This window comes from Papio anubis, unplaced genomic scaffold (assembly GCF_008728515.1).
Source record: "Papio anubis isolate 15944 unplaced genomic scaffold, Panubis1.0 scaffold188, whole genome shotgun sequence".
Lineage (NCBI taxonomy): Eukaryota > Metazoa > Chordata > Mammalia > Primates > Cercopithecidae > Papio > Papio anubis.
Window position 1 is genome coordinate 31,461 of NW_022161888.1, and position 72,089 is coordinate 103,549.

At 40.2% G+C, this 72,089-nt stretch overlaps 1 protein-coding gene across 2 annotated transcripts; it reads right to left on the reverse strand.

Moving 5' to 3' along the window:
• Positions 1-5,010: 5,010 nt before the first annotated feature.
• Positions 5,011-56,772, reverse strand: LOC116272770 (polyribonucleotide nucleotidyltransferase 1, mitochondrial). Of its 2 annotated transcripts, none has more exons than XM_031661555.1 (27): positions 56,688-56,772; positions 55,397-55,471; positions 53,603-53,708; positions 52,422-52,471; positions 49,829-49,892; positions 49,686-49,733; positions 48,706-48,819; positions 40,747-40,933; positions 39,854-39,905; positions 39,174-39,231; positions 36,069-36,165; positions 35,194-35,296; positions 29,702-29,772; positions 27,959-27,995; positions 24,154-24,220; positions 23,980-24,069; positions 22,749-22,802; positions 16,776-16,882; positions 15,810-15,881; positions 15,654-15,717; positions 14,746-14,829; positions 14,348-14,431; positions 13,040-13,146; positions 12,879-12,934; positions 10,311-10,389; positions 6,573-6,620; positions 5,011-5,411 (listed from the first exon to the last, which is right to left on the reverse strand). In XM_031661555.1, exons 2-27 carry the CDS (start codon positions 55,451-55,453, stop codon positions 5,256-5,258), a joined length of 2,112 nt encoding a protein of 703 aa, XP_031517415.1. In that variant the 5' UTR covers positions 55,454-55,471; positions 56,688-56,772; the 3' UTR covers positions 5,011-5,255. The 2 variants fall into 2 exon arrangements, with proteins under 2 accessions (XP_031517415.1, XP_031517416.1); XM_031661556.1 differs by having other exon boundaries at positions 55,397-55,467; positions 56,688-56,757.
• Positions 56,773-72,089: the final 15,317 nt, after the last annotated feature.

The following is a 72,089-nucleotide window of genomic DNA, read 5'->3' on the forward strand; positions in this document are numbered from 1 at the left end:
ACTTAATGTCTTCAATAGGTTCTTGCAAACTGTAACTCTAAGATAAACCACATAAAATGTAACCAAATTTACCACAGGCTAATTGATATAAACAAGAGTTAAGATCCTATGGCACATTTCTGGTCAAAAAAATATTACCAAACTTGCAAATACAGACCAAAACATTTCTTTTTTTTTTTTTGAGACGGAGTCTCGCTCTATCGCCCAGGCTGGAGTGCAGTGGTGCGATCTCGGCTCACTGCAAGCTCCGCCTCCCGGGTTCACGCCATTCTCCTGCCCCAGCCTCCCAAGTAGCTGGGACTACAGACGCCCGCCACCTCGCCCGGCTAATTTTTTTTTGTATTTTTTTTTTTTAGTAGAGACGGGGTTTCACCGTGTTAGCCAGGATGGTCTCGATCTCCTGACCTCGTGATCCACCCGTCTCGGCCTCCCAAAGTGCTGGGATTACAGGCTTGAGCCACCGCGCCCGGCCCCAGACCAAAACATTTCTAATGTTAAACACTGAAGTAAATGTGACCTAGACAACATTTAAGAAAGATGAATAAAAACAAGATGATTTATCAAATTACAACAGTTCAGGGTTTTGGGTGGTTGGAGCCCATCCTGGCAGCTCCGGGTGCCAGGTGGGAACTGATACTGGACAGGACAGCCATCCCATTGCACGGCGCACGCACTCACACACACACCACACTCACTCAGACTGGGCAACAAGAGCAAAACTCCGTCTCAAAACAAACAAACAAACAAACGAAATAAAATAAATTATCCAGTCTCAGGTATTTCTTTTTTCTTTTTTGAGATGGAGTCTCCCCCGTCACCCAGGCTGGAGTGCAGTGGCATGATCTAGGCTCACTGCAATCTGTCTCCCAGGTTCAAGCGATTCTCCTGCCTCAGCCTCCCGAGTAGCTGGGATTACAGGCATGCATCACTATGCCCGGCTAATTTTTGTGTGTTTCTTTTTTTAGTAAGACAGGGTTTCACCATGTTGGCCAGGCTGGTCTCAAATCCCTGACCTCAGGTGATCCACTTGCCTTGGCCGCCCAAAGTGTTGAGATTACAGGTGTGAGCCACCGCGCCCAACCTCAGGTATTTCTTTATAGCAATGCAAGAATGGGCTAATACACTCCTGCAGACACAGGAAAAAGTGCAGACTCCACACAGACAATAGGCCTGGCCAGGAATCAATGTTTTGTTTCCCTCTCAACATTATAATGCAAATGATGTTGAAAAAAATGTTATTCAAGGACCTGCTGTATCCTAATTTGCTGTCAATTTCCAAAATCTAGAATATGAGCATTGGAACTTCAGCTGTTTTGTCTGTTTTTGTTATTTTGAGATGGAGTCTTGCTCTGTTGCCCAGGCTGGAGTACAGTGGCGTGATCTCAGCTCACTGTAACCTCTGCCTCCCGGGTTCAAGTGATTTTCCTGCCTCAGCCTCCCGAGTTGCTAAAACTACAGGCATGTGCCACCATGTCTGGCTAATTTTTGTATTTCTAATAGAGACGGGGTTTCTCCATGTTGGCCAGGCTGGTCTTGAGCTCCTGACCTCAGGCAATCCACCCGCCTCAGCCTCCCAAAGTGCTGGGATGACAGGTGTGAGCCACTGTGCCCGGCCTAACTTAGGAGTTTTATTTACTGACACATCCCCTGCATACCTTATAATGCCTGGCACATGTTAAATGATGAATAAAACAATGTTATGCTTGGCTGAACTGAACTAAGAAAGATATTCATGCTTTCATTTTAGATCCAAGAATGTAAGATACTCTGTAAGAGAAGAAAAAATGATTATATAAAAACTGCACTGTGATAGAACAGTAACTTATGAAGTATGTGTGCTTGTGTGTCAAAACAAAAGTCATGGGAAAAAAGTCTTATAAGTACTTGTATTGAGCTAACCACCCAAGATGGCATTCAATTTGATCTGGGTCACTATAAATTAGAGTTTCCAGCATATAATATAGCCGTCATAGAAAAATTTCACTGGGGCCAGGCGCAGTGGCTCATGCCTGTAATCCCAGCACTTTGGGAGGCCAAGGCGGCCAGATCATGAGGTCAGGAGATCAAGACCATCCTGGCTAACACGGTGAATCCCTGTCTCCACTAAAAAAATACAAAAAAAAAAAAAAAAAAATATTAGCCAGGAGTTTTGGCAGGCGCCTGTAGTTCCAGCTGCAGAGGCTGAGTCAGGAGAATGGCGTGAACCCGGGAGGCGGAGCTTGCAGTGAGCCAAGATTGCACCACTGCACTCCAGCCTGGCAACAGAGTGAGACTCTGTCTCAAAAAAAAAAAAAACACAAGAAAGAAAGAAAGAAAAAGAAAATCTTCATTGGAAAGTAGGGAAAACTACCAACATTTAAATGAAGACAAAAATATGACAAGTTCAGACATAAAGTGTAGGCTCTTGGTTTAAGCAGAAATGGGGTTCTTTTGGTGGTCTGCAGTTAGTAAGCTATATTTGTACTTTGTGTCACTACAGGTTTCTGGAGTTTGTTTAAGAACTACCTTCATTTTCCATATTAGGAGTTAGGAGTTCCTTTGAAAAAGAACAGAAAATTTAAGAAAAACATAAATTGCAATTTTGAAATTCTACCATTAAGGATGATATCTTAAAGTAAGAATTATGTCTTAGAAAACAGAAGTGAGAATAAAAACTTTTGTTACTGTGATTAAATAGTCTATCAATTGTAGAAAGCAAATACATTTAATCTTTCATTTTCAATTAATCTTTAATATTTCAGAAAGTATATCAACATTGCCTAACATGCTCTTTTACACATAATAGATATATAATCAATGTTTATTGACTTAAAAATCTTTGGTTTAGCCAGCTAAATTTGTAATATTTTATGAACTAGTTTACTCTGAATCATGAATTCACCTATTTGTTGTTGTTGTTGTTTTTATCTCAAGATGAGTCTTGCTCTGTCACCCAGGCTGGAGCACAATGGTGCAATCTCGGCTCACTGCAGCCTCCGTCTCTCAGGCTCAAGTGATTTTCCTGCCTCAGCCTCCCGAGTAGCTAGGATTACAGGCACCCGCCACCATGCCCTGCTAATTTTTTTATTTTTAGTAGAGATGGGGTTTTACCATGTTGGCCAGGTTGGTCTTGAATTCCTGACCTGAGGTAATCCACCCGCCTCAGCCTCCCAAAGTGTTGGAATTACAGGCATGAGCCACCATGCCCGGCATTTTTTTTTTCTTTTTTTGAGATTGAGTTTCACTTTTTTTGCCCAGGCTGGAGTGCAGTGGTGTGATCTCAGCTCACTGCAACCTCCGCCTCCCAGGTTCAAGAGATTCTCCTGCCTCAGCCTCCTGAGTAGGTGGGATTACAGGCACCCGCCACCACACCTGGCTAATTTTTATATTTTTAGTAGAGACGGGGTTTCGCCATGTTGGCCATTGTGGTCTCGAACTCCTGACCTCAGGTGATCTACTCGCCTTGGCCTCCCAAAGTGTTGGGATTACAGGTGTGAGCCACCACGTCTGGCCACATTTACCTACATTTTTGTGAGATTTAAAATTTTTTTAGAGATAGAGTCCTACTATGTTGCCCAGGCTGGAGTACAGTAGCTATTCACAGGTATGATTGTTGCACACTACAGTGTTGAACTTCTGGGCTCTAGTGATCTTCCCACCTCAGCCTTCCAAGTAGCTGGGACTACAGGCACATACCACTAAATCCGGTCTATTTTTATAAGATTTAAAAAGGATTACACATTCTAAATTATGACGTCCACATACCATTTACTTTTGTGTGGAATTATAAGGTGATATTTTATTTTATTTTATTTTATTTTATTTATTTATTTATTTTTTTTGAGACAGAGTCTCGCTCTGTCACCCAGGCTGGAGTGCAGTGGCCGGATCTCAGCTCACTGCAAGCTCCGCCTCCCGGGTTTACGCCATTCTCCTGCCTCAGCCTCCCGAGTAGCTGGGACTACAGGCGCCCGCCACCTCGCCCGGCTAGTTTTTTGTATTTTTTTAGTAGAGACGGGGTTTCACGGGGTTAGCAAGGATGGTCTCGATCTCCTGACCTCGTGATCCGCCCGTCTCGGCCTCCCAAAGTGCTGGGATTACAGGCTTGAGCCACCGCGCCCGGCCTTAAGGTGATATTTTAAATGATGGGAATGAACTTGACATGTGTATCAGTAACCTCTAAACATCTATTTCAAACACCTATTAACCGAAAGTCATGATCCTCCAGTTCTTATACTAAGAACTTCCATACATTAGAGCAATATACGTATTCAAAGTGACCTAGTTCAATTTGACAAGTAAATTATTTATTTATTTATTTATTATTATTTTTTGAGACGAAGTTTTGCTCTTGTTGCCCAAGTTGGAGTGCAATGGCGTGATCTCCGCACACTGCAACCTCCACCCCCTGGGTTCAAGGGATTCTCCTGCCTCAGCCTCCTGAGTAGCTGGGATTATAGGTGTGCGCCACCATACCCGGCTAATCTTTGCATTTTTAGTAGAGACGGGGTTTCACTGTGTTAGCCAGAATGGTCTCGATCTCCTGACCTCATGATCCGCCCGCCTCGGCTCCCAAAGTACTGGGATTACAGGCATAAGCTACCACGCCCAGCCAATAATTTTTCTATGTTTAGGTAAATTTGAAAAATATACATCATTACTACCACATTCATCCTAGTTAGAATCTCATATTTATTCCACTATGTTTATGATTTAGTAACTAGTTTGAAAGGCATCATATTATTCAAAGTGTATCAGATTAGCTCCCTCAACTCACTATATCTAGTAACTGTTCTGATGAAATAGGCACTGGCTTTGAATATGGCCTGTTCCAATTTGTGAATCATTGCAGGCAAGTAAAGTTGTTACGCAAAGAGGTGAGCCGTAGGATGACTGAGTGTAAACTATCACTATTGTATATAAAGAAGAAAAATAAGATGTAGGAAGAGATCTGTTAGAATAACATATATGACATATTCTAAGTTTTTCATATATTTCAGAATTATAGAAACAAAAGTATGTAATCTTTTCTAAGATACATAAATGACTTACTTTTAACAATAAATATTTTTTGATTTATAATGTAAATAAGATTAAACGAATATGGCTTACTCTTGAATTTAAAAAATGGCACGTGTAAATGAGCATTTTAGTACAAATAATTAGAATGTATTTATATTACATATAAATCTACACAATGGAAGATACTACTAAAATGTTGCTCTACAGCACATCACCCTAGGCAAAATAGAATTCTAGAATTCTCTTTAAAAAAATCACTGAGAATTAGATGATGACTGTGAAATAGCTTCTCCCATTACAATACTATTTCTGTCATTCAAAGTTCTGACCACAGTTGTAGCTGGCGACTGAAGCACTTTACGAGAAAGCCTCATTCTTCCATCGGCTGGATCACGTCCAAAGTATTTCACCTGTGTTAAAGAAACAGATCTTCCTTTAAAGTTACAGCACATTGAGTGACATCTAAATAGACATTTACATTTACATGGTCCAAATAAGGCAATGATTGTTTTTACTTGTTCACTGAAAGCATAGTTCAGTGCTAAGTGGAGGTATACACTTAATATATATAAGTAGTCATTATAAAAAAAGAAAAGAGGCAGGGGCAGTTAGTTGTTCAAACTATGATCTGTCACTGAATTCATCTGTGCCTTTTTATTCTCACCAGGCCAAGTCCTTATACTGGGGGAACAGTCACAGACATAGTGAATGATTCTAGACAAGGGCTTTGTGAGCCTAATTGTGTTATATACTATACAGGATTATACTTAGGTCATTTTGATTTTCACTACTGCTCAAAGGACCGTCACATTAGTATTTATTTGGCTTCACCTTGGAAAATGAAAGCCAGGGGGGAATGCAGAAGGTTTAAAGTTCCTTCTGATATGAAAACAACAACCACAACAACAAAGAAACCAAAAAATCAACCTTATACAGAGATATTATATCTTAGCACTCATCCTGCCCTGGAGGCTACTTGGACAGTAAGACCACAGATTGGGAATAAACCAGAAGCCTCAGTTACTCAGGTCATAGGTATTAGGCATAAGTGAAAGAGAATGTAGTAGAGCCAGAAAAAACAGACTGGCAATGACTTCTTTCATCCACCCAGAAAGGACTATAAAGAAAGGGCCAATTTTGTTATACGAATTCTAGGCCTGAATAACATGGCTCTTACCAAGCTCAAAAACTTGAAGTTTTAAGTAGTGGAGAAACAAAGTCTCACCTCCTCAAAGATGACATTCAAGGATTTCAACAAGTTATCTTATCAGAGTTCTTATGTCAGTCTCCAAATCATGGAGTCTGCACAGCTAACACTGACATACTCATGTATTTTTTAAATGAACTAAGGGTGACTACCATTTTGGCCAAGCTGCAATCTCCTTCAGGGAAAGAATTGTGTCTTAAGTCCTTAATGAGTCTGTTCAAGCAGCTCTAAGATTAAAAATGAAGTACTGCATATAAATAAAAAACATCATAGATGGTGACTCTTCTTTCAACTTTTTGCAAAAAATAATGGAAGCTTCAAGAACAATTTACAACTTTAAGGCTAAAAGGTGGAATACAAGTACCTGAATTTCTTGGCCAACTTCTAATCCTAGGGCAGTAGGATGTTTAATCTGGAAAAAAAAAAACATGCCAATCTATTAGTTGTTGTGCATAATTACGTAGTGTCAACGGAGGTACACATTTTTTTCTCAAGCTTTATTCATTTTTCTGATTAAACAAATCAGTTAGCAGCCGGGTGTGGTGGCTCACGTCTGTAATCCCAGCACTTTGGGAGGCCGAGGCAGGCGGATCAGGAGGGCAGGAGATTGAGACCATACTGGTTAACACGGTGAAACTCCGTCTCTACTAAAAACACAAAAAAATTAGCCAGGCGTGGTGGCGGGCGCCTGTAGTCCCAGCTACTCAGGAGGCTGAGGCAGGAGAATGGCCTGAACCCAGGAGGCAGAGTTTGCAGTGAACCGAGATTGCGCCACTGCACTCTAGCCTGGGTGACAAAGCAAGACTCCGTCTCAAAAAAAAAAAAAAAAAAATCAGTTAGCCAGGCATGGTGGCTCATGGCTGTAATCCCAGCACTTTGGGAGGCAGGGGCGGGCAGATCACTTGAGCTCAGGAGTTTGAAACCAGTCTGACCAACATGGTGAAACCCTATCTCTACTAAAAATACAAAAACTAGCTGGGTGCGGTGGCACACACCTGTACTCCCAGCCACTCGGGAGGCTGAGGCAGGAGAATTGCCTGAATCTGGGAGGCAGAGGTTGCAGTGAGCTGAGATCATGCCACTGCATTCCAGCCTGGGCAACAGAGTGAGACTCTGTCTTAAAAAAAACAATCAGTTAATTATAAGGATTTAAAATACAGATGTATTAAGAACATAAAAATTATCCAAAACAGGCTGGGTACAGTGGCTCACACCTGTAGTCCTAGAACTTTGGGAGGCTGAGGTGGAAGGACTGCTTAAACCAGACTGGGCAACATGAAGAAACCCCATCTCTACAAAAAATCCAAAAAAATTAGCCGGGTGTAGTGGCTTGTGCCTAGGGTCCCAGCCCCTCCAGAGGCTAAGGTGGGAGAATCACTTGAGCCTGGGAGGCTGAGGCTGTAGTGAGCTGTGATCGTGCCACTATACTCTAGCCTGGGTGACAGAGCAAGACCCTGTCTCAAAAACCTCTCAAGTTGTAGATAACTACTGCTAACATTCCAATGAGTATCCCTTCAGATGTCTATTTAGTGTATGTGTAATGCATTTATAAAAATGGACCCGCTGTGCTTATTGTATATCTTAAGGACATCTTTTTTTTTTTTGAGATGGAGTCTCGCTCTGTCATCCTGGCTGCAGTGCCGTGGCATGATCTCTGCTCACTGCAACCTCCTCCTCCCAGGTTCAAGAGTTTCTCCTGCCTCAGCCTCCCAAGTAGCTGGGATTACAGGTGCACGCCACCATGCCCAGCTAATTTTTTGTATGTTTAGTAGAGATGGGGGTTTGCCATGTTGGTCAGACTGGTCTCAAACTCCTGACCTAATGTGATCCGTCCACCTCAGCCTCCCAAAGTGCTGGGCTTACAGGCGTGAGCCACTGCGCCCGGCCCAAAAGCATCTTTTCATATCAGTAAACTAAGCATTACTGTTAAGTTTCAAACTATATAGTTTATTTAAACAATCACCTAAAGACAATAATTTGTTTTAAATTCCAGTGTTGCAAATGTTAATGACTGATGAATATAGGAGAAATATATGAGGGTTTAGTGTATTATTCTTTCAACTTTTTTGTACATTAAAAACTTTTCAAAATAAAAAGGTGAAAAAAAAAATAAGCTGTAGTGTAGCACAGATCATGGATTCACCTACTCTAATTATCCTCTCCAAACAAAATCCTACAATGTCTAGGTCCATAGACATTTACCAAACACCCTCTAAAAAGTTTGTACCAATTCACACCTCCATCAACACTGTATAAAAATGTCCATCTTTTCTCTTCTACACACTGAGAATTTTAAACTATCTGAAAGTTAAAACTGATATATTAATTTCGCTGGCATTTCAAAAATTGCTGTTGATATTAAACATCTTGGTTGGCTTTTTATAAAAATAATTTGTTCATGTTCTTATTTTTCTATTGATACTCATCATTCTTACTGATTTATAAAAGCCCTTTGCAAATTAAGCTTCTGTCCTATGTTATAAGCATTTTTCCTTTAGGTTGCTGATTATCTCTTAACCTTACTGAAATTTTTGCCATATAATTAAAAAATTATGGGGTCAAATTTTATAAATTTATTTACTTTTTTGGCTTTGATATCATGTTGAGGAGTTCTCCAGTACTAATTTTATTAAAATATCCAATTTTCTTCTAGTAAACCCTCCTGCCCCAACAAGATTATCTTTTCCCACCATCTTTTTTAAAACCACATTTAGCTCTTTGATCCAGACAGGATTTTGGTATAAAAATGAGTAGAGATCCTGTTTTAAGATAACCAGCTGTACCAATGTAATTTATTAAATAATCTTTATTCACTGACTAGAATATAACTTCTAGCATATACTATAATCCCGTGTATATTATTTCTGGTCTTTGTTTTCTTGTTGAATGGATTATCTATTTCTGGGTGGGTAATATACTGTTTTATTGTCTATGGCTTTATAATAGACAAGAAAATATATACTATAGTATATATAGTATATACTATAGTATATATACTAAATATACTATATATTTTAATATATGGTACAACAGACCCCCCCCCCCCCTTTTTTTTTTTTTTTTGAGACAGAGTCTCACTCTGTCGCCAGGCTAGAGTGCAGTGGCACAACCTCGGCTCACTGCATCCTCTGCCTCCTGGGTTCAAGCGATTCTCCTTCCTCAGCCTCCCGAGTAGTTGGGACTGCAGGTGCACGCCACCATGCCCAGCTAATTTTTGTATTTTTAGTAAAGACTGGGTTTCACCATGTTGGTCAGGATGGTCGCCATCTCTTGACCTTGTGATCCACCCACCTTGGCCTTCAAAGTGCTGGGATTACAGGCGTGAGCCACCACACCTGGCCAACAGACACTCTTATTACTCCCCTGATCCCACTGTTTTCTAGAGTTGTCTTAGAGTTTTTATTTACTAGATGTATGAACTACAACAAAGATTCCATTTCAAAATATTCCGAGAATTATCTAGTCATAATTGGTTGGTCAGTAGAAAATTGGGAAACCAGCTATACATAGGTATTTTTAGTAACTGCTAGCTCTAGATGCTGTTCTCCTTCAAAACCGTCAGTGTTTCTATTCCATCATGGAAAGAAAAATATTTGGTGTTTATTTATTTATTTACTTATTTTATTTATTTCTTTTATTTTTGAGACGGAGTCTCGCTCTATTGCCCAGGCTGGAGCGCAGTGGCACGATCTCCACTCACTGCAACCTCCACCTCCCAGGTTCAAACAATTATCTGCCTCAGCCTCCCAAGTAGCTGGGATTACAGGTGCCCACCACCATGCCCAGCTGGTTTTTGTATTTTTAGTAGAGAAGGGGTTTCACCATCTTGGCCAGGCTGGTCTTGAACTCCTGACCTCGTGATCCACCCACCTCGGCCTCCCAAAGTGCTGGGATTACAGACGTGAGTCACTCTACCCAGCGAATTTTTATTTATGCTAAACAATGTAAAACTTTTTGCCAGCAGCATCTCTGCCACTTTTGTTTTCTCTGTTTAGGCTAGTAGTAGGCAAAGTGTATAATTCTTACCAACCTAAGTAATTTCAATACGGTATTTTAAGGTGTTTTAAGGAAGTCATAAAAATAGTAACATCTATCTTTTTACCTTTCGTTGATCAAGTTGTGTGTTATGAAGCAGTACCGCAGTCATATTTGGATATAATTTTACCATTACACCAGTATCTCTACAAAAAATAAATAATAAGCCTGGTTAAACCAATAAGTACCTGTATATCCATTGACAAATAAAACATTATGCTTTCATAAGAGAAAAAAGTAAAAAACAAAAAGAAACCCATTCTATCACGTTTTTAGAACTATAAAAAGTATACTTTTCAACTGAAAATATGCCCTATAAATAAATATGTGTGAATCAAAGAATGAAGAAAAGATAAAGAAAAAACACGCAATAAAAAAGCTTTTAGAGCCAGGCACGGTGGCTCACACCTGTAATCCCAGCACTTTGGGAGGCCAATGCGGCCAGATCACCAGGTCAGGAGATCAAGACCATCCTGGCCAACATGGTGAAACCCCGTCTCTACTAAAAATACAAAAATTAGCTGGGCGTGGTGGCGCATGCCTGTAATCCCAGCTACTCAGGAGGGTGAGGCAGGAGAACTGTTTGAACCTGAGCGGTGGAAGTTGCAGTGAGCTGAGATCGTGCCACTGTACTCCAGCGTGGTAACAAAGCGAGACTCTGTCTCAATAAAAAAAGCTTTTAGAATATATATTCTTCTGTATTTCTCTTCATAATTGCCAAAAACATTTTTTTTTTTTTTTTGGTCACCCAGGCTGGAGTGCAGTGGTGGCATCTGGGCTCACTGCAACCTCTGCCTCCCAGGTTCAAGTCATTCTCATGCCTCAGCCTCCCAAGCAGCTGGAATTACAGGCATGTGCCACCATGACCAGCTAATTTATGTTTTTTTAGTAGAGATGGGGTTTCATGAAGTTGGCCAGGCTAGTCTTGATTTTCCAAAAATTTTCGAAATGACATTAAATATTTTAAACACAGTATAGAATATCATATCATTAACCTATAAGATAAGGATTTAAGGAAGCCATCTTCCTTAAGGTAAAATGGGATACTTATTTCATTAAAAAATTAATCTTCCCTTTTTCTCTAGTCTATGAAAATAAGCCATCCCATTTCTTATTTTTCACCTGCAATATTAAACAAATTATCTGATTGCTTATTTCAAATAGCTTTGAACATTTTTTGCTACATTTGATAATATTTTTTCTTAAAAAAGGGATTTTCTGATCCTAAAAATACAATCTCTTTTAGCTGGTCAAAAAAAAAAATCCTTTGAGATTGAAATCGGCTTTTTTTTTTTTTTTTTTTTTTTTTGAGATGGAGTCTCGCTCTGTCGCCCAGGCTGGAGTGCAATGGTGTGATCTCATCTCCCTGCAACCTCTGCCTGCTGGGTTCAAGCGATTCTTCTGCCTCAGCCTCCTGAGTAGCAGGGATTACAGGCATGCACCACCACGCCTGGCTAATTTTTGTAGTTTTAGTAGAAATGGGGTTTCACTATGTTGGTCAGGCTGGTCTCGAACCCCTGACTTTGTGATCTGCCTGCCTCGGCCTCCCAAAGTGCTGGGATTACAGACGTGAGCCATGGTGCCTGGCTGAAACTGGCATTTAAAAATATGTGCCAATTGGCCGGGCGCGGTGGCTCAAGCCTGTAATCCCAGCACTTTGGGAGGCCGAGACGGGCGGATCACGAGGTCAGGAGATCGAGACCATCCTGGCTGACACGGTGAAACCCCGTCTCTACTAAAAAATACGAAAACTTAGCCGGGCGAGGTGGCGGGTGCCTGTAGTCCCAGCTACTCGGGAGGCTGAGGCAGGAGAATGGCGTAAACCCGGGAGGTGGAGCTTGCAGTGAGCTGAGATCCGGCCACTGCACTCCAGCCTGGGTGACAGAGCGAGACTCTGTCTCAAAAAAAAAAAAAAATGTGCCAATTAAGCATTCAGACTATGTTTAAAATAAGTCATCAAAAAAAAAAAAAAAGAAAAGAAAAGAAAAAGGAAACAACGAAATATTGATAGGTCTATTTTGGGCCTATTTAATATTTATTGGGAAAATTAATTTGGGGTTTCACCAATTACTAGTAGAAAATTCGGTTAAAGAATTCAGTTAGGAGAACCTACCATAATTAGAACCACAGAACTGTTACTGAAATTTTATAAAATGATATAGAAAATAAAATATACTATACCTTAAAAAGTAATGATTATACGGCAATTGGCATGTAATCTAAACACCTTATGATTTCAAAGTAAATAAAGTAAATGTAAAACTAAATTGGGATTATAATAGAAATCTGTTAAAAACCAACACAGGGCTGGGCACGGTGGCTCATGCCTGTAATCCTGGCACTTTGGGAGTCTGAGGCGGGAGGAGGGCTTGAGGCCAGGAGTTTAAGATCAACCTGGGCAACATAGTGAGACCATGTCTTTACAAAAAATTAAAAAATCAGCCACGTGTGGTGGAGTGTGCTTACAGTCCTAAATACTCAGGAGGCTGAGGTGGGAGAATTGCTTGATCCCAGAAGTTTAAGGCAGCTGTGAGGTACTATGGCACCACTGCATCCCACTGTGGGTGGCAGGGTGAGACCCTGGCTCTAAAGAAATAACGGAAAAAGCTCAGCATAGTATATTACTTGATATTACCTGATTTCAGTTATTGTGGCGGTATACACTGCTCCAAATTCTAATTGCTGCTCCTGCTGTAAGTGCAAAATAAGCCATAAGATTCATAAAGAAAATATCAACAAAAAGTAGAAAAAACAAATATATCTATATGATACGTAATTAATATGATCTATACTTACATCATCCTTGCAGATTTCAGTAATGAAGTCTCTTGCCTCATGCATAGCACTGGGTGTTGGTGCAAATACAGAAAACGTTTCTTCATCCACCTGACTAATAGTTACACCTTTTAAAAACATAATTTAACATATTAAAGTTAACTTGGCTGGGCATGGCGGATCACATTTGTAATCCCAGCACTCTAGGGGGCTGAGGTGGGAGGATCACTTGAGCCCAGGTGTTCAAGGCCAGTCTGGGCAACATAGGGAGAGCCTGTTACTACAAAGAAATAAATGAAAAAAATTAGCTGGACATGTTAGCATGTGCCCAACTACTTGGGAATTACAGTCGGAAGGATCCCTTGAGCCCAGGGGTAAGGCTGGAGTGAGCAGTGATTGTGTATTGCACTCCAGTCTGGGTGACAGAGCAAGATTCCGTCTCAAAAAAAAAAAAAGTTAACTTGCTAATTCCAGTGGAAACTAGTCTTAAAAATAGATGTGAGAACAGGAGGGACCTGTTAGTAGCTGGGTGGAGTTATGCCGTATTTAATCATTACTTTAGGAATGAAGGAATTCATTCATAAACAAATATACTCTGCATACGTGTTAGGTACCTGGCATTATACTAGGTAGGCCCTGGGGATACAATGGGGAGCCAATACGCTTGATTTCTTGAAGTTCACCATCTGGTGAAATCAAATATATCTATACAAATTTTGGAGAGTCTGGTTCTGCTCTCTTAATTACGAGTAGAAACAATAATAGAACCCTTTCCTCGCCTTTTTTTCTTTATCCTGCTTACTCTTAGGAGGGGTGAATAAATGAATAAGGGACAAAATCACATCAGTTTCTCAATGTTAGCAAATGGCTAAGGTGACGCTGCTTCTCACTCTCCTGCAATAACCTCAAACCTTGAAGTACTAGGTAATTCAAACATTGCTTCAGGAAAAATAAATTAAAGCATACTGTTTTTATATATACTCTTTAAATAAAAGAGTATAAATAAAACTAAGTGAAAGTAGCAGAATAAAAAGAAATAACTGTAATAATTCCTCTAAAGTTAAAAACTAAAAATTATTCTAGATGTTCAACTATAAAATGTTACAAAAAAGTCCTGATGAATTCTTGGCTATCCTTCTTGAATACAGTTAAGAATGACCATTTGCTAATTTATTAATACTCAGTCAAGACATGTCATATCCTTTTCTCCTGGTCTTTCTCTCATTTCTCCAATAAATATATATTTAAAGCAACATACTAGAGATGAAATAGCAAACTTAAATGGTCTAGCATTTAATTAAAAAACCCCAAACTTCATACAACTCTTACCTGTTTCAGCCTGAAGTTTTTTTAAGTTATATCCACCTGGTCCAACAAATTTTGCTCGTTTTGATAATGGAACCTGAACAGTTTCTGGAATGTAATACAGACAAATATATAAACAATTCAACTACATACATGAACCTAAAACATGCCATGGTCACTTGGGATTTTTTTTTTTTTACCTAGACACATGTAAAAATATTTTACTATAAAACAGAAAAGTAGATGATTAAAATTACTGAAAACTGTTAAAGAATATGCCCTAAAATTTAAAGCATTTTAACTATAAAAGCATTTAAAATATTTTTGTTTTGTGTATCGGGTAAAAACAATTTAAAAGTAGTAATATTCGTTCATATATTAATGTTTATCTTACAAGGATCACCAAAATTTTAATGTATTACCTACAACAGGTCCATTTTCTTTTCTAGATGCTCGAGGTTTTGAAATAGTTTTGTTCATGATCTGTAATATCTCCTTTTTTGCCACTAGAAGAGAAAAACACAAAAGTTATAACTACATAAAACAAATATGATCTGAAATAGCTGCACTCTTAGTTTTTACGGTATACCATCTAAACCCTGTGGCTTAAAATTTGAAACTCTCCACATCCCTATTATCTTGAAAATTCACTCATATTCTCTTCTCCATAAATCCTATTTTAAAGAGAGCTGCTTAATCTGTAAAAATTGAAATTCCACTGGTAACCCACTTTGGTGTTTATTCATGTGTTCCAAAAACTTAAGTTCTTCTTCTTTCTTTAAAATAGATATGGGATCTCACTATGTTGCCCAGGCTGGTTTTAAACTCCTGGGGCTCAAGCAATCTTCCTGCCTTGGCCTCCCAAAGTGCTAGGATGAGCCACCATGCCATGCCTGGCTACTTAGTACTTCTTTTTTTTGAGATAGTTTCCCCCTGTCACCCAGGCTGGAGTGCAATGGCATGATCTCAGCTCACTGTAACCTCTGCCTCCTGGGCTCAAGCGATTCTCCTGTCTCAGCCTCCTGAGTAGCTGGGATTACAGGTATGCGTCACCATGCCTGGCTAATTTTTGTACTTTTAGTAGAGACAGGGTTTCACCATGTTGGCCAGTCTGGTCTCGAACTCCTGACCTGAAGTGATCCGCCTACCTCGGCCTCTCAAACTGCTGGGATTACAGACGTGAGCCACTGCACCTGGCCAGTACTTCTTGATTTAAGTTTTATGAAATTCCACTTTTTAAAGCAATATTTTATAATAAGCCTAATGAGAACTGTAGTTCCCATTAGCAAAGTGGGAAAGAATGAAAGGAGAATCAAGCATACTAGCTCACCTGAAGCTTGTTGAATAGCCTCCATTACAATTTTTATTGGTATTCCAGGTAATTTAATATCAGCCTAATATGGAAAAGTCAAACAATTATATAAACATTGACTCATGGCATTATTTAAATGTTACAAAAATGAAACAAAATGGGTTTTAAAAATACCTGTAATGCAGTTATTCCTTTATTAGTGCCAGCTATTTTGAAGTCCATGTCACCATTGTAATCTTCAATTCCCTTCAGGAATTTAAAAAGTTGTGACATAGTTTTAAACAAAAACAAAAGTCAACATATTCATTATAGAAACATTTCAAAAAAACAGCTTTAGAAGTAAACCATATCCTAAGTCCAAACACAAAGCAATGTTTTCTACATTAACTACCGCTTCCAATTCGTGACTTTTTAAGTTACAATTATTTTCACCAGAAACATCATTTTATTTTTAGATCATTCCTTTCTCTCATAAATGTGTAAGAATGAATTTATGATTATCCTAAAGTGAGCCACTATGAATACTTACACTGTGTAAGTATTACTGCAATACTTAAGGGTAAGGATTACAATTTTTTTAAAGTAATCATTTTCTTTTATTTTATTTTGTTATATTTATTTTGAGACAGAGTCGTGCTCTGTTGCCCAGGCTGGAGTGCAGTGGCACGATCTTGGCTTACTGCAACCTCTGCCTCCTGGGTTCAAACAATTCTGCCTCAGCCTGCCAAGTAGCTGGGATTACAGGTGTGTGCCACCCTGCCCGGGCTAATTTTTGTATTTTTAGTAGAGACGGAGTTTTGCCACATTAGCCAGACTGGTCTTGAACTCCCGACTTCCCAAAGCGCTGGGATTACAGGCATGAATCACCATGCCTGGCCTATTACTATTAATATAATACCTATTTTAAATTCATATCCTCTAAGATACAAGGTGAACACGCAGAGGAGGAAGGGAAGAACAAGTACCTGTTCTTCAAATACTAGCATTCTTCTGAGCATATGCTATGTGAAAAGTACATATAGTCTTCACCATTATAAGTACATATAGTCTACACCATTATTTGATTTGTTTTTATCTTTTAATTTTTATTTATTTATTTTTTAGTCTTCATTAAGTATTTGAAACCGGGAATATACTTGCCAGAATATCTGTCAGCAAACGATAATCTTCTATTTCACCCTTCTCAGGATCAGTTTTGGTGACCAATCCTATTGCTACGCCTGCGACAGCAGATGAAATTGGAACCCCTATAATTAGGAAAAAGAACTTCTGTGGCTAATGTGTACATGAGCTTAAAACATATATTTATCTATCAATTTTTTTTTTTTTTTTCCGAGAGGGAGTCTCGCTCTGTTGCCCAGACTGGAGTGCAGTGGCATGATCATGGCTCACTGCAGCCTCTGCCTCCCGGGTTCAAGCGATCCTCCCACCTCAGCCTCCCGAGTAGCTGGGATTACAGGCGCCCGCCAACATGCCTGCCTAATTTGCTTGTATTTTTAGTAGAGATGGGGTTTCAACCATGTTGGCCCTGTTGGTCTTGAACTCCTGACCTCAGGTGATCTGCCAGCCTCGGCTTCCCAAAGTGCTGGGATTACAAGTGTGAGCCACCGTGCCCAGCAGACATTTTATTTATTTATTTATTTATTTATTTATTTTTGAGACAGAGTCTGGCTCTGTCGCCCAGGCTGGGGTGCAGTGGCGCCATCTCAGCTCACTGCAAGCTCTGCCTCCTGGGTTCACGCCATTCTGCTGCCTCAGCCTCCTGAGTAGCTGGGACTACAGGCACCCACCACCATGCCTGGCTAATTTTTTCGTATTTTTAGTAGAGACAGGGTTTCATCGTGTTAACCAGGATGTTCTCAATCTCCTGACCTTGTGATCCGCCCGCCTCGGCCTCCCAAAGTGCTGGGATTACAGACGTGAGCCTCTGTGCTCGGTCCAGACATTTATTTTTAATGTAAATGGATATTGTTATCTAAATTGACAATCACCGAAGCTGAGTTGGAAAAGTCTTAAGAGGTCATTTGACTACTTCATTTGTTTTTGAACATATAATAAAGTTCCCTAAAACAATGTAAACAAGTACTATATCCAGCAAAAACTTCTCTAACAATAGCAAACTTTATAACTTTTAAATTATCCATTGCTCTGCTTTTTGGTTTCAGGTGTCTTATTTTCTTTTTGTTGGAAAGTAAGCATCTATTTGGTAAATTCTTCCAGTTTGAACCCCTCAGTTTACCCCCCCCATGGCAGCTAACATTAGTGTATCCTCCTAGAAAATTTCTGTGCACAAGTATAAATGTAAATATAATCTTTTGTTTTCTTTACTCATGGTGGCAGACCCTATGCATTTACTGTTTTGCACCTTGCCTTTTTCACTTAATAACATGTCTTGGATAGTGACACATACCACCACACAAAGCTCTACTTTATTCCTTTGAATAGTTGCATAGTACTCCCTATATGTTTTATAAGTCACACACAGAAGTGCGATTGCTGAGTCAAAAGGTATGTGCATTTACGTTTGTTACACTGTCAAACTGCCTTCTAAAGACATAGCATTTTAAACTTTTTCCAGTGGTATAAGAAGGTACATGCTACTCTATATTCTTATTAATTCTTGTCAAATCTTTTGATTTTTCTCAATTTAAAGGGTAAAAAATGGTTATTTTAAATCTGACTCGTTTTCTATGACTGAGGTTGAAAACTATTTCATGTTCATAAACCTATTTATGTCTTATTTTGAGAACTCCCTGTTCATGACCTTCAACATTTTTCTACTTGGTTGCCAGTCTTTTTATTATTGATCTTTTTTCAATATGGACAGATCTTTATTAAAATGTAAAGATAAAATATTATGTTTAATAACATATAAATATAAAATATTTTATTTCCTAGTTAGTTGACTTTGCTTATGGTCATTAGTTTTCCGTGTAGAATTTTTAGTTTATGTAATCATGGTTCCTGGGTTTTGCTTAGATTTTGATAAAACCTACCATCTTTCATTTGTTTAAGTTTTGATCACTTGGAATTTACTTTGGTGTAAAGGAGTGTGTATCTCATTTCATTTTCTCTAAGCAACCTCATCTATACTTATGGTTTTAACCACCATCTATAATGTTGATGACTTAAAAATCTATCCCTTCTGCCCAGCTCTCTGTGCCAAACCCTGGACCTGTATTAGTAAACTGCTTGTCAGACATCTCCAGCTAAATGTACCCAAAGCACCTTAAATATATATTCAAAATTGAGCCAGGCCCAGTGGCTCACGCTTGTAATCTGAACGCTTTGGTAGGCCGAGATGGGAGGATCACTTGAACTCAGGAATTTGAGAACTGCCTGGGCAACATAGTGAGACCTCATCTCTATAAATAATAATAATAATAATAATAATAATAATGATGAAAGAAATACGTATCTGTTCAAAATTGAATCACTATCAAAAAATCGTTTACCTCCTGCATTCTTTGGTTTAAAGTAACTAAGACACTCACGCCAGAATCAACATTTCTTTCATTTCCTATATCCCATCAAGTCACAAAGATCTGTTTAATTTTTTAGAAAGCTGTCCTTTACCCTAAATATTAAAATACCTATTGCTACTTTTTAGTCTGAGTCCATATCATTTCTTGACCTGGCAACAAGCTCCCTGTCTGGCTTCCCAGATTTTAGTTTCTCTCTTTACTTCTTAGTCTCTGCCATCTCATTCCCCAGGGCTATTCATCACTTAAGCTGGGAAAAACTATTTGGAAAAAACAAAAGCAGATTCAAATCATGCCACTGTTTTCCATAAAATCCTTCAAGTTCCTCACTGACTGCTTTCAGGAAATGTTTGTACATATTCTGAGGTCAAATAAATTTGGAAAAATATTACATGTCCTATTCCTAGAGAGTCAGTATTAGAATTAGCTTATTAAAGTCTATTTAACCCACATTAAACAAACCTGCTTAACCCTGCTGAAACTTACTTTAGAACAGGATAAACTTTTTCATGGTGTACAATAATCAATGTCCTGTGGAACACTATTCCATGGAATACTGAATTGGAAAAATGCTGGCTTTAAGTTCAAACTCCTTAGCATAACAATGACCTTCAACATATGATTCTACTTTATTACCTTAACACCTCTTTCGAGGGCATTCCTGAAACACACTACACTGTTTCATAATTTCTTAACTTTGCACATGCTGGTCCCTTCATGTGAAATACAGGCCCTGCTCCTGATATGCCCAGTCAACAACTACTCAGCCTTTAAAATCAAATGAAGTGTAGTAGTCTCTCTAAGCCAATTATGCTCAGCCTAGTTCATCAATCACCCTGTATGCCTCATACATATTTGTATTATTACCTCTTCGATCTATTAGTATCTTTTTGTTTGTTTTCAAACCTTTAAGCTTTTTCAAAACCTGGGTACAATTTGTATCCCCGGGCCCAGGGCATAGGACAGTGCCTGACTTAGAGCAGGGCAAGCCCTTTTCAAGCAATTCAAAATCATATTTGAATTGAACTGTATACCCTGTATTGGCCCATCCCACAGGACTTGACATTCATTCTTATCAAATTTAACTTTTTTGAGGTTTTTGGCTTTATCGCTTCACATTTAATTTTTAAACTATTAAGCTCCATATTTTTTTATCCTGCTCAATTTTGTCATTTAACAAATCAGTCACTCATTCCTTTTAATCAGTATCCTTTTTATTGGCAGGCCAGTGTTCTCAGTCAAGTCAACATTGAAAGAGACACGGCTGAAACAAGCATCCTCAAGTCTTCAACCTGAGATCCTCCTCTGACCTGCTGATCACATTAAGCAGTCCCTTTGCTCATCCCTTAGCCAGTATGAATGGTGCACCTATTATCTAGTCTAAATTTCTGCATCATTTACACAAGGTATCATAAAGATATCATAAGCCATAAAGCTGAATTACAGATACATCACACCAACAGCAATACCCTCTACTGCAAATCCAGTAATTTCTTCAAAACAGAAAGTGAATTAAATAACTATGGCATGACTTGTTTTGGAGAAGTCTCTTCTGGCTTCTTTCTGTAGTCCGTTTCCTTTCTTTCTTTCTTTTTTTTTTTTTTGAGACAGAGTCACTCTGTCACCCAGGTTGGAGTGCAGTGGCATCATCTCAGCTCACTGCACCCTCTGCCTCCTGGGTTCAAGTGATTCTCTTGACTCAGCCTCCCAAGTAGCTGGGATTATAGGCGTGGGCCACCACACTCAGCTAATTCTTGTATTTTTAGTAGAGACAGGGTTTCACTATGTTGGCCAGGTGGGCCTCAAACTCCTGACCTCAAGTGATCCACCTGACTCAGGCTCCCAAAGTGCTGGGATTACAGGCATGAGCCACCATGCCTGGCCCATTTCCTTTCTAAACTACTTACAAACCATTCTTTTTATAACTTAAGAGTCTTGTTGAGGGTCACAGTCAAGTTCATCGTGTTATACTTTATAGAAAATACTTTTCTTCTCTTCCAATAATTACATTTTCTGTCCTTGGGATACCAGTCTCCATGATTTCTCAATGCCTGCCATCATACTTCAGTAATCTAATCCTGAAGTTCTCATCATAATCGAGGATGAGTTTTTGTCTAGACCAAAAGATCTGAATTCATATAAAAATGGCAGGTAAAGACTCTCCTATGATGTCATCTTTTATTTTTCAGTTTACCTTTTTCAAGATTTGTTCAGTGTTTTCCAATATGAGATTTGGAATGGAAACACAAGTGCCATGAAGACGAAGACTGTTTTGTTCATCACCATGTCCTAAGAACTTAGATCAGTGCTTGGCACATAGGTGCCACAAAGTAAAGATTTGTAGAGTGAAAGACTGAAGATGAAAAGAGTAGCAGCAGTATTTTACCAGCTACCTTAAACATCAGATTATGTTTTCCTTTATTGAATAAATTAGAAAAGTGCCTTTAGCATTTTTTGCTTTGGCCTGTTTTTAATTTTTCTAGATAATATTACTATATATTCACACCATGTTTTCATTTTATCCTCTGTTACGGCCCTCCTTTCTATCTTTCATGCCAGTACTGTAAATGTATGAACTTATCAGAGAACTCCTGTGGCCTCTTTAGTGTCTTTAGGTTCCTTCTCTCTTTCTTCTTGAATAGCAGCATTGACGACAGTTTGGCACGAATTGGTTTTAAGAATCTCCTAGCAGCCAGGCGCTGTGGCTCACGCCTGTAATCCCAGCACTTTGGGAGGGCAAGGTGGGTGGATCACGAGGTCAGGAGTTCGAGACCAGCCTGGCCAATATGGTGAAACCCCATCTCTACTAAAAATATAAAAATTAGCCAAGCGTGGTAGCACATGCCTGTAATCCCAGCTACTCAGGAGGCTGAGGCAGAAGAATCACTTGAACCCAGGAGGCAGAGGTTGCAGTGAGCAGAGATTGCACCACTGCATTCCAGCCTGGGCAACAGAGCGAGACTCTGTCTCAGAAGGCAAAAAAAACCAAACAAACAAACAAAAAAAACACCTCCAAGCATAATGCGTTCCTTTTTGGCGTTTCAGACCTGGGGATTATAATGAACCATTTGTAGTCCGCCTTCCTAAAATTGTGTGTACATGCCTGAGTGGCATTGTTCTCTTGGCTTGTATAAATTGACTGAAAGAATACAGTTGCTTTCTCTTATGAGTCCTAATAGTACTTACTAAGCAAAACTTCCTTGGTGATTGGAATCAATTCTGGAGCTCTCTACCTTTTGGAAGGAAATAAAGTTTACTAGGTCACCAATGCAAATAAAAATTTTTCAGTGTACTGCTTTTAGCTAAAAATAAGAATTCCAGCAGATATCTGGATATCTGAAGCTCTACTTTTCAACCATCTTGCTCTGGCTTGATTTGGTCATCTGTAATCTGACTTTGAGTTTTACTAAAACCCAAATTTAAAGAAATCTTATATTTTATACTAACAGGTGTGTATAAAAGGTTAGCATGTTTTTTTTTTTTAATCTTTTTTGTAGAGATGGGGTCTTGCTATGTTGCCCAGGCTGGTCTTCAACTCCTGGCCTCAAGTGAGCCTCCTGCCTTGGCCTCCCAAAGTGTTGGGATTACAGGCATGAGCAGTATCAGCAGTTCTGAGACATAATTCTTTTACCTGAATCCATTAATGCTAAACTTCCGCCACATGCAGATGCCATAGAAGACGACCCTATAGAAAAAAAAATACTTGCTTTATATTATACTGATTTTTTTAAATGTAGCAAAGTATTACTAGTGGTTATTTCCTTATAAATATTCAATTACAATACAAATATTCAATAGTCTCTTTTTTTTAAAAGCACCTAAGGCAAGTTCTTTTAAGCTATAAACTATGGGGCTGCATGATCCAATATGGTAGCCATTAGCCATAAGTGGTGACTTAAAGTTTAATCAATTAAAATAAATTTAATTCTTCAACTAGATAGCACAGAGAAAGAGGATTTCTATCATCACAAAAAGTTTTATTTTATTATTATTTTTTGAGATGGAGTCTCAGCTTGTCACCACACCCAGCTAATTTTTTGTATTTTTAGTAGAGACAGGGTTTCACCATGTTAGACCCTCGGAACCTTGTGATCCGCCCGCCTCGGCCTCCCACAGTGCTGGGATTACAGGTGTGAGCCACCACACCCAGCCCATCACATAAAGTTCTATTGCACAGTATTGCTACAGATATTCTAATAGACTTCCTAGGGCATATCTTTTTTCTTGCTTATCAGAAGTAGTTAAAGATATAGGGCTTTGGCTCTCTCACTCGCATAAGCCCATTAGTTTAGTCACACCCAGTAGAGAACCACAAAGTCTTTAGTTTAAATTCTGAGTTTACTTTGGTATTTTTCTCTCAAAATCTGTGACTATCTGATTTATGTCTGTTACACCTTTAAGAACTCCATGACCTTTCTGCCTTTAACGACTGCACTGTACCTTGACCCATGGACGAATTTTTTATTTAAATGTGACCTCTTGCCTAGACTCCCTCTGTGATGTCCACTTATTATTCATGTGGATATGTGACAGGTATCCCCTGCCTAATGATCACTCTATTTTGGCCCTTCTCCTCTCTGATAACCTTGTTCTGTGGTTTGTTTGTAAAAATAAAGAAACAAGCCAAACTGGATCTACTGTAACAGATAAAGAAAAGCATTTGTTTTATATTGCTTTCAAAACAACTCATTAGCTAAGAACAGAGATTAAGACAAGTATATGATTAACTCAATACATTTTTCTCTTGCAATATACTTGGGTTCTGTAGTAACAAACAAAATGTAACACTACATTTGAAAACTTAATAATAGAATAGGGAATATGGTCTTTTCTACTATGAAAGAAGTATTTCAATACTGTACCATTTGACTCTAGGACTTCAGATGTAACTCTTATGGTGAAAGGAAAATCTTTGGGAATAACAGGATACAAAGCTTTCTCAGCAAGAGCACCTAAATTAGAATAGAAAACAGTAAGTAAAAAAATGTATTAAGTCTCTGTAAGAATACTGTATAAGTTTACAGATCTGTACTTACCATGCCCAAGTTCTCTTCTATTTAAACCAGTGACTTTGCCAATTTCATTAGTTGCATAAGGAGGAAACTTAAAAAAAACACACACACATATACAATTGACATAGAAAGATGTCCAAGTTATATTACCAAAATAATAGAACTTACAGAACAGTAGAATCTCATTTTTGTTTTTTAAAAAAGTACATTCATAAATATACAGAACATGTACGATATAAATTTAACATACATACCAAATTGCTTAAAATAGCTATTACAAGTATGTAAATGGATTAGGATGTGGGAACTGGAGGGGTATGGAGATTTACACCATAAACTTCCATTACATTTAAATTATTAACAATAACAAAATGTTATATTTTTGTAATAAGAAAAAATATGTACATATTTAAAAAGTACACATTGAAGAATCAGATTTTTTTTCCCATAGCAAAGCCCACATTTATTTCACTAAATTGAAATTTAATTTACACTGATACTTTTTAGAGTTATCTCTCTCCACTACCTTTTTCAGATATGAAACAAAATACATGAATGGGAAAGTTGCATGTTTTGAAGTATTTCTCAAGCAAAACGTAATGACAAAAATGTATGGAGGAAACAGCTGTTTTCCATAAGAGTTTTATTTTAGACAGTGGTTGCAAACTGTTTTATATGATGTATATGTTATCTTGAAGAAATATGAATTAGTTGTGATCATTTGACAATAGGAAGACTTCCGATAAAAATTTGTAGTTTCAGGTCGGGTGCAGTGGCTCATGCCTGTAATTCCAGCACTTTGGGAGGCCAAGGCAGGCAGCTCACTTGAGCTCAGGAGTTTGGGGCTAGCCTGGCCAACATGGTGAGACCCTCTATCTACTAAAAATACAAAAATTAGCCAGGCGTGGTGGCGCATGCCTGTAATCCCAGCTACTCAGGAGGCTGAGGCACGAGAATTGCTTGAACCCAGGAGGTGGAGGTTGCAGGGAGCCGACACTGCGCCACTGCCCTCCAGCCTGTGCAACAGAGACTCCGTTTAAATTAAAAAAAAAAAAAAATTTCCCCAAATATTTATAATTCCAGTTTAACAATAATTTTTTTTTTTTTTTTTTTTTTGAGACGGAGTTCTGCTCTTGTTGCCCAGGCTGGCGTGCAACGGTGTGATCTCAGCTCACTGCAACCTCTGCTTCTGGGTTCAAGCGATTCTCCTGCCTCAGTCTCCCAAGTAGCTGGGATTATAGGCATGCACCACCATGCCCGGCTAATTTTTTATTTCTAGTACAGACAGGGTTTCACCATGTTGGTCAGGCTGGTTTTGAACTCCTGACCTCAGGTGATCTGCCCGCCTCGGCCTCCCAAAGTACTGGGATTATAGGCGTGAGCCACTGCTCTTAAAAGCAGTGGATGGAGCAGTAATCTGATTAAACCTCTGGATCTAGCAGTCAATTTGCAGGAAATAGAGAGGGCAGAGGAACACATTGAATTGCACCAGGAGTGAGCAATCAGCAACCCCCAATCTGGGAGACTTTAAGTCAAATGGTTATGGGGCTTCAACAGATAGACTGTAAGAAAAGAATGTAATGGAGGAGAAATGTATAGATTTAAAAAGACTTAAAGAAATATCAGGCCAGGCATGGTGGCTTACGTCTATAATCCCAGCTGAGGCAGGCAGACTGCTTGAGCCCAGGAGTTTGAGACCAGCCTGGGCAACATGGCAAAACCCCATTTTGTAAAAAATCTAAAAATTAGCGGGTTGTGTGGTGGTGCCTATAGTCCAGCTACTTAGGGGGTTGAGGCAGGAGGATCACTTAAGGCCGGGAGATGGAGGTTGCAGTGAGCCAAGATGGTGCCACTGTACTCCAGCCTGGGTGACACAGTGAGACTCCATCTCAAACAAACTAAAACAGAAAAGGAAATACCAAACGTTTTAAAGAAAAAAAACAAGACTAAACTATAGTATCTAGAAATGGAGCCAGGAAATCCAAGATGATTACTATAAAACTTGAGTAGTTACCTACTTTTAGGAGACGAAGGGTATTGAGATTGGGATGAAAAACATGGAGGGGCTTTTGAGGTGGCTGGAAATGTTAAATTTCCTGACTTGGATGGTGGTTACAAGGGTATTTGCCTTATAAAAACTTATTAAGCCATCCTTTGTTTCATACAGTTTTCAGCACCTATGCTTTATTTTATAATAAAGAGATTTAAAAAAATAAAATATGGCAATAATGGCCCATATCCTTCTCCAGCTCCCTCCCCAACCCCCTTACCCAATAATCAGCTAGACCTCCATTTTGCACAGCTGCCCTTTTAAGACTGCCACATGCTCTCCAGCTCATGACAAAAAACCTGCTTTACTCAATTACAATTCCTCTCTGGCTTCTGTAGCACCAGGGTATATCCAGAACAGGATATTTATAAGGGATTCAAGACCTGTATGAATCTCGATGTTTATGGATATTCTGTAGCATATACTTTCTACGAAAAATGTTCTCTATTGATTACAGCAGAATCAGCAAAAGTGAAATGCTGGGATTATGGGCAGCCAACAAGGGTTACACAAAAGCGAAATGACTTGCTACTTTACATAAGTCTCTCATGTTGTATTCCTTTTATTTTTATTATCTGAGACAGGGTCTCACTCTGTTGCCCAGGCTGAAGTGGAGCGGGTTGATAATGGCTCGCTGCATTCTCAACCTCTTGGGCTCAAACAATCCTCCCATCTCAGCCTCCCGGGTAGCTGGGACTATAGGCAGATGCCACCATGCTTGGCTAATTTTTAGATTTTTTTGTAGAGACAGGATCTCACTATGTTGCCAAAGCTGGTCTTGAATTTCTGGGCTCAGCAATCCTCCCTCCTCAGCCTCCCAAAGTGCTGGGATTACAGGTATGAGCTACCATGCCCTGCTCTCCATGAATATTCTTCAAATAATAAAATTAAAAGTACTTTATATTAGGTCTAGTCCCTTAGGATTTGTTGTGAATAAAGTCAATCACAAACTCAATTATCTAGAATCATCTCATATAAAGTAACTTAATATTAAATGTCTCATCTTTCACTACCAATCAACTGAGTATAAATATGAACATTTCAATGAGCAAATAAGGTGATTTGTCACTTGAGGTATTTAAAAAACTCTACTTTTGTTTGACACACATGTATACAGGCATGACTTTTTTTTTTTTTTTACCTACAACGATATTGTCTGCTATACTTTCTTTAGATTTTATGCATGACTTAATGACTTAGAACAGGAAGTTGTTGATTAGAAAAGTACTATTTATCTCTCTAAAGTACTTATGTCTTATCTCTCTAAAGTAGTACTTTAGAGACTTTAGTACTTTAGTAGAGAGTGCTAAAGTACTCTCTAAAAATACTACATCTCTATTTATCATTCTACACAAAGCTTGCCATGCCTTCTATAAGCAATAAAATAGTAGCCCCAAACTGACCTTAATAGATATATGATAAAACTAGAAAAGTAAAATATTATTGGTAAAACCCAGGTAGTGGATATATGGATAGTCACTGTAAAGTTCTTTCAACTTTACTGTATCCTGGAAGTTTTTAAAAATAAAATGTTCCAGCCTGAGCAACATGGCAAAACCCCATCTCTAGAAAAAAATAGAAAAATTAGCCAATTGTGGTTGCACAAGCCTGTAATCCCAGCTACTTGGGATGCTGAGGCGGGAGGATGTCTTGAGCCTGGGAGGGAGAGGTTGCAGTGAGCTGAGACTGCACCATTCCACTCCAGCCTGGGCAACAGAGTGAGACCTTGTCTCATAAAAATTAATAAAATAAAATTTTGGGGAAAAAAATTCACCTTACCTCATAGTGCAGCATGAAATTTTTATCTTTTATCCCACTACAAATAAAAGGCATAATATTAAAAACATCATAGGGAAAAACATATTTATTTCAAAACACAACTAAAACAGATTTAAGGGGATTTTACAAAACAACTAGGTGTTAATGAAAAATCAGACTGAAACTGAAAACCAAAGAATTAATTAGAAGGATGATTGTGACGTGATATTTTCTTCTGGGGCTCATGAATGAATTGTACAGATTTAGGAAACCAATTTTGCCTTAAATATAAGTCCTTAAATATCCAGATTTGAATACTAAGGCAAGACAATAGATGTATTTTTAAGCATTAATAACTACTGAGAGAATCCTAAATGCTATACTCACCTTAGTTAAATCTCAGAGCTACAATGCTTCTCCCAGTCAATATGTGAAATGAAGAAAAAGTCCTGGGATGGGGCAGAATCTGCATGATCATAAACTGTAGCTTTGGAGAAAGAAATCTAAAAACCAAACTCCTTCAGAGGACTAAAGGAATCACAGATTTTGGGAGCTAGAGAGGATTATAGCAGGTCATTGGCCCAGTTCATTTTATAAGAAATAGAAATCTGAGTGACCATGTGTGCCCCTTTATTTACACAGGTTATAGACCTAAGACTGGAATATATGGAGGTACCCTGACCAAGCCCAGTGTTCTGCATTCCACCTTCACACACACAGCTGCACTGTCGATCCTATCAGATACATGGAAAACAAGTACAGCGGCTATCCTGAAGATACTGGGAATTATCCCCATCAGTTGGGCAGCAGGCAAAGGGAGGCCAGGCCGTGTGGTCTTCTGAGACCCTTAACCAGGAACAGGAAGTAGCCCTACTACGCACTGAGGAAAATAAAGAACTGGCTATGAGTGTCAAGACTCTATGCAATAATGCTGGTGAGGATTGCAATACAGATTTTTTTTTTTTTGAGACAAGAGTCTTGCTCTGTCGCCCAGGCTGGAGTGCAGTGGCGCGATCTCAGCTCACTGCAAGCTCCGCTTCCCGGGTTCACGCCATTCTCCTGCCTCAGCCTCCTGAGTAGCTGGGACTACAGGTGCCCACCATCACGCCCGGTTAATTTTTGCATTTTTAGTAGAGATGGGGTTTCACCGTGTTAGCCAGGATAGTCTCGATCTCCTGACCTCGTGATCCGCCCATCTCAGCCTCCCAAAGTGCTGGGATTACAGGCGTGAGCCACCTCGCCCGGCCTACAATACAGATTCTTATCATCAAAATCTATCAGCATGATTTTACTGTTGACTTTTTAGGGGTAGAGGAGGACAGCCAAGTATTTCTGAACACAAAATCACAACGGGATTCAACAAGGCTTTTCATTACCAAAGTTTTTCATTAACAGCCTCCAGATCATTTTCAGCAATGGGGGCTTTCGTGTATTTATTTGCTCTCTTGTTTCGAATAGAAAAACCAATCCATTCAAGATTACCAAGGAAGTCTGTCCTAAGAAATCATTCTAGAGACAGAGAACAAACTAAATGTACTCACATTAAAGAATTAAATGCTTTACTAACATTTGTTCCAAATCAGTAATTTAGAAGACAATCTAGCACACACACAAAATCCTTTGAAATCATGATGATGTAATCAGAAAAATGAATTGCAAAAACACGGTTAACAAAGTAACAATAATTAATAATATACCACATAAGCTTTAATTATATACTAGGATATCATAAAACATAACAAACATCGTAAAAACATAACTTACTTTATAGCTGTTATAACTTGATCTGACTTAATACTGGATTCTAATGAATCAAATGTAACGGTACAAAGCACCTAAAAAAGAAAAAGAATTCCTCAGGCTTTAATATACTAACCACAAAGATGAAAACTAAAAATATTTGAAGAATCCAACTCACTCTTAAAAAAATGGGATAAGTACATCCTACACAAAGCTTGCCATGCTACTAAGTGCAGTATACACTTATTTGTTCTACAAATATTCATACTATATGTAAACCTCAATAATCCAAAGTTCTAACATTGCACAGACTATATATGTAAAGCACTGCACTAGGAGTGCTGGGGAAAGAAGGCATGAAAAGAAAGCAATATTTTTAAGAACTATGTATGAGAGTACGCTAAGGAAGCCTCAATACAGGTTCAGCCAATACGACTGCCTGCTTAAAATTAAAAAAAAATCAGGCCAGGCGTGGTGGCCCACACCTGTAACCCCAGCACTTTGGGAGGCTGAGGTGGGCGGATCACGAGGTCAGGAGTTCGAGATCAGCCTGGCCAATATGGTGAAACCCTGTCTCTACTAAAAATACAAAAATTAGCTGTGCATGGTGGCGTGTGTCTGTAGCCCTAGCTACTTGGGACGCTGAAGCAGAAAAATAGCTTGAACCCGAGAAGCGGAGCTTGCAGTGAGCCGAGATTGCACCACTGTACTCCAGCCTGGGCAACAGAGCAAGTCTCCATCTCAGAAAAAGAAAAAAAAAAATTAAGAAAATCAGTCTTCTTTGTAGAGACATAACATAATCCAGAGACTCTACAATGTATCATTCACAACATCCAGAAAACAACCTACAAGGAAACAGGGCCCCTTCTCAAGAAATAAGAACAGGAATGGAGGCTGATTCTGAGTAGATGAAGATGGTGGATTAGCAGACAAAAGATTTCTTTTTTTTTTTTTTTTTGAGACACAGTCTTGCTCTGTTGCCCAGGCTGGAGTGCAGGGGCACGATCTTGCTCACTGCAACCTCCGCCTCCTGGATTCAGACAATTCTCCTACCTCAGCCTCCTAAGTAGCTGGGACTACAGGTGTGTGCCACCACACCCGGTTAATTTTTTGTATTTTTAGTAGAGATGGGGTTTCACTGTATTAGCCAGGATAATCTCAATCTCCTGACCTCATGATCCACTGGCCTTGGCCTCCCAAAGTGCTGGGATTACAGGTGTGAGCCACCACGCCCGGCGACAAAAGATTTTTAACAGCTATTATAACTATACTCAAAGGACATTAAAAAAAAAAAGTGGAAATTCTACAATTGAAAACTTTAATATCTCATAATGGAAAGGAGATAGCAAGAGTCAGTAAGCATGAAGATGAATGAACCGAAATTGTCTAATTTGCAGAAGAGAGGAAAGAGAATATAGTTGCAGTGACCTGTGGGACCGTATCAAAAGGATACGTGCAGCTGCAATTCCAGAAGGCAAGAAGAGAGAAAATGAGCCAGGAAAAAATATTTGAAGAAATAATCGATGAAAATTCTCAAGTTTGGTGAAAGACATGAATGTACAGATTTAGGCTCAGGACACTTTTAGCAGGATAAATTCAAAGGAAATCATACCTTTCAATCATAATGCTGAAAACCAAAGATAAGGAGCAAATCTTGAAAGCACCCACATGAAAACAATAATAATATATAAGGAAGAATGATTTGAATGTATCTTTTTCATCAGAAAAACATGGAGAACAAAAACCACTGAAACATATTTAGGTGCTAAAAGAAAAAAAGGCTCACCCCAGAATTCTATACCCAGCAAAAAGATTCTTTGTACACAGAGGCAAAATAAAGACATTTCAGAAAAACAAAAGATAAGAATTTGTTAATAGAAAACTCATATGATGGGCTGGGCGCGGTGGCTCACACCTGTAATCCCCAGCACTTTGGGAGGCCGAGGCGGGCGGGTCACGAGGTCAGGAGATCGAGACCATCCTGGCTAACACGGTGAAACCCAGTCTCTACTAAAAATACAAAAAAATTAGCCGGGCATGTTGGTGGCCAGCTGTAGTCCCAGCTACTCGGGAGACTGAGGCAGAAGAATGGCGTGAACCCAGAAGGCAGAGCTTGCTGTGAGTCGAGATCGCGCCACAGATCACCCTACTGCACTCCAGCCTGGGCAACAGAGCGAGACTCCATCTCAAAAAAAGAAAACTCACAGGATGATATTAAAGGAAGTCTTGTCAGAATGAAGGGAAATGATACTGGATCCACACTTGGATCTTCAGAAAGGAATAAAAAGCACCAGAAATGGTAAATATGTGGGCCAATATAAAAGCCTGTCTTTTTCTTATTACTTCTTTAAAAGACATGATTGTAGGAAAGTTGTAACACCGCCTTGTGGGGGTTTATGACACATACAGATGTAACTCATAAGACAACTGCAATATAAAGGATAGAAGAGGTGGGAAATGCACCTAAATGGTTTCAAAGTTTCTTCATTTTATATTAAGTGGTACAAAATTAATTCTAAAAAGACTGTGAGGGCCTGGCATGGTGGCTCACGCCTGTAATACCAGCACTTTGGGAGGCCAAGGCAGGAGGACTGGACTGCTGGAGCCCAGGAATTCAAGACTAGCCTGGGCAATATGGCAAAACCCTGTCTCTACAAAAATTTTTAAAAATAAATAAATAAAAAGACCTGTAAGAAGTTATGAATGTATGCTGTAATTTCTACAGTAATCACTGGAAAATAATTCAGAGGTACAGCTAAAAAATAAATAGGCAAATTAAAATAAAATTCTAAAAAAATATTTAATTCATTCAAAAAGAAGGCTGAATGAAAGTAAAAAATAGAGAAACAAAAAACAGAAGGGCAAAAGAAAAATAATAAAATGACAGTAAATTCAATCACATCAATGTTTAAATTCAACATGAATGGACTAAGTACTACAGCTACAAAGCCAGAGATTGTCACAATGGATAACAAAAGTATGCAGAACATCTTAATAAAGGCATTTTAAAAACTTGACTAAAGAGCATAAAACAAAACCTGAATCAAAGGTGACACACACTATATTCACTGTAAAGACTCTAACTTAAATTGTAAAAGTATCATTCTTCTCTCAGATTAATATAAAAATTTAGTGCAATTATAATTGTAAATCCTAAAAGGAAATTTTGAGAACTTGATGTAATACTAAAATTCAAACAAAGGAACAAATGTACCTAAAGTTTAAGATAATTTTGAGGGGATTAAACAAACAGGGAAGATGACTTGCTTCTCAGATATTAAAATATATCCCTAAATCATAATAATTAAAATAGTTTGACAGTGGCCCAGAAAATTCACGTAACAATGAAAAAGGATATAGCTTAACAATGTGTTTATAAACTCTGACTATCATAAGTTAACATCTCAAGTCATTCAGAAAAATAAAGTATTAGTAAATAATGTAAAATTGGCTCACTATGGAGGTTTTCATTTTATACAACATGTAGGAATAAACTCAAAGATCGACTAATGGTCTAAATTTGACAGCTAAAACTAGAAAGCTAATAGAAAAAGTAGGTGAGTAACTTTGTGACTTTAAGGTACAGAAGAATTTATATCAGAACTAAAGATTTCAGGTTTACTCTAAACATAGTAGACTACCGCAGGCAAAGTTAAAAGGCAATCAATAAAAGAGACATATATATAAAGTTTGTTACCAAAAAGAATTAATATTTAAAACACTTAAGAAATTACTGCAGGCCAGGCGCGGTGGCTCATGCCTGTAATCCCAGCACTTTGGGAGGCCGAGGCGGGCGGATCACAAGGTCAGGAGATCGAGACCACAGTGAAACCCCGTCTCTACTAAAAATACAAAAAATTAGCCGGGCGCGGTGGCGCGCACCTGTAGTCCTAGCTACTCAGGAGGCTGAGGCAGGAGAATGGCGTGAACCCGGGAGGCGGAGCTTGCAGTGAGCCGAGATCGCGCCACTGCACTTCAGCCTGGGTGACAGAGCGAGACTCTGTCTCAAAAAAAAAAAAAGAGAGAAATTACTGCAAAATAGCAGGTAAAATACAGTAAACCATATTAAAAAAAGAAAAACTGGCCAAAGGATATGGACAGAAAATTCATAAAAGGGCAAACCTGAAGCAGGGTCACCACACTGCACAACTCTAGGGGACAATATCCATGTGAAAATAGTGCCCTGGAGGTGTGCAGTTCTCCAGGGCATGGTTTGTGCAGTGACCATGTTGACTGGCTGTCATATAAATAATGCTCAGCCTCACTAGTAATCAGGAAAATACAAATTAAAGCAAAAAGATACTACTGGGTACCTATCAGATTGATAGAATTAAAGAAACAATTAATGTGGGAAAGAAGTATAAAGCATAATATGGTACATAGAACAATGAATACAGAGGTAGGTAAATATTAATAAACGAACAGAAGGAGAACCAGAAGGCTACCTGTTAAATACAAGAGTGGGTGCCTATGTAAAGAATAAAGAATAGAAAAAGAATAGAACTGTACAGGCTACATGGAGAAAACAATGTGGGCCTTGAATAGGTCAACAATGACAATATGCCATAAACTGGAGTCTGAGTTACTCAATTTTGTATACCCAATATTAAAAGAAAGATATAACAGAAATATCAGATAATTCTAGAAAATGCAAACTAATTTATAGTGACAAAAGCAGATCAGTAGTCTCTTGAGGAGGTGGGGGGTAGGAAGAAGGAATTCCAAAAAGGCATGAGGAAACTCTTGGGGGTAACTGATATGTTCATTATCTTTTTCATTTTTAAATTTTTTAAGAGATAGGGTCTTGCTCAGTAGTCCAGGCTGGAGTGCAATGGCACAACCACAGCTCATTGCAACCTCGAACTCCTGGCCTCAAGCAATCCTCCCTCCTGGGCCTCCCAAAGTGCTGGAATTACAAGCATGAGCTACCATGCCTGGCCCGTTCATTATCTTAACTGATTTCTCAGTTGTATACATGTGAAAAGTTACCAAAACACACATTTTAAACAACATAGTTTATTGAATAGCAATTATACATCAAATAAACTGTTAAGATTGCATAAAAAACACACGAGAGGCCAAGCGTGGTGGTTCATGCCTGTAATCCCAGAACACTGGGAGGCTGTGGTAGGAGGATTGCTTGAGGCCAAGAGTTTGAGACCAGCTTGGGCAACAGAGTAAGACCTTGTCTCTACAAAAAAAAAAAGTTTTAATTAACCAGGCATGGTGGCACACGGCTGTAGTCCCAGCTACTAGGGAAGCTGAGGTGGGAGGATCACCTGAGTCCAGGAGTTCGAAGTTTCAATGAGGTATGATTGTGCCACTGCACTGGAGCCTGAGTGACAAAGCGAGAACCTGTCTCAAACTAAACAAACAAACAAGAACTGCCAGATATTAATTTAAATAAATAATATATACCATATGACAAAACCTACAGCATCTACTAATGTACTTCTATTAGATCTAATTAAACATTCTTAATTCAGCAAATAATTAGAGCTTTTTACATAAATTACCTGTGTTTGTCCTCTTTGAAATAATGCTGATCCATGAAGGGTTTTAAACGTATCTACCTCACAACTTATATTCCTAAGTGAAGTCAAATCCCGACCATCACACCTATAGTGATACAGGAAATAAATACATGAAGTCATACTGGAAATCAGATAAATCACACGTGTTTATTTCTGCCAGGAAATTCTCAGTCTCAGTTGCGTATCATAATCCCCTGTGGAACTTTAAAAAATAATAGATACTTGAGCACTATCCTGAATATCACTGAATCAGAACGTCTGAAGTTGAACCTATATTACTGTGTTGTTAAAAAGCTCTATAGGTAGGCCAGGTGCGGTGGCTCATGCCTGTAAACCCAGCACTTTGGGAGGCCGAGGCAGGCAGATCATGAGGTCAGGAGATCGAGACCATCCTGGCTAACACAGTGAAACCCCGTCTTTACTAAAAATACAAAAAAGTAGCTGGGCGTGGTGGTGGGTACCTGTAGTCCCAGCTACTTGGGAGGCTGAGCGGGGAGAATGGCGTGAACCCGGGAGGTGGAGCTTGCAGTGGGCCGAGATTGCGCCACCGCACTCAGCCTGGGCGACAGAGCGAGACTCAGTCTCAAAAAAAAAAAAAAAAAAAAAAAAGTGCTCTACAGGGAATCCTGAAGTGCAGTCAGGGCTGGCAAGCACTGCTTTACACACAAGGCCCAAGACAGATGGTCACATATCTATGTATCTTCTTTCTTCAACAGGTGTCCATTTATATAGCAAATATTATAATTCTTTACTGTTCACTTGAAAAAAAACAAACTTTCTTTGATCAAGTTTCTATTTTCAAGGCAACTTGCAGAGACAGTGCATACTTAAATTTCAACAAAAAAGGGTATGTTTACCTTTTGTATTCATTCAAAATAATACTTCTAAAAACTTCCTTTGCAACAACATTGAAGGATTCTATTATTTCATATGGATCGGCCTCCGGAAATTTTTCTATAGAAAAAAGACAAACCAAGACAAAGTTTTTTACTTTTTAGGAGATAGGATTTCTCTAAAGGTCATAGCACAAAATCAACTAACTACAGGAATCAACCAAGGGAGATGACTCTGAACATGTAGTCCTCAGGCAAACAAAGTAGATAAATGTTCTCAAGCAACTGTGACATATCAAGTACCAAGTACCACAATGGTGTTGTTATCGAGAACTTAATTTTCTTTCTTTTTTTTTTTTTTTTTTTTGGAGACAAAGTCTCGCTCTGTTGCCCAGGTTGGAGTGCAATGGCGCAATCTTGGCTCACTGCAACCTCTGTCTCCTGGGTTCAAGCAATTCTCCTGCCTTAGCCTCCTGAGTAGCTGGAACTACAGGCGTGTGCCACCATATCCGGCTAATTTTTTGTATTTTAGTGGAGACGGGGTATTACCATGTTGCCCAGGCTGCTCTTGTAACTCCTGAAGTCAGGCAATCTGCCTGCCTCGGCCTCCCTAAGTGCTAGGATTACAGGCGTGAGCCACTGCGCCCAGCCCATCAGTTCCCTTTTCTATTATGTTACCAGAAGAATCCAGCCAACCTTTATGGAAAGGTCTGACAGTCTTTTTTTGTTTTTTTTTGGAAACGGAGTTTTGCTCTTGTTGCCCATGCTAAAGTGCAATGGCATGATCTCAGCTCACCGCAACCTTCGCCTCCTGGGTTCAAGCAATTCTCCTGCCTCAGCCTCCCTAGTAGCTGGGATTACAGGCATGTGCCAACACACCCAGCTAATTTTTGTATTTTTAGTAGAGACTGGGTTTCTCCATGTTGGTCAGGCTGGCCTTCAGGCTAGGCTCAAACTCCTGACCTCAGATGATCCGCCTGCCTTGGCCTCCCAAAGTGCTGGGATTACAGGCGTGAGCCATTGCGCCTGGCCTAACTGACAGTTTTAAGAGTAGTCACCCTCACTCTTTTGCCTTTAATCTAAATCTGCAAATTGGGGAACAATTTAAAAAATATATTATAAATCCCTACAGACTGTTTTCTATCTAATATTTGTCAAATGCTTTCATGAGCCAGGCACTTTATTGGTTTTTTAATACTTTTAACTTTCATAATAACTTATGAAATAAATTTTATTATTCCCATTCTACAGAAGAAAAAACTGAAGCTTAAAGGGGTGGAGTGCTGCGTAAGAGATAACCAGACTTTAAAAAAAAAAACATAAATAAAAAATAAAGAGGTGGAGTAAACTGCCTGAGACCACACAGATAGTAACTGATACAGCTGTGACCTGAATACAGATCTGTCAGCCTCAAAGGTTTATGGTTTTATTTTATTTTATTTTTAGCTTAGGGTTTAGATGTTAAGCTACTCTACCCTATCAATTACTTTATGCCAAGTTTTAAGTACTGTTCTCTCATGTGTATGGTTTATTAAATATAACTTCAAAGTAACCAAAACATAAGAAATGATCACAGAAAGATATATTAGTATCGTATCTTCCTCAGATAAGAATAATTTTTAATATTAGACTTTAATATCTTTTCTGCTTTAACTGAGTTGTACTTAGAAAAGAGAACAATCACTACCAAAACATTTAAAATATCCTATCAACCCAGAGGGTCGGGAAGCTATTCTACTATGTATAATACAAACAAAAAGTCATTTTTCTTTTAAAATAAGACAGTATTTGCTATAAAATTTCTTTCTTAACAACTAGGATGAAATGTAGTGAGAAAGGACTAAACTTATTCAATGACAATTACAATTAATGGCCTTAATATCAATGCCAACAGCATTTTTTTTTTTTCTTTTTTTGAGATGGAGTCTTGCTCTATTGCCCAGGCTGGAGTGCAGTGGCGATCTCAGCTCACTACAACTTCTGCCTAACAGGTTCAAGTGATTCTCATGCCTCAGCCTCCCGAGTAGCTGGGATTACAGGCGCCTGCCACCATGCCTGCCTAATTTTTGTATTTTTGGTAGAGATGGGGTTTCACCATATTGGCCAGGCTGGTCTTGAACTCCTGACCTCAAGTGATCCACCTGCTTTGGCCTCCCAAAGTGCTGGGATTACAAGCATGAGCCACCACACCTGGCCAGTTTTTTATCTTAAAATAAATATTCATGTGAAAGTATATTTGTCTATTAGAAAAATTAACAAAAACTATGTCATACTTCATTTATATTCCATTTGTGTTAGGTTGATATTATGCAGTAAGATCCTTTGCTTAATAATTTCTGGAGAGCTAAATTACCTAAGTTCTGTATCCTATGATTCCACTAGGTATTAAGAATAAGAATAGCATCAGTTAACATTTATTGAACACTTACTGTGTGCCAGGCACAGATGTAAATGATTCACTCATTTAATCCCCATAAACCAGGTATTATTAACACTGCAATTTCACAGATCAAGAACTCAATAATTTTAAAGAATATATTTGTGTTTTCAAATGACAAAATACCAGGTTACATTTCTTGTATGATAAGAATTTGATTCAGAAAAGATCAGGAACATTCACATTCAACATTTACTAGGTACCTACTCTGCATCAAATGTAGTGCTAGCCACATTTATAGAAGTTAATTTAGCAGTAACCCTGTGACATATCATTATTGCAAGTTTACTGAAAATAAAGCTGAGAAGCAATGAGAGTAACATTTATTTGAGATCTTCAACCAAAGTTTTTAAAAAAGTCTATTATTTCTTTCAACACTTTTAAAATTAAAAAATACATAGTAATAGCGGTTCTGTGCAAAGGGGACTTTCTCTTTCCCTGAAACAGCTCGGGGAGGCTTTGGAGAAGAGGTGGCATTTGAACCTTGAGTTAGAAGAAGACCACCTGCTATGAGAGAGCATTCCAGGTCTAGGGAACAGCAGCTGTAAAGTTCAAAGTCCTTTGAAGTCTTCTTTTCCTACGGATGTGATGCCTTTCCTCTTTGATGTTTAATCCCAAGAAGCAAGAGTCAGGCCACGTCTTATTAAAGCTGCCCTCAGCAAAAAAACAAAATAAAATAAAATGAAATTTACCTTTTAGTTGTTCCTCTGTATCTAATCTTATTTTGTTAATAGCTTCATCTCTGGAAACCTAAAAGAAAGTTGAGGTTCAGTTATTACATATACATGATATTTAACATTTCTATTTTCTAATTATTATACAATGAACACATTGTGAATTACTCAGATTTATCTAACTATAATATTCTTTAAAACACTGGAATTGGTTATTGATTTATGACAAATATTACCTGTTAATTCATTCAAATACATTTGTGCACTCCCCTAAAACTTATACTAAAAAGAAAAGAACTTTGGGTGGCCAAAGTGGGCAGATCACTTGAGGCCAGGAGTTCGAGACCAGCCTGGCCAACATGGTGAAACCTTGTCTCTACTAAAAATACAGAAGATAGCTGGGTGTGGTGGCGTGCACCTGCAATCCCAGCTACTTGGGAGGCTGAGGCAGAAGAATCGCTGGAAGGCGAAAGTTGCAGTGAGCTGAGATCATACCACTGCACTCCAGCCTGGGAGATAGAGAGAGACTGTCTCAAAAACAAAACAAAACAAAAGAATGGAGAAACAATTAGGCTTTTGTTAGCTTTTTGTTTAGAGATTTTTAATAAAAATAGGACTAACATTCATAAAATTACATGAGTTATGACAAAAATGTATTCCTAGGGCAATTATAGAAGACACAACTCGGGTATACCTACTTTTTCATGTTCGTAATCTGTAAAAACTGCATAGAGTCTCTCCATAGCGAGTCTATTTAAGCACAAAATAAATGTTAGCATAATAATATTTGGAAACATGAGGCAGTTTCTATTATAAACAAAACTGAAATATTTAATAATCAGCTAAAACTTTAATAAATACTTCAGAAAGAATTAAAAATTTACATTGCTATTTATCATTGCTAATCTGTTTACTATTTACAGCACAGAACCCAAATTTCTTTCTCTCACCCTCTCAGGGGAAACCACATGTGGTATCCTGTTCTCTTCTTTTTAATTGTTCAACTAATTTCACCTTTCACATACTCTTTTTAACCTCTTCCTTTCTTCATTCTACCCATTTTGGCTCAATTATCACAGGAAACTCTTTTGCTAGGAAGAGTTAATTTAATTTCTGACTGATGGCTGTGCAACTGACATTAAGGGAAAGTTTTAACCTTTTCAATTTTTTCAAATAAAATAATTTTTCAGTGATTCATTTACATTTACTGAGTGTCTGCCTAATGTTCTAAGCACTGGGCATGTAACAGTGATTACATCTGATTTCTCTTTGAGAATTCCAACAGCTTCCTTAGATATTCAAGTATCTTATTTATTTTCTTTTTCCCAGACATGGAGAGATGTGGTGATCACCTGAATCTTGACCAATAAACACCCTCTTTCGTTTGAGATTCAAAGTTAGGCCTTACAAGTGTGATGTGGGCTTATCCTTTTTAAGGGAGTAAACAGATATTTATGAGAATGACTCTTAAAACAGAAAAGTGCTATTTACGAAGTAATGGATGGGCAGTGCTTCCATGGGAAGTTTCTCTCCCACGAGGAAATTAAATCTGATGACAATTTCATATTTTCATTTGCACAGATGTTCTTACTTATGAGTATGTTTCACAATCTCTGGCAAAGGGGTAAATAACTTCTGAGGCGTCCTCTTGGTAACACCAATTTCTTTTACCAACTGCTGAATGCCCTGAATTATTTGCTGGGTATATTTCACTCCCACTTTGATAGCATGGCAAAAGTCCTGCTGTAAAATGTTCTCTGCAGAGGCTTCCAACATGACTATTTAAAGGAAAAAGAAAAAAAAAATGACTGCCATCAAAGTTCTTAGTAATATAACAGTTTCAAATACCATGACATGACATAAATATTGTGGATCAATTTTACTTCTTAGTGATAGATCCACCTTGATTTCTTTCCTCAGAATCAACATACTTCCAAAATGTAAGCAGCAGTAAATGAATAAAGACCCCTTGATATTCGTATTTAGGTTTATATTCTCCTTAAGTTTAAGGAGGGATTTCCCATAAAAAATGAAACAGAAGAAAAAAAATAAATTATGTATATATTTAAAAAATAAGATATTGAGCTATAAGTCACATAAGATAAAAATTAAATCTTTTAAAGTATACAAGTGCTTTTGTTTTTAATACTTTTTTTTTTTTTTGAAACGGAGTCTTGCTCTGTCGCCCAGGATGGAGTGCAGTGGCGTGATCTCGGCTCACTGCCAGCTCTGCCTCCCGGATTCATGCCATTCTCCTGCCTCAGCCTCCCGAGTAGCTGGGACTACAGGCGCCCGTGACCACGCCCAGCTAATTTTTTGTATTTTTAGTTAGAGATGGGGTTTCACCATGTTAGCCAGGATGGTCTCGATCTCCTGACCTTGTGAACCACCCGCCTCGGCCTCCCAAAGTGCTGGGATTACAGGCGTGAGCCACCGCACCTGGCAATACATATTTTAAATAAAATGTAAAAATACGCAACACAATAGGAATCTAATAAATATTTCCTGTTTAATAATTAATTGTCACATCGTCTAATTCTTGCACAGATGGGGAAATCTTTGCAGTGATCCTGTTTCAAGTAAGCCAACTAAAGGACTGTAATGACCATCATAAACAGATAGCTTTTATAACAATTAAACTCCTGTGTAATGCAGGTAGAAGTTAGGCTTCTAAAATCTACTATTCAGTTTCAGTTTTGCATTCCAGGAGGCTGACTAGCCTCCTGCCTACTTGTGTGTCAGTTCTGGTGTCTCTCAACTTGTACAAAGTCAAAGATCAGGCAAATGCATAGTTATCAACACATTTTATATATTTAACCACATCCTGTTGTCATTAAGATTTATTATCTAACTCATTACTTCTAAGGTTTCTAGGTTCAATTTATAATAGAATGAATGCCTCCACCCTCTCAATGTGCTTTATATGTTGGAATTCCATCAGCCAACGGAAGTAGACTCATGAAAGGAGCTAATATTTGTGTTATCAGAATCATGGAAGAATAGGAGAAAGAGGTCAGGGCTAAAAAAGTACTAGAAAAAATAATTGCTGAAAACTCCCCAAATTTGACAGACACAAACCTACAGATTCAAAGTAAACTCTCAACTGGGTAATCCTCAAAAAAGCCAAGCCAAGAAACATCATAATCAGACTTCTGAAAAAAAAAGACGAAAACTTGAAACCAGCCAGAGAAAAATGACACCTTACCTCTAGGGGAAAAGCAATTCAAATAATAGCAGATTTACCATCAGAAACCATGCAGGCCAAAAGGAAGTGGCACGGTATTTTTCAGGTGCTGAAAGAAAAGAACTGTCAACCCAGAATCCTACACCCAGTGAAAATACTAAGGAAGGAAGGGGAAGTCAAGACTCTCAAATAAAGGAGAAATTAAAAAATGTGTTGCCAAACAGAAATGAAAAAATAAGAGAAGAAATCGTGGACTGTTAGAAAGGAAAGAAAATCAGTATGCAAACTAAGAATAAACATAGAGGTTGGGCATGGTGGCTCACACCTGTAATCCCAGCACTTTGGGAGGCTAAGGTGGGCAGATCACCTGAGGTCAGGAGCTCGAGACCAGCATGGCCAACATAGTGAAACTCTGTCTGTACTAAAAATACAAAAAAAATTAGCCAGGCGTGGTGGTGGGTGCCTGTAATCCCAGATACTCAGGAGGCTGAGGCATGAGAATCGTTTGAACACAGGAGGTACAGGTTGCAGTGAGCCGAGATCACACCACTGCACTCTAGCCTGGGCGACAGAACAAGGCTCCATCTCAAAATAAATAAATAAATAAATAAGAGAGAAAAAGAGTAAATACAGAGCAATAAGTTTTTCTTTCCCTCTTAAGTTTTCTAAATTATGTTGACATTTGAAGTAAAAGCAAAAATTTTTAACGCTGCCTGACATGGTTCTAACCGTAGAAGAAAAGGAAAACAATTGCATTCCAAATGGGAGAGGGTAAAGGGAAATAAGGTTTCCATATTTTGCACCAGGCCTGAAGAAATTTCCTATGATAACATGATACTAAGATGGCTATATTCTTTTTCTCATCTGTATTTCCAGGATATCCTCTCACTTTGACAGAATTAAACAGGAGATTTTTAAAAATTCATTTAATGGGTATAAATTATATCTCAATAAATTGCTTTTAAAAATAAAATATGTGGCCAGGTATGATGGCTCACGCCTATTGTCCCAGTACTTTGGGAGGCCAAGGTGGGAGGATTATTTGAGGCCAGGAGTCTGCGATCAGGCTTAGCAACACAGCAAAGTCCTGTCCTAAAAAAATAACAACTAGAAGATAAAAAACTCAGCTGTGGTGGTGTGCCTGTAATCCTAGCTATTTTTCTAGAGGCTGAGGCAGGATGATCGCTTGAGCCCAGCAGTTTGAGGGTACAGTGACCCATGATTATGCCACTATACTCATACTCTAGTCTGGACAACAGAGTTGAGAATAGTTGAGAATCAGATTAAAAAATATATATATATATGGCTAGACATGGGGCTCATGCTTGTAATTCCAGTGCCAAGACAGGAGGATTACTTGAGGCCAGAAGAATAGCCTGGGCAATATAGTGAGATGCTATATTCCAATAAAAATAATGATAAAATTTAAAAAAAAAGAATATGACAAAGAAAAATGGGGCTGGGCACGGTGGCTCACGCCTGTAATCCCAGCACTTTGGGAGGCCGAGACAGGCGGATCACGAGGTCAGGAGATCGAGACCATCCTGGCTAACATGGTGAAATCCCGTCTCTACTAAAAAATACAAAAAACTAGCCGGGCGAGGTGGTGGGCGCCTGTAGTCCCAGCTACTCGGGAGGCTGAGGTAGGAGAATGGTGTAAACCCGGGAGGCAGAGCTTGCAGTGAGCCGAGATCGTGCCACTGCACTCCAGCCTGGGCAACAGAGCGAGACTCCATCTCAAAAAAAAAAAAAAAAAAGAAAAGAAAAATGGATACCTCCCCTCAAAATATATTTTGTTTTCACTCATTAAACTTTAATGCAATTCCTTTTAAAAAATATTTTATAAGAAAATTCCTTTAGCCAGGTGTGGTGACATGTGCCTGGATTCCCAGCTACTCAGGAGGCTGAGGACAGAGGATCATTTGAACCCGAGAGTTTGAGGCTGTAGTGACACATAATCACACCATTGCATTACAGCTTGGAGACAGAGTGAGACTCTGTCAAAAAAAAAAAAAAAAAGGAAGGAAGGAAGGAAGGAAGGAAGGAAGGAAGGAAGGAAGGAAGGAAGGAAGGAAGGAAGGAAGGAAGAACACTGCTTACAGTTGAGTCTATAGAGCTGTGCTGTCCAATATGGTAACTACTAGCCACATATGCCTATTTGCATTTAAATGATTTAAAATTAGACAAAATTAAAATTTTGGTTCCTCAGTTACTCTAGCCACATCTGAAGTGCTAAGTAGCCACATGATCAGATATAAAACATTCCCTTCACTGCAGAGAGTTCTACTGGACAACACTGCCACGGATGCTAAAAATTTAAACATAAAAGCTTGTCAAAATGATTGCTATAGGCCTGGCATGGTAGCTCACGCCTGTAATTCCAGTACTTTGGGAGGCCAAGGCAGGTGGATCACCTGAGGTCAGGAGTTTGAGACCAGCCTGGCCAACAGGTGAAACCCTATCCCTACTAAAAATAAAAAATTAGCCAGATGTGGTGGCACGCGCCTGTAGTCTCAGCTACTTGTGAGGCCAAGGCAAGAGAATCACTTGAACCCGGAGGTGGAGGTTGCAGTGAGCCGAGATCGTACCACTGCACTCCAGCCTAGGCGACAGAGTAAGACTCCATCTCAACTAAAAACAAAACGAAAACAAAGATTGCTATAAACTGTCAACCATTTTAGCAGTTGAAGATGCAGTTTTGAGATTAGCTGAAGCTATAAATTCTAGACACAAAATCTTTTCTAAAAACATGTTATTGGTATACTTTTTCCTGACTTATATCTTCTCACACACAGAAATATTAGTGATATTAAATATACCAGTTGAAAACAAGCATCTAAAGGGCACTGTTCAGAATGTTGGTGTTGAAGTAAACAAGCATTTAAATGCCACTGTTCAGAATGTTGGTGTTGACAGCATGGAGTAATTATTCTTACCCTGTAAGATTATACTCTAAAGATCTGGATGACTGCCCAGGAGTGGTGGCTCAAGCCTGCAATCCCAGCACTTTGGGAGGCCAAGGTGGGTAGATCACCTGAGGTCAGGAGTTCAAGACCAGCCTGGCAAACACGGTGAAACCCTGTCTCTACTAAAAATACAAAAATTGGCCAGGTGTGGTGGTGCATGCCTGTAATCCCAGCTACTCAGGAGGCTGGGTCAAAAGAATCACTTGAACCTGGGAGGCGGAGGTTGCACTGAGCCGAGATCGTGCCACTGCACTCCAGCCTGGGCAACAGAGAGAGACTTAGTTTCCAAAAAAAAAAAAAGATTTGGACGACTAAATATTTTAATAACGAAATAGTAGCAATTACTTTTTTGTATTTTTGTATCACAAAAGTTCCATGATGGTGGTATTTCACTTGGACCCGATGTTAACTTTAACAGGTAAACAAGGGGTTAAAATGCATATTTGATGCATCTTTATGAATGCAGAGAGCTGGTTAAATAGCTGCATGGAAATAGTGATACAAAAGTCATAAACTGGAGGCTGGTAATTCCTAAAAAACCATCTCCTTACAGGTTGGTTCTGAATTACTCTCAGTCTCCCTCTACCCAAGACTACTCTCTGAAATTTATGCAGTCTCTAGAGTCTCATTCTTCCCTCCTGAGAGCAACAGGTGAGAAGAGCCAGCTGGAAGTCTGCCTATGGGGTTTCTATGGCATGCCATATGTGCAGCAAAGATTCCTTGGTTCTGCTGGGTGCAGTGGCTCATGCCTGTAACCCTAGCACTTTTGGAGGCTGAAGCAGGTGGATCGCTTAAGGCCAGAAATTCAAGACCAGCCTAGCCAACATGGCAAAATCCCGTCTCTACTAAAAATACAAAAATTAGCTGGGCGTGGCGGCGCATGCCTATAATCCCAGCTACTTGGGAGACTGGGCAGGAGAATCAATTGAACTTGGGAGGCAGAGGTTGCAGTGAGCTGAGACTGCACTGCTGCACTCCTCTACCCTGGGAGACAGAGCGAGACTCGGTCTCAAAAAAAAAAAAAAAAAAAAAATTGTGAAGTAGTCCATTCCTCTAATGTCTACTTACAATTAGAAGAGTTCAAACTCTAAGGTAGATAGCGGCTATATGACCAATTAACAACAGGTTTATTTCCGTGTCTTAATGATAATAGCAAGTATTAACTGTATGCTTATTAGGTACCAGTAACATGCTGGGCACTTTGCAAACCTTGACTCCTATCTTCATAACTACCCTGTAAAGTAACCAGACTAGTTTACTAATAGAGAATAAACGAACACTGTAACTTTCAGCAAAAAATTCAGATGCAGATGAACAGGAAACCAATACTTTCCTCAAGGCTCCAAGATGCTCAAACATGAAGTAGACATCATCTATTATTCATAGCTTCCTCATTCTTTGGAATATCCTCTCTACATTTTGACAGTTACCCACAGTACGAATCCCACCTTCCAGAGGCAGAATACAAAAATCATTTCCTTGCCTTCCTTGCAGTCGAGGGTATAGTCATGTGCCACAGTTCTGCTCAATGAGATGTAAGTAGAAACTGCTGTGTGGGGATTTCTGGGAAAGCTGCTTAAAACGCAGGTTGACTCACTCAACTGCCACACACCTTTTTGCTATTCCCTTCTTTTTTCTTCCTCCTGCCTATAAGTCAGATACGTTGGCCAGAGCTCTTCATGCCAGTTCATAAGCATGAAGATGAGGCCACATCTTGAGGATAACAGAGGAGAAAGCTAAAAGGAATCTAGATTTCCTAAGATGTCATGGAACCACTATCACTGTCTTAGATTTACCACCTCTGAATTTCTTTTACCTGAGAGAAATATAACGTTTCCATCCTGTTTAAGTCTTATTTTGTTCGACAACACAACCCCCAACTAATACATGGGGATTTTTCTTACTTATAGAACCTAGTTTTAACTTTATCACTGGCTAACATACCAGAAGCAGAAGCTGGAAATGAGATGTTTCACATATTACTTGTACAAAAAAGCAGTAATAGTTGAATAGTTTGTTTCATCAAAATGTTCCCACATCAGAAGACCCTATGTCAAAAAGTCCCACACATCAAATATCACATAGTAGAATAAACCAACAATAAAAGCCCTTAAATAATTTGTCCAGCCGGGCGCGGTGGCTCAAGCCTGTAATCCCAGCACTTTGGGAGGCCGAGACGGGTGGATCACGAGGTCAGGAGATCGAGACTATCCTGGTTAACATGGTGAAACCCCGTCTCTACTAAAAAATACAAAAAACTAGCCGGACGAGGTGGCGGACGCCTGTAGTCCCAGCTACTCGGGAGGCTGAGGCAGGAGAATGGCGTGAACCCGGGAGGCGGAGCTTGCAGTGAGCTGAGATCCGGCCACTGCACTCCAGCCTGGGTGACAGAGCGAGACTCCGTCTCAAAAAATAAATAAATAAATAAATAAAAAATAAAAAAATAAATAAAAATAATTTGTCCAAGATCACACGATTATAGTGGCAGAGACAGGTTTCAAATCCAGGTCATTCTGACTGCTAAAGTCCATTTTCCTTCCACAGAACAAGGACTTGATTTTCATTCATGCAAGTATGGCATTTCTGTTACAAGGAGGATGTGAAAATGGCCCATGGTCAATGCATTTCTTCTATTTTATTACTCGTTTTCCACCTAGTAGAAATGGGTCACTTCTCAAGAGGATACCAAGCAGACTTAGAAATAGCTAAATTATAATATTTAAACTAATACAATGGTTACTACCAGACTTAGAACTTCTAGTTTTAAACTAAGTTATTTAGACTAATAACTTATTAGTCTAAACATAATTACTGAAATTGGCCGGGCGCGGTGGCTCAAGCCTGTAATCCCAGCACTTTGGGAGGCCGAGACGGGTGGATCACGAGGTCAGGAGATCGAGACCATCCTGGCTAACACGGTGAAACCCCGTCTCTACTAAAAAAAATACAAAAAACTAGCCAGGCGAGGTGGCGGGCGTCTGTAGTCCCAGCTACTCGGGAGGCTGAGGCAGGAGAAGGGCGTAAACCCAGGAGGCAGAGCTTGCAGTGAGCTGAGATCTGTCCACTGCACTCCAGCCTGGGCGACAGAGCGAGACTCCGTCTCAAAAAAAAATAAATAAAAATAGAAATTATTCTTAGACAAAATATTAGTCTAAAAATAATTACTGAAATGGTCTTGGTAAATACTTTTGTATATTTTAAATAAAATTGAGTAAAATCCTGTAATCTTAGGTATCATTTGATATGAAGCAAGAGCACTACAAAAATAGGACAGAGATAAAACATAACCAAAATTTTTATGGCTACCGACAAAACATACACACAAAGATTTTAAATTTAGTTTAAGAAGAAAGAACTTGTAAGTAAAATCCAGAACAAATGAGGTATTTAAACAACTTACCAATCTGACTTTTAGGTGCTCCAGCAACCACTAAATTTAAAGTACTGGAAGACATTTCTTTTCTTGTTGGGTTAACAACATATTCTCCATCAATCATTCCTATTCGTACTGCCCCTAAAATGTATTAGAACATTGGCAACTGTTTAATGGAAATTCCCAGTTTTCAAGACATTATTCCAGTGATGGCTTCAACCCCATCTTTGATTGTGACCACAGAATAAAATCCATGTTTCTAACACGGTATTTAAGACCCACAGAACATCCTACCCCACCCTACCTTCTGGCCTCATGGACTACTCTGAATTGGTCAAATATACCACTTCTTCCACACCTCTGGGATTATGCTTATGTTTGGCCCCTGGTCTAGAGAGGATTCTCCCTAAGGCAAATGCTTAACACCAGACCCTACTAGGGTTCAGCTTACACAATGACTACTCTGAGGAGCCCTCCTTGACAACCTGACCACACAAAATCAAACCTGCTCTTCTCTATCATATTCTTAGCACTTTAACTATGTTTTTATAATACCACTGATTATAAATAATTATCTGTCTTCTTTATGCTGAAAGCAATAACGGCATCTTTCATTGTTGTATTGCTAGGGCCTGGTCTGCCTAGGACACTTGATAATTATTTACTCAATGAGCCATTTTTATATCGCATGATTATGACTCTAACAGCCATAAGTTACATTAATTTTATCCTGAAGGAGTATATACTCTGCAATTTCCCAGTTAAAAGAAAAAAGAAAAAAAGAAGTCCTCTAACGGAAAGAGGCAATTATGAAGTCAAAATATCTAGGGACATAAAATCTATAACACCATAACATACTGCTATTAGAAACAGAACCCACGACAAGGATGAAAATATCTGAAAGACCTGAAAGGAGACTTAGAATGTCATCTAGTTCAATTCATAGTGGCTACTACTTACTGAAAAAAAATATACATATGATTTCTTATTTTTAAATCCTAACTTACCAACAGGTCCATTCCAAGGAATATCTGATAATGACAGGGCCACGGAAGCTTAAAAATGGAGAAAAATAAGGGCTGAAATTAAAATTTCATTGCTTTAAAAAAAATCAACACTGATAACTTTTCATCTCTACTTTTATACTTACCGCCATTAATTGCTAGGACATCAGGCTCATTAACACCATCTACTGCTAACAGATTACACAGAACCTGGTAAAAGGGAAAAAATTTGAATCACTTAAAATAATCTGTTTGATTTGGAAGGGTTATCATTTAGGTTAACATCCTGGCCTAAAATACAAGAGCACTATATGGCTAAAAGCAGGGGCTTTGTAGCCAAACCTCTTAATTTTGGCTATCATTTAACTAAATGCTTGACATTGGATAAATTACTTAAATTAAACCCGAAAAGCTTTCTCATCTTTAAAAGGGAAAAACAGGCCAGGCGTTGTGGCTCACGCCTGTAATCTCAGCACTTTGGGAGGCTGAGGAGGGCAGATCACCTGAGGTCAGGAGTTTGAGACTAGTCTGATCAAAATGGTGAAACCCTGTTGCTACTAAAAAGACAAAAATTAGCCAGGTGTAGCGGCCAGTGCCTGTAGTCCCAGCTGAGGCAGTCCCAGTTCAGGAGGCTGAGGCAGAAGAATCTCTTGAACCCAGGAGGTAGAGGTTGTAGTGAGCTGAGATCGCGCCATTGCACTCCAGCCTGGATGCCAGAGTGAGACTCTGTTACTAAATAAATAAATAAATGGGATAAATAATGGCATCTTCCCAAAGGGTGCCTACGAGGATTAGAGAAATACTGTAGGTAAAGCACTTATCACAGTCCTCACATGTTGCAAATATTCAGTAAATGTTAGCTCTTTCTATCATATAAAAATATTTTCTAGGCCAGGCATGGTGGCTCATGCCTGTAAACCCAGCACTTTGGGAGGCCGAGGTGGGCGGATCACCTGAGGTTGGGAGTTCAAGACCAGCCTGGCCAACATGGCAAAACCCCGTCTCTACTAAAAATACAAAAATTAGCCATGCGTGGTAGTGCACGCCTATAGTTCCAGCTACTAGGGAGGCTGAGGCGGGAGAATCACTTGAACCTGGAGGCAGAGGTTTCAGTGAGCTGAGACCGCGCCACTGGACACCAGCCTGGGCAACAAGAGCAAAACTCTGTCTCAAAAAAAAAGAAAAAAAATTCTGTTGGGCAGGGTGCGGTGGCTCACACCTGTAATACCAGCACGTTAGGAGGCTGAGGCAGGGGATCACTTGAGGTCAGGAGTTCAAGACCAGTCTGGCCAACATGGCAAAACCCCATTTCTATTAAAAATACAAAAAAATTAGCTGGGTGTGGTGGCGGGCACCTGTAATCCCAGCTACTCAGGAGGCTGAGGCAGGGAGAATCGTTTGAACCTGGGAGGCGGAGATTGCAGTGAGCCGAGATCGCGCCATTGCACTCCAGCCTGGGTGACAGCGAGAGATTCCGTCTCCAAAAAAAAAAAAAAAAAGTTCTGTTTATAAGCATAGATGAAACAAACTTTATACTGCAATAATGTGCCCATGTCATGCACTTAAGAAAAAAACTTCTCTGACTGGGTGTGCTGGCTCATAGCTGTAATACCAGTAGTTTGGGAGGCTGAGGCAAGAGGATTGCTTGAAAGCAGGAGTTTGAGACCAGCCTGGCTTACATAGTGAAACCCCCCTCTACAAAAAAAAAAAAAAAAACTTAGCTGGGTATGGTGGTTTGTGCCTGTAGTCCCAGCTACTTAGAAGGCTAAGTGGGGAGGATCACTTGGGCTCAGGAGTTTGAGGCTGCAGTGAGTTATAACCATGCCAACTGTACCCCAGCCTGGGCAACAGAGGCCCTGACTCAAAAAAAACAAAAAACAAAACTTCCTGAGGTTAAGGCTGTGATATTCTTGCAAAGGCATATTTGCAAGGTGTATTTATTTATTTCAAATGAATAAAATGGTTACTTAAGTATACGTGTCATTACCCTGAAAGAAAATATTATTCAGAAAGTATTAACATATAATAAAGTAGAGGTTCAGAGGATCCAGCAATAAAATTAGGTAATAAAAATTAGCTATGTTGGTTGTCCTATTCCCAGCCTGATCTGGTCTCTACTCACTCTAGTCACGCTGATCTTCTTTTTAAACTCACTAATTTCTTTCCTGCCTCTGGACTTTCAATGCTTCCCTGACACACCTTGGTTGGCTAACTCCTACTCATAATTCAGGTGTCAACTCAAATAGACACTGAATAAATGTTAGCTTTGTAAAAGTACTATCTTTTGGCCGGGCACAGTGGCTCATGCCTGCAATCCTAGCACTTTGGGAAGCCGAGGGGGGCGGATCACGAGGTCAGGAGCTCGAGACCAGCCTGACCAACATGGTGAAAACTGGTCTCTACTAAAAATACAAAAATTAGCCGGGTGTGGTGGTGCGTGCCTGTAATCCCAGCTACTCAGGAGGCTGAGGCAGGAGAATCACTTGAACCTGGGAGGCAGAGGTTGCAGTGAGCTGAGATCGTGCCATTGCACTCTAGCCTGGGTGACACAGTGAGACTCGGTCTTAAAAAAAAAAAAAAAAAAAAGTACTATCTTTTTTCGAAAACTTACTGTAAAATATAACAGTATCATAAAAAATTCTTATGTTCTTTCTAATGTTTAGTCTAGGAAGTATTGCAGAGATTCATTAAGTAATTTTTGATTGATCTGGCAACTAAAAAACCTAAAGCAGAACCTACCTGTGTATCATAGAAGTAGCCAGCTGGAAAGAGCGGTCTAATTGAACGATCTGCCAAAAGAAAAAAAAAGACATTAAACCGTACTGACAGAGTTGCTTTACAGTTCAAAACTTTTGAACTAATATAGATAGCCATTCAATATGTTTTCAAGAAAAATCCCCTTGGACCAATTTATTAAGAGGGACACAGATAAATGTCAGTGCTTCCACTATTACATACCATGCCCTAACAACAAAAAACAAACACAGAAGGAGTACATTAACAATAAAGATTGGGGAGCAATTTTTCATTCTGGTTCCACAGGCAACAGTTACATATATAAGCAGAGCAAAGACACTTAAGACCAATAGCAGACCAAAAAAAAATGCTTCCTTGCTACTTTCTGTCTGAAGACTGTATATAAATATACCTAAAATAGCAATTTCTGGCCGACCGCAGTGGCTCACGCCTGCAATCCCAGCACTTTGGGAGGCTGAGGTGGGCGGATCAAGAGATCAGGAGTTCAAGACCAGCCTGAGTAACATGTAGAAACCCCGTCTCTACTAAAAATACAAAAATCAGCCAGGCATGGTGGTGGGCGCCCGTAATCCCAGCTACCCAGGAGGCTGAGGCAGCAGAATCACTTGAACCCGGAAGGCAGAGGTTGCAGTGAGCCAAGACTGCGCCATTGCACCCCAGCCTGGGTGACAGAGCAAGACTCCGTCTCAAAAAAAAAAGCAATTTATGGGTAGAAGAGCTATAATTACATACGATCCCACAATATGTAGGGATGTTAAACATTTGAAAGATTATGGACATTATTTCAGTAGCTGATAAATATAATGTTTAGGAATTACTATTCTGAACATGAAAAAATGTACTAGGAATAGATTCAACAGAGTAGAGGCATGGACCATAAAATTCATATGCTCAATAGAAATTTACTCATTTAGTCAACAAATATTTATTGAATGCCTATTCTGTGCTAAGCAGTATAACAGGTACTAGGGATTCAACAGTGAAGAAACAAAAGCTTTTTTCTCCCAGTGCCCACATTTAAGTGAGGGAAGAGAAAGAGTGAATAATCTTATGCGGCGTTAATGCTATGAAGGAAAACTTAAGATATACTGTAGAACACAGATGCAAAAGATGCTAATATAGGCATATCAGAGAAGATGAATGCGTCTATGTTAATATCTTACCTATTATTCGACTTGTAAGAATTTCTTTATCAGAAGTACCAATCTCTCTTCTCAGATAGTTTGTGGGAATTCTACCTGCTGCAGCAGCTTTTTGTCTGTAGTCAACCTGAAGCAGCAAAAAAAAAAAAAAAGTTCATATAATTCTTTTTGTAGAAACAAACTATACTGTAAGAACTACTATATGAATGCTAATTCTCCTGAGGTCGCCAACAACACAGTCTAGACTCAGAGCAGAAAATATTTTACTTACTTAGCATTTTATATCTTTTGGGGAAAGGAAAGTTGATAGAAATGTTTCCGCAAAGTGAAATAAAAAAATGTTCAGGTGTAGTGGCTCACACCTGTAATCCCAGCATTTTGGGAGGCCAAGGCAGGAGGATTGCTTCAGGCCAGGGGTTTTAGAACTGCCTGGGTAACACAGAAAGACCTCGTCTCTACCCCCCATAAAAAAAAAAAAAAATTAGTTGGGCACAATGGCCTGCACCCATAGTCCTAGCTACTCAGAAGGCTGAGGTAGGAGGACTGCTTGAGCCCAGGAGTTTGAGGCTGCAGTGAACTATGATCACACCACTGAACAACTCTAACCTGGGTGACAGAGCTAGACCCTGTTTCTTTAAAAAAAAAAAAAAAAAAAAAAAAAAGTCTTCTACTCAACAGTAAGAGTGGAAGACTCACTATTTCCCACAGATACTCATTCTGATCAAGTCAAACATTGCTTTTCTGGGTATCAACTCTGTTAAATATAATTGTGCCCCCCTTTTCATAATAGAAGGGAGCTATAAAATGCAAACGAACTCATTACTAAACATACAGTTGTCTCTTGGTATCTCTGGGAGATTGGTTCTAGGACCTCTTGCGGATATCAAAATCCATTGATGCGCCGGGCGCGGTGGCTCAAGCCTGTAATCCCAGCACTTTGGGAGGCCGAGACGGGCGGATCACGAGGTCAGGAGATCGAGACCATCCTGGCTAACACGGTGAAACCCCGTCTCTACTAAAAATGCAAAAAACTAGCCGGGCGACGTGGCGGGCGCCTGTAGTCCCAGCTACTCGGGAGGCTGAGGCAGGAGAATGGCGGGAACCCGGGAGGCGGAGCTTGCAGTGAGCTGAGATCCGGCCACTGCACTCCAGCCTGGGCGACAGAGCAAGACTCCGTCTCAAAAAAAAAAAAAAAAAAAAAAAAAATCCATTGATGCTCAAATCCTTGATGTAAAACACCATAGTATTTGTTTATAACCTATGTATATCCTCTCATATACTTTAAATCAATCTCTAGATTATATATAATCCTTAATACAAAGTAAATGCTACTTAGTTTTTATACCGTATTGTAGGGAATGACAAGAAAAAAAAGTCTGTATGTGTTCAGTACAGATGCAATTTTTTCCCCAATATTTTCGATTCATGGTTGGTTGAATCCATGGATGCAGAACCCAAGGACATGGAGGGCTGACTGTACTTGCAGAGTCATACTGAAGGGAAACTATGAGGGAAATGAATTCATTGCTTATTCAGTGTCAAAGTAGTCATGCGCTTCCAATCTTCTTGTCAACTTATGCACCTGGACGCTCCAAATTCTAAAGCATGCTTAATCCTAGTATTTGCTTATGAAGCAGTTTATACTCTTTTAATGAGTCAGCATCAAAAAACTAGGAAAAATTCTTTGTTGTGCAAGTTCATATTTTCCACTCACTAGACATGTATTTTCCACTCACTAGACACTGGACAAAAATATTATACATTCTACACTTACTTACACCATATTACAGTTCAGATAAATCAGCAAAAACTTACCACCAAAGGCATAAACTGGGAAGGCGAAGGTTTTGTTTTACTGACCGCTGTGACCATTACTGCAGTGTCACCTGACTTAAACATAAAGAACAACACTGGTAAGTTCATTTGAAATCAGATATCAGCATCTAAGTAGCAACTGAATGAATCCTTACTCCAATTAAACTCAAGAAAAGATATATAATTCTATGACATGATTATGAAATAAAAATAGTTATTCACAAGTAGTCCAATCTTGATCTCTGAGCTTTTCAAAAGCTATGGATAAGGCAAGATTAACAGGTAATTTAGTCATATCCAATGAATTGAATAGTATTCTCTACTTCTTATGTGGCTATACATAAGGAAAAATTCCCCAATTATTACTATAGAAGAAAATACCAAAATCACTTTCTCTAGAAAAGCACAACAGAATTTATTAATGCATAAAAGAGAAGCCCAAGTTTGGAAAGGATGTTAAAGGTCACTTAAAATGGCCAGGCACGGTCGCTCACGCTTGTAATTCCAGCATTTTGGGAGGGCAAGGCAGGTGGATCACGAGTTCAAGAGATCGAGACCAGGCCAGGCACGGTGGCCCATGCCTGTAATCCCAGCACTTTGGGAGGCCAAGGCGGGTGGATCACGAGGTCAGGAGATTGAGACCATCCTGGCTAGCACAGTGAAATCCCAACTCTACTAAAAACACAAAAAATTAGCCGGGCGTGATGGCGGGCGCCTGTGGTCCCAGCTGCTTGGGAGGCTGAGGCAGGAGAACGGCGTGAACCCAGGAGGCGGAGGTTGCAGTGAGCTGAGATCACACCACTGCACTCCAGCCTGGGCGACAGAGAGAGACTCCATCTCAAAAAAAAAAAAAAAAAAGAGATCGAGACCATCCTGGCCAACATGGTGAAACCCCATCTCCACCAAAAATAAAAAAATTAGCTGGGTGTGGTGGTGCACTCCTGTAGTCCCAGCTACTCGGGAGGCTGAGGCAAAAGAATCGCTTGAACCCAGGAGGCAGAGGTTGCAGTGAGCCGAAATCGCACCACTGCACTCCAGTCTGGTGACAGAGCAAGAGTCCATCTCAGAAAATAAAAATTAAAAAAATAGAAAAAAATAAGTCACTTAATACATGCAGCCCTCTGGACGCTGGTTGTCGGGAATGATTCTTACAGTATAAACTATCTTAGTAGTATCTGAATTAATTTCCAGTATCAAAATGCTAAGTAGTTACACAATGTTGTAGTTACACATTTAGTATGAGTCTCTGTACCCATTTTTAAGATGAATTTTTAAAATCTGGACTTTTTACCTGTACTACAGCAGAGCCATCTGCAAATCTGGCCAGCTTTCCAGAGGATATTTCTAATTTCCTGTTTAAAAATAAAAATGCAATACAAGAAGACTTAGGTTATCTGTACAATTCCTGCTTAGTATAAAATAATAAAAGATTCTAAGGGAAGATTCTAAACCCCTCCCACCCACCCCACCAACAAAAAGGGGCAGAATCCATGATCATTATCAAAAGTAAAAGGGGAACTTAAGAGTGACTTAAAGAAGAATACAGAAACCAAGGCACAGGATTGATCTGAACAGGAAAGCATTTTGGAGGTTCAGAAATTAACTGCTTCCCTAAATGTTAATTCCCATGTACCATCTATTTTTTTTTTGCGGGGGCGGCGGTGGGTGGTGGGTCATTGTGTCTTGTATCTTCTTTTTCTTTTCTTTTCTTTTTTTTTTGACAGAGTCTTGCTCTGTTGCCTAGGCTGGAGTGCAATGGCACAATTACAACTCACTGTAACCTTGAACACCTGGGCTCAAGCGATCCTCCAACTCAGCTTCCTGAGTAGTTGGGACTACAGGTGCACACCACTACACTTGGCTAATTTTAGTTTTTGTTATGGATGAGCTCTCACTATATTGTCTAGGCTGGTCTTGAACTCCTGGCCTCAAGCAATTCTCCCGCCTTGGCCTCCCAAAGTGCTGGGATTACAGGTGTGAGTCACGGTGCCTGGCTCCATTTACCATCTTAGTACAGTCTCTTATCATCTCTCACCTTGTTGACTACAGTAACATTTTAACATACAAATAGGATTGTTTCCCTACTTAAAAATCCTTTAGCCAGGCGTGGTGTCTCCCAACTGTAATCCCAGGACTTTGAAAGGCTGACACAGGCTGATCACCTGAGGTCAGCAGTTCAAGACCAGCCTGGCCAACATGGTGAAACCCCATCTCTACTAAAAATATCAAAATTAGCTGGGCATGGTGGTGCCTGTCTATAATCCCAGCTACTAGGGAGGCTGAGGCAAGACAGTTGCTTAAACCCAGGAGGGGGAAGTTACAGCGAGCAGAGATTGTGCCAATGCACTCCGGCCTGGGCGAGAGTGAGACTCCGTACCAAAACAACAACAACAAAAAAAACTTGAGAATTTCTCCCAATGCTTTTAGGACAAAATATAAACTAAATATTGCCTATAAGGACCTTCACATTCAACAGAAGGGGAAAGAATAATCTTCAATTCAATGAGTAAAGAGTAGTCTTGTGAGGCAATAGTGAACAACCAGATGCAAAAAAGAATGAATCTTCATAAATTAACTCAAAATGGATCCTGGACTCAAACGTTAAGAGCTAAAACAATAAACGTCTTAGAAACAAAACACAGGAGTAAATCTTCAGAGACTTGGGCCAAAGTCTTAAATATGACATCAAAAGCATAAATGACAAAAGAAAAAATAGGTAAGTTGGATTTCATAAAAATTTAAAACTTTAAGAGTAAAAGAAGTGCCATATATTAAGAGAAAAATATTTGCAAACCAAGTATCTGATAAGGGACTTGTATTAATATCTAGAATATTTAAATAATGCTTACAATTCAACAATAAAGACAACTGAATTTTAAAACTTGGCGAAGAGGCCGGGCGCGGTGGCTCAAGCCTGTAATCCCAGCACTTTGGGAGGCCGAGACGGGTGGATCATGAGGTCAGGAGATCGAGACCATCCTGGCTAACACGGTGAAACCCCGTCTCTACTAAAAACTACAAAAAACTAGCCGGGCGAGGTGGCGGGTGCCTGTAGTCCCAGCTGCTCGGGAGGCTGAGGCAGGAGAATGGCATAAACCCGGGAGGCGGAGCTTGCGGTAAGCTGAGATCCGGTCACTGCACTCCAGCCTGGGTGACAGAGCGAGACTCCGTCTCAAAAAAAAAAAACACTTGGCAAAGGACTTGAACAGACATCTCTCCAAAGAAGACATACAAATGGCCAGTAAGGACATAAAAATATGCTCAATATCATTAACTATCAGCAGGGAAATGCAAATCAAAATCACAACCTGTTATGAATGTTCCTTGTAGCATTATTCATAGTAGTTCCCAAATGGAAACAACCCAAATGTCCATCAACTGATGAATGGATAAGCTAAATGTGGTATAATTCATACAACGGATTATTATTCAGTGATAAAAAGGAACAAAGTACTTATACATGTTACAACATGAATAAACATTGACAACATTATGTTAAGTGAAAGAAGGCAGTCACAAAAGACTATGTTTCCACGTAAGAAACGTTCATAATAGGCAAATCCACAGAGATGGAAAGTAGATTAGTGGTTGCCTGGGGCTGGGGAGAAATACTAAGTGACTACTACTAATGAATTTCTTTTTAGGGTGATAGAAGTGTTCTAAAATTGATGGTGGTAATGGCTGCAAAACTTTGAATATACTAACATCCATTGAATTATACACTTTATTTATCTGTATTTATTTATTTTGAGATAGGGTCTTGCTCTGTTGCCCAGGCTGGAGTGCAGTGGTGCCATCACAGCTCACTGCAGCCTTGACCTCCCAAGCTCAAGCAATCCTCCCACCTCAGCCTCCTGAGTAGCTCGAAATACAGGTGTGCACCACCATACTGGCCTAATTTTTAAATTTTTTGTAGAGATGAGGTCTCACTATGTTACCCAGGCTGGTCTCAAACTCCTGGACTCAAACTCAAGCAATCCTCCTGCCTTGGCTTCCCAAAGTGCTAGGATTACAGACATGAGCCATTGCTCCCAGACGAGTTGTACACTTTAAATGAACTGTATGGTATGTGAATTATATCTTAATAAAGCTGTCTTATATACATGAAATAGGCAGCACTATCAGCCTTATTCCCCAGTTTCAGCAGAGAATGCAAAAAGAGCTTACTGACGTCTTGAAACAGACCAGCAAAACTTGTCAAAGAGCTCAAGATTCATCAAAAGGTGTTTTGAGATGAAACCAAGTCAGTGACCCCTGAAGATACAGAGGAAGATGCTCTGTCACATGAACTCAGCTTCAGCAACCTTCTTTCATAGTCTGGTGCTGAAAATGCACAAACCAAACACAAGCATGCAGACAGGCCCAATGCCCTGCCCCAAATAAGATTATTCTGTCCTTCACATACCAAAGAGATGAAGGAACAACCCTTAATATTTTCACCTGTTAAATACCTTTGCCAGAAGCCTGAGTTAATGAAAAGCATATTTATCTGTTCAGTTAGACTCATTTTGTTAAGTTTGAAAGTCAGAACAAAGTATGTACATTTAATACATGTTAATAAATACAGTGATTTTGTAGTATCAAATTCTTGACTCTGAAATATTAGTTGTTTTTTTTTTAAATCAGGGAATATTTGATAAGTTCTAGTTGGGTTTCTACTTAGTCAACACAGATGGTATAATGATGAAAGCCTACAATAAAATGGGTCTCCTCTGACTAATGGGAATAATGAGGTACAGAGAGGAGGCTGGTGCTGGATTAATACGTGGAGTAGATGGAAGGAATGCGATACTCAAAACCAGTCATACTGTGTAGTATCACAGACCTGCAACAACCTATAGCTGAAATCAGTATTAAGTAATGGTTTCCTGTGGCAAATGTAAATTTGGCATCTTGAAATTTTGTTTAACCCCAAGTAAGATGCTACCAATACTTCTCAAAACCTACCAGGAGCTGGCATTCTGTCCACCAATGTGAATTCTGAATACCTAAGTGATCTCTGTGAAGGGGAGTGGAGGATCTTTAACTAGACTACAGTGGGCCCAAAACACAGGGAAGAAAAGCTGTGAAAGCTACAGGTCTACTCCATTAATGGGGCTACTGCCTTAGCATTTTGCCCACAGTGGCATACTCTTTTGAATATCCTCAGTGATTTGATGCATAGTAGATGCTCAATAAAAGACTGTTGAAATGAAAATTAAACACCTGCCTCCAAGGTTACTGTGAGCATTAATTATACTACCTGAAAAACACCTACAATAATTACATAATCTTCTAGAATGCAGTAAAGAATACATATGGTAACAAATATAATGTGTCACTCAATAAATGTTGCCAATGGCAAACAAGACAAAAATGAAAGAATTTATCCAGCAAGTATGATATTTATGAGTCTAGTTATTTCAATACATGACACAAGTTTAAAGAGAACTTTCTACAAAAGAACAGGTTGAGGCCGGGCGCGGTGGCTCAAGCCTGTAATCCCAGCACTTTGGGAGGCCGAGGCGGGTGGATCACGAGGTCAGGAGATCGAGACCATCCTGGCTAACATGGTGAAACCCCGTCTCTACTAAAAATACAAAAAACTAGCCGGGCGTGGTGGCGGGCGCCTGTAGTCCCAGCTACTCGGAGGCTGAGGCAGGAGAATGGCGTGAACCTGGGAGGCGGAGCTTGCAGTGAGCCGAGATCGTGCCACTGCACTCCATACCATTTCTACAAGAGTGAAACTCCGTCTAAGAAAAAAAAAAAAAAAAAAAGTCCTGGCGCGGTGGCCCACGCCTGTAATCCCAGCACGCTGGGAGGCCGAGGCAGATGGATCACGAGGTCAGGAGAGCCAGTTCATTCTGGCCAACAGGCTGAAAACGCGTCTGTACTAAAAATACAAAAATTAGCTGGGTGTGGTGGCGCATGCCGTAATCCCAGCTACTCCGGAGGCTGAGGCACAAGAATTGCTTGAATCCAGGAGGCGGAGGTTGCAGTGAGCCGAGATCACGCCACTGCACTCCAGAGCGAGACTCCATCTCAAAAAAAAAAAAAAAAAAAAAAAAAAGAAAGAAAAGAAAAATGTTGATCCATGATTTAAAAAAGAAAAAAGAATGATGAACTCTAAACAGACAAATGATTTGGTGGCAAAGCAGCTTTCTGACACCTTGCTTTCATGAGCTATCATTACTCATTTGGGATTTCCGTGCCAATAGAGGGATTACCATTAACCTTGTTTACAGATTTTTAGTGTTAAAGCAGTTTCTGCGTCTTCTCCCTTTTACTTTGAGTTGCCACAGAGTTTTCAAGACCAATCAATCTATTGAAATCTGTCATGAAGATAAATGTCTCAGAAAACCTACTTTCCACAGTTGAACATGACTTTTGATTTATAGAGAAAGAACACAAAATCATCTTTTGGTAATATACTTAAGTACTATGTAATCATTTTCATTTAGGCAGTATTGCCTAATAGTTTAGAGCATAGACTTGGAGTTAGTCCCAGCTGGTTCCGATCTTGTCTGTTAATTACCAGTTGTGTGACCCTAGCTCTCTGAGCCTCAGTTTCCCCATAAAAATGGATAGTAATATGAAACTAACAGGGTTTTTGTAAGGATTAAACATGTCAGATGATATATTTATAATAGTACCTAGCACATTGTCAACATCAATAAATGGTAAATTTAGCTATTATCCTGCCTTTTCCTTTTCTTTTAAGACGGAGTTTTGCTCTTGTTGCCCAGGCTAGAGTGCAGTGGCACGATCTCAGTTCACTGCAACCTCTGCCTCCAGGGTTCAAGTGATTCCCCTGCCGCAGGCCTCCTAAGTAGCTGGGATTACAGGCATCCACCACCATGCCTGGCTAATTTTTTGTATTTTTAGTAGAGATGGGGTTTCATCATGTTGGCCAGGTTGGTCTCGAACTCCTGACCTCAGGTGATTCACCCGCCCTGGCCTCCCAAAGTGCAGGGATTACAGGCGTGAGCCACCGCACCCGGCCTTATCCAGCGTTTTGTTAATTCTTCCTCCAGTTTCCAGGTATTCTGAACATCTTTCTCTTCTTCAGAACTCCTTGAACTCCTTGAATCGGTTAGCTTTCATCCAGCCAGAAATAATGGAAAGCAGCATTTACCTATTAAGAATACCCCCATTTCCTCACACAAACCTGATATAATTCAAATAGTAGGAATTGGATCGTAAACTCAAAAGCAAATGTAGGCACTAAAATCTTGTAGCAGAGCTTTGTTATGAAGATATAGATGATACAGAATACGTTTATATGAAGCATTTTTAGATTAGCGTAGAAACAAAAATATAAAAAGTTTAAATTCTTGTAGTTGTTACTACTGAAGCTATAATCCATGAGGTTCAGTCTGAGATGTTATTCTGGAAGTAGAGTTATGTTTCCCTCAAGTATAGTTCAACAGCCAAAATATAATTTAAAAGGAATTTATTTACCTATGATTGTTGAAGGGCATTAAAAATGATCCAACTTAAATCCACTAGCAACTTCTCAGATCTCCTTTTCCCTTTTCTTCAAACTCCAATGAGCCTGCATCAAAATAGTTAATACCACTACGCGCTCTGAATAAGCAACTACAGTTAAATAAAACATCATTGCATTAAGTTGTGTTTAACTACTTTTTTTTTTTTTTGAAATGGAGTCTTGCTCTGTTGCCCAGGCTGGAGTGCAGTGATGTAATCTTGGCTCACTGCAACCTCCGCCTCCTGGGTTCAAGCAATTCTTCTGCCTCAGCCTCCCAAGTAGCTAGGACTACAGACGTGCACCATCACGCCCAGTTAATTTTTGTATTTTTAGTAGAGACGGGGTTTCACCATGTTGGCCAGGCTGGTCTCCAACTCCCGACCTCAGGTGATCTGCCTGCCTTGGCCTCACAAAGTGCTAGGATTACAGGCATGAGCCACAGAGCCCGGCCCTTTAACTACATTTTAATTTAGTTTGTAGTTTAGTTTAGACAGGGTATACATTTATATTGCTTTTTTTTTTGGTTTTTTTTGTTTTGTTTTTTGAGACAGAGTCTTGCTCTGTCGCCCAGGCTGGAGTGCAGTGGCCGGATCTCAGCTCACTGCAAGCTCCGCCTCCCGGGTTCATGCCATTCTCCTGCCTCAGCCTCTCCAGTAGCTGGGACTACAGGCGCCCGCCACCTCGCCCGGCTAGTTTTTTGTATTTTTTTAGTAGAGACGGGGTTTCACCGTGTTAGCCAGGATGGTCTTGATCTCCTGACCTCGTGATCCGCCCGTCTCGGCCTCCCAAAGTGCTGGGATTACAGGCTTGAGCCACCGCGCCCGGCCTATATTGCTTTATGACTGAAAGCTGTAACAATATGGAAGTTATATTTTGTTATATAGTAACATTATAATTAAAAGTATCAGCAGACCCTGAAGTGTTCAGGAAAAAGTTTTTGTCTTGTAAGAATGTAGCCTACTCAACTCTAAGGAAGTCTGCTCTACACCACTACCAGAAGGATCTTTCTCAAACACAAATAGAATTGTGTCTCCATCCTGATTACATTTTTTTAGTGGCTTCCTAAGTCTTTAAGGATAGAATTTAAACTGCTTTGCATGGACTATAAACCTTTCCTTTCCTATTGGCCTCATCAATTTTTTCTTACTACCCTATTTCCTTCCCGCCCTCTTTTCACTTTATACTCCAAGTAAAGTGAACTGCTTGTTCCCTTGCACCACTTTCTCTTACCTCTGTGGCTTTGCAAGTATGATTCTCTGTGCTTGGCACACACTCCTCACATGTATCAATCAGACAAACTCAGTCTTCAGTACTATCCTCTTTACTTCCCTAGGCAGACTTATGGATACAATCTATGTCTGTCCTTCCACTTTATTAATTTATTTATGTAGTTATTAATTCATCTGTGGAAGTGAATGTGGGAATAGGTATTGCATAGTGGTTAAAAGTGCTGTCTCTGGCATCAGATTGCCTGGGTTTGCATCTTACCTCTTTCCCCTCCTAAACATGTGACTCTTGATAAGGTACTTACCCTTTCTATACCTCAGTTTCCTGTTTTATAAATGGGAATGATAGTAAATACCTACCTCCCAGGGTTGTTATGCAGACTTAATGCAGTCTTATTTTTATGAAACTAAGGATAGTCCCTAGCATATGGAAAGCATGATAAGGTGCTCTAATATTTATTGAATACTTATTTTATGCCAGGCACTGTGTTGGCTTGAGACCATAGAGATGTCAAGAGAGCCATAGGGCATAATCCTTGCTTTATGGAGCTTGCATTCTGATGAGAGACTGACAAAAACAATCAAACATAAACAGATAAATTATTATGTGGTTAACACTAAGAAGGAAATACACTAGGTAAAAAGAGAATACTGGGATGGAGAGAGGACAAACTTCAAAAACAGTGGCCAGGGAATGCACTCCTGAGGAGGTATTTTAGCCAATCTGAAGGACGAGAAGAAGACACCTTCTGGAACATGGGGGCCAGGCAGGAGCAGTGACTTGTAGCGGGAGGGGTACCCCGAGTCAGGAGAGAATTTGGCTTCTCTGAGGATGTGGAAAAGCCAGTGTCACTAGAGAGTAGTAAGCAGGAGAGTAGTAAGCAGGTAGGTACGAAGTAGAAGAGGAAGGCAAAGCATAGCACGGGATTTGGGAAAACAGCAGAAAGTTTAAACAGGAAAGTAGCATGATCTAGTCTACATTTTAAGATGGTCCCTCTGGCTGCCAGGTCTAGAATGGATCAGAGGAGGACAAGAGAGAAATGTTGTGATTAGGAGTAATGTGATGGCAGGGACTGATGTGGTGGCAGGGGTGACAAGAAGAAAGGATGGGCAGATTTGGTATATATTTTAGAGGTGGGATTGATCAGACTTGCTGATGAATTGGATACAGAGAGCGAAGAATTAAGACCATTAATAGGCTCAGATGGGTCAGAAATGCAAGGTCTGAGGCACCAGAGTGTAGCTGTCAGCAGACAGTTGGATCTGAGTGCAGGATGCAGAGGAGAGGACTAGGGTAATGTAAATACAAAAGTAATCACTGTGGGAGTAGAGATTAGAGAGAGGGAGTAGAGAGAAAAGAGAAGACGGCCTGGTCTGAACCCTGTGGAGGGAGAGGCTGCCATGGCTATGAAGTTGGAGCCAGCGTTGTGTTGATGCAGGAGGAGCGTGAGCATGTATTATGCTAGGTATTTTCCATTTGCTTCCATCCATCCATTCTCTACCTTCCTTGGCTTTGCTCTGTGCCCCAGGGAACTGATCATTATGGATTGCAATGCCCCAACTCCGTGGCCCTCTGGCTATTGGTTGGATCAGCCAGTGGGAAGTACCAGCGGGAGATACAAGAGAAGAGACACACTAAAAGTTAGGAAGCCATAATTCCTTATGGCGAGGCAGTGGCTGTATTAGTGGCTGTATTTCTCTGCCACTGTGGCTCCTACTAGGCAGGCCCTGTTTGCTTGCTTCCAACTCTCACTCCAGTTCTACTGCTTCTCCTCCTTGCTGCTCGGGCCTTAACAGTTCCCCATGGTCGCTAGTCCCTCAGTGCTGCAGCACTCTTGTTAGTCCTGGAATCTGCCTGCCACTCTGTAACTAAAATTCTCTTCAGAATTCACTTGAGTATGCAATCTGTTTCCTGCTTCCCTTGCCACCTCAGAGACACCTCAGAGACACCTATCCATACTCTCTCCTAGCAGGAGGTCACTGTTACTTGTCACTAGCAGCTTGTTAGCCTGGAGGTGGGAAGTCAGGGGCTTGTGCTGTCTGTTGTTCTGATTAACCCTCAGTCTCAGGCAGGCACTGTGTCTCAGGGTCTTGGGTGCTGGTGGCATTCTCTGGGTTCATACTCCCATCCCAGCTGTCATTCTGAGCCCAGCATTCATACTGCCCCTTCCCCAGGGGTAGAGAGTCTTGTTCTGTTTCTTCCCTGAGCTGTAATGTTTCCACAGCTTTTTCTTTCTTTTTCCTTTTTTCCCCTTCCCTTCCCTTCCCTTTCCTTCCCTCCCCTCCTCTCCCTCTCTCCCGTCCCCTCTCCTCCCCTGTCTTCCCCTCCCTCTCTCCCCTTCCCTCCTCTCCCCTCCCTCTCTCCCCTTCCCTCCCCTCCCCTCCCTCTCTCCCCTTCCCTCCCCTCCCCTCTCTCTCTCCACTCCCCTCCCCTCCCTTCCCCTCCCTCTCTCCCCTCCCCTTGCCTCCCCTTTCTCCTTTCTTTTCCCTCCCTCTCTGCCACCCTCCCACCTTCCCTTCCCCTCCCTCCCTCCCTCCCTCCCTCCCTCCCTTCCTTCCCTCCTTCCTTCTCTCTTTCTCTCTCTTCCTTTTGGGGGAGGGGGGGTTTCACTATGTTGCCCTGGCTGGATTCAAATTCCTGGGCTCAAGGGGTCCTGCCACCTCAGCGTCTGCAGCAGCTGGGACTACAGGCATGCTCCACTATGTGTGGCTGCTTTTCACAATGTCTTGGGCTAATGGTGTTTATTGCCTTCCCACAGCGCCTAAGGCTTCTATTCCTTTGGAGAGATGGGGAAGAAGCATCCAGTGAGGCTTCTGCCTTTCCCGCAGTGACTGTGTACTCCTTCCCCAGGCCTACACCACGAGGGACACTTTCTCAGGATTCTTGCTCTTACCTGAGTCTTTTTTGTAAGGTCCAGTGAGGTCCATGGAGATGAGCTTTTGAGTGATTGCAAATTCCTCTTGTGTCTATGGTCCCCAGGGATTCTATATTCTCTGGGTAGCTGTCTTAGTCAGCTTGAGCCAGAAGGCCATAGACTGGTTGGCTTAAACAACAGAAACGTATTTCTTTCTTTCTTTTTTTGAGACAGAGTCTTGCTTTGTCACCCAGGCTGGAGTGCAGTGGTGTGATCTCAGCTCACTGTAACTTCCATCTCTTGGGTTCAAGTGGTTCTCCTGCCTCAGCCTCCTGAGTAAGCTGGGATTACAGGTGTGCACCACCATGCTGGGCTAATTTTTGTGTTTTAGTAGAGATGGGGTTTTACCATGTTGGTCAGGGTGGTCTCGAACTTCTGACCTTGTGATCTGCCCGCCTTGGACTCCCAAAGTGCTGGGATTACAGGCGTGAGCCACTGCACCTGGCCCAGAAATGTATTTCTTATACTTCTGGAGGCTGGGAAGTCCAAGATCAAGGGGCTGGCCAATCCAGTTCCTGGTAGGGATCCTCTTCTGGCTTGTAGTTGGTCACTTTCTCTTTGTGTCCTTACAAGGAAAGAGAGAGCAGGGTTATAGGGGAGAGAAAGAGGCAGAGAGGGAGAGGGAAAGAGAAAGCAGGGAAGGAGAAGGAGAGAGAGGGAAGGAGGGACAGAGGATGGAAGGGAGATAGAGAAAATGTGAGCAAGTTCCCCAGTCTTTTCTTATAAGGGTATTAATCCCTGTATGAAGATACCCTCACACCTTCTTCTAAACCTAATTACCTCCCAAAGGCTCCATCTCCAAACATTATCATATTGGGGATTAGGGCTTCAAAATATGAATTGTGGAGGGACACAATTCATAGTAGCCCATACTCAGGTTTAAGCAATTAAAGCATTTGGTTGAATTCTTCTTCTTGCCAGTGTTTGGTGGTGACTGTGCCAGGTGGCAAGAGCTCATGCCCTAGCTCTCTTTGCAGGTGCCCGTCTTTCCTAAGATTTCTGGTTAGTAGGTTGTTCTGTCTCTTCAGCTCTCTGATGGGTTCAAGAAGAGTTGTGAATTTTCCGATGGTCTGGTTTTGTTGTTGTTACTGTTGTGATTGTTTTTGTTGCTCTAAGAGTGGGATGCTCTCTCCAGATTTTTAAGCCTAAGCAGAAGCCACAGGCCTCTCATGCAATTCAAGACCTCTCCTCTCTACTACTCAGGGAGGTGAAGAAAGAGTCTAATTTGTTCATTCACGAGTTTTTTTTGGTTTTTTTTTTTGTTTTTTTTTTGCCTCCTCCTGCCTCCATAATTCTTATGGCTCTTCCAGGATTGGGACATAGGATAATAGAATAGAGGAAGGTTGAAATAATTCAATTTCTGGAGCCAATGGAATTCTTTGAACAACACTGGATGTTTTCCATTTCTGCCATTACTACAGACATCCAAAATCTGGCCATGATATGGCTTATAGGTATGGGTTACATGGTGACCTCTGCTAGGACTGCCAAACTACACTGTTTTCCAACGTGGGTGCTCTCTGGGTGATCTTTTGTGACTCTCCCAGCCTCTGCTCCTGGTGGTCTATTGTACAGCTTTGTTCCTTTTTTGAGATGAAGTTTTGCTCTTGTTGCCCAGGCTGGAGTGCAGTGGTGCGATCTTGGCTCACTGCAACCTCTGCCTCCTGGGTTCAAGTGTTTCTTCTGCCTCAGCCTCCCGAGTAGCTGGGACTACAGGAACATGCCACCACGCCTGGCTAATTATTTGTATTTTATTAGAGACGGGGTTTCACCTTGTAGCCCGGGCTGGTCTTGAACTCCTGAGATCAAGCAATCTGCCTGCCTTGGCCTCTCAAAGTGCTAGGATTACAGGCGTGAGCCACTTCCCCCAGCCAGGTGTATTTCTTTCATAATGAGGCTTCTTAGGGAGAGCAGGACAGGCTTCACAGGCTGGTCTAAAGGTGACTTGAGAGAGTAGGAAAGGGAGATTGGCTTGGAGTTTTTCTTCTGGTAATTGGGTGGGGTGGCGGGGTGAGGGTCCCTGCGTATGGGGAGGCAGAGGCTTGTGTGGTTAGAATCTCCCACGAGTGCCAAAGGAGGGAGCACCTGAGCTTTCTTATCAGCTTGCCCAGATGTGGGCCACAAGAGGAAGAGAAAGTGGTGAGCATTAAAAATGACCAGGAATCAAACATCAAAAAATGGATTTAAACTATATTAAGACTTAGTCTAACTCTAGGGGACATGTGGCAAGACTTCCTGATAACTCTCTTCCCGGGCCTGGGTTTGGCTTCTAACTCATGATAGCACAGGACTATTGTACAGCTTAATAAATGTCTAGTTGGAGAGGGAGATGCCAATCTTTTCCTCATTCTCTACTGTGGTTCTCTTAGGCTTCTATTGCTTAGTTTGGAGGGGAAGATAGGGAAGAGGGACTCTGTCTTCCTCCACAGAGGGGAGAAAAATGTCACATCATTTCTAACTAGGCTGGCAACTCTCTACCTCAATGCCTCTCATCAATCCATGTTCCAAATTTCTACTATTCAGCTTTTTGGCTGCAATGAGTGATAGGAGTTGATAATTATGGACTAATTCTGCTATCTTAGATTTTATAGAGTGTTGGGGGCAATTATTACTCATTGTTTTCAGTTTTACAGCCTTAACTCAAATTCTGAGATGATGGGAAAAGCGCTCATTCAACATCCAGTTATACACAGAGAAGGAGGGAAATTTCTTTCATTGGGATATCAGAGAGTGTAAGGCTGAGAACAGATGCAGGTGAATCCCTCCCTTCCCTCCCTCCCTCCCTCCCTCCCTCCCTCCCTCCCTCCCTCCCTCCCTTCCTTCCTTCCTTCCTTCCTTCCTTCCTTCCTTCCTTCCTTCCTTTCTTTTTTTTTGACAGAGTCTCATTTTGTTGCCCAGGCTGGAGTGCAGTGGCATGATCTCAGCTCACTGCAACCTCCACCTCCTGGATTCAAGCTAGACTCCTGCCTCAGTCTCCCTACTAGTTGGGATTACAGGTGTGTGGCACCACACCCAGCTAATTATTTTAATTTTTATTTTTAGTAAAGATGGGGTTTCACCATGTTGGCCAGGGTGTTCTCAAACTCCTGACCTCAGGTGATCCACCTGCCTCCCAAAGTAGTAGGATTACAGGCATAAGCCACTGTGCCCAGCCAGATGCAGGTGAATTAGAAGATTTGCTTAAGGGAGGATGGGAAAAATTTATTTGGCTTCAGTCTCTAGTGAATTTTGAGGCAAGGGGAGCAGCTGAGAGTAAATGGGGAAAAGAAGGTATGTGAAGTTAAGGGAGGAAGTTATTTTGGGAGATGGAAGAGTAAGTTTACTCAAGAAACACAGTGGGATTGCTGGACAGTGGTGCCTTGCTACATGCCCTTTGAAGTTTATGATCATGAATTTCAAGAGAAACCAGTCTATTCAGTTGGGTGACTTTTTTTTCTAGCAAATTTGTACCTGTTTGGTGCAGGCATGGAAAAAGCGAATGGTAGGATTCATCTGGGGTTGGGGTTTTCCAGGTGCCATGGACTAATTTTGTCCCTCCATCCTTCAAATTCATATGCTGAAGCTCAGCCAGCACAGTGGCTCATGCCTGTAATCCCAGCACTTTGGGAGGCTGAAGCGGGAGGATCACTTGAGGCCAGGAGTTTGAGATCAGCCTGGCCAACATGGTGAAACCCTGTCTATACTAAAAATACAAAACAGTCAGCTGCAGTGGTGTATGCCTGTAATCCCGGCTACTCAGGAGGCTGAGGTACGAGATTCACTTGAACCCAGGAGGTGGAGGTTGCAGTGAGACAAGATTGGGTGACTGCACTCCAGCCTGAGTGACAGAGCAAGACCTTGTCTCAAAACAAAAAAAAAAAAAAGAAAGAAAAGAAAAAGAAAAAATTCATATGTTGAAGCTCCAACCCCCAATGTTGCTGCATTTGGAGTAAGGCAGTAATTAAGTTTAATAAAATCCTGAGGGTGGAGCTCTGATGGGATTAGGTTCCTTATAAGAAGAGACACCAGAGAGCTTTTGGGCTTTCCCTCTCTCCTCATCATGTGAGGACTGTGAAAAGGCAGTCATCTACAAGACAGGAAGAGAGCCCTTTCCAAGGACAGACTCTACCAGACCTTGATCTGGGACTGCTAGTTTCCAGAACTGTGAGAAAATACATTTCTGTTGTTTAAGTCACCCGGCTTATGGTATTTTGTTATGGCAGCCCAAGTGTACTAATACACTAGGCAAGGATGACTGAGGGAAAGAGGGGCAAAGGAGTTATGGATGTTTGCAGAAGAGTGATTATAAGGAGGGGACCGTGAAATCTAGGCTAGACAGGCGCTCTGGACATGAAGCCAAGAGAAAGCTGATGAACAATGAGAAATGGTGGGATCAATGGATCAAACGTTGAATTATAGCAATGAGGATAAAAGGTGGTGGTTGTTTTCAAGGTTCATTCATGTTGTAGTATATATCACTATATTCTTCCTTTTTGTGGCTGAATGATATTTCATTGGATGGATATACCCTGTTTTCTTTATCCATTTATCAGTTGATGGGCATTTGGTTTGTTTGCAGAAATGTGAATTACTGGATTTTCTTTTTTTTTCCCAGTTAATTTTTACTGGGCTTCTGACATTTGCAGTTTAAAAAATTTCACATACTGGTGAGTGTGAATGTCATAACAATGTCAATTGCACAGAGTTTTTATAGGGATTATACATGTAATGGACACTGCTGCACAGTCCAGAATACAGTCTGTGTACTTGGGAAAATCAAGGAAGAGTATGTTCACACATTTAGTTATCCAATTGGTCCAGAGCCCCAGAACTGCTCAGTTTGTTTGTCCTTAGGGAAGATACAGAAGATATATCTGCTACTAATAGCAGCGATATCTGCTATTTTCACTGTCTGTGAAAAGTAAGCATTTATCTAAAAATTACGCTTTCCTGCTTAATTTTTGTGTTTTACTTTTTAATATTTTTATTTAAGAAACAAACCCACCTATTCCTCATTGTCATGGTTCAGTAAGAAAGCTGTGACTAGATAGCACCGCTGGCCCACGGTTTCTGCTCTGAGGAAAGCAATAACAGAGGTTAGAACA

What these genes read in the sequence shown, in the direction of transcription:
- LOC116272770 (XM_031661555.1), bottom strand. Translation starts at nt 55,453, where the DNA reads ATGGTCACAGCGGTCAGTAAAACAAAACCTTCGCCTTCCCAGTTTATG. An exon ending in GTTTGCTGACAGATATTCTG is followed by an intron (nt 15,882 to 16,775) that starts GCAAGTATATTC and finishes AAATTCCTGAAG; the next exon opens with GGAATTGAAGATTACAATGG. An exon ending in AAGGAATAACTGCATTACAG is followed by an intron (nt 15,718 to 15,809) that starts GTATTTTTAAAA and finishes TTTCCATATTAG; the next exon opens with GCTGATATTAAATTACCTGG.